The sequence below is a fragment of the Hydractinia symbiolongicarpus genome, chromosome 3 (genome assembly GCF_029227915.1).
Source record: "Hydractinia symbiolongicarpus strain clone_291-10 chromosome 3, HSymV2.1, whole genome shotgun sequence".
Lineage (NCBI taxonomy): Eukaryota > Metazoa > Cnidaria > Hydrozoa > Anthoathecata > Hydractiniidae > Hydractinia > Hydractinia symbiolongicarpus.
The window spans coordinates 11914327-11986415 of record NC_079877.1 but is presented as its reverse complement, the minus strand read 5'-3'; the positions used below and the strand labels follow the sequence as shown (position 1 = coordinate 11986415).

General features: G+C 33.1%; 5 protein-coding genes across 5 annotated transcripts; all 5 read left to right on the top strand.

Annotated features, from left to right (window-relative positions):
• Window positions 1–15309: 15309 nt before the first annotated feature.
• LOC130636837 (uncharacterized) lies at window positions 15310–18195 on the top strand. Its single transcript, XM_057446685.1, has 5 exons — window positions 15310–15385; window positions 16165–16467; window positions 16538–16843; window positions 16957–17058; window positions 17128–18195. Exons 1-5 carry the CDS (start codon window positions 15310–15312, stop codon window positions 17337–17339), a joined length of 999 nt encoding a protein of 332 aa, XP_057302668.1. The 3' UTR covers window positions 17340–18195.
• A 976-nt stretch (window positions 18196–19171) lies between these two features.
• LOC130635747 (uncharacterized) lies at window positions 19172–29289 on the top strand. The gene is made up of 6 exons (XM_057445203.1): window positions 19172–19261; window positions 23565–23918; window positions 26963–27265; window positions 27336–27641; window positions 27757–27858; window positions 27942–29289. Exons 1-6 carry the CDS (start codon window positions 19201–19203, stop codon window positions 28151–28153), a joined length of 1338 nt encoding a protein of 445 aa, XP_057301186.1. The 5' UTR covers window positions 19172–19200; the 3' UTR covers window positions 28154–29289.
• A 9933-nt stretch (window positions 29290–39222) lies between these two features.
• LOC130635745 (uncharacterized) lies at window positions 39223–48504 on the top strand. The gene is made up of 6 exons (XM_057445202.1): window positions 39223–39826; window positions 42000–42353; window positions 46793–47095; window positions 47174–47482; window positions 47576–47677; window positions 47758–48504. The coding sequence occupies exons 1-6, from the start codon at window positions 39763–39765 to the stop codon at window positions 47967–47969; spliced, it is 1344 nt and encodes a 447-aa protein (XP_057301185.1). The 5' UTR covers window positions 39223–39762; the 3' UTR covers window positions 47970–48504.
• Window positions 48505–60150: 11646 nt separating this feature from the next.
• LOC130635743 (uncharacterized) lies at window positions 60151–67141 on the top strand. The gene is made up of 6 exons (XM_057445200.1): window positions 60151–60811; window positions 61679–62029; window positions 65346–65648; window positions 65722–66030; window positions 66121–66222; window positions 66299–67141. The coding sequence occupies exons 2-6, from the start codon at window positions 61756–61758 to the stop codon at window positions 66511–66513; spliced, it is 1203 nt and encodes a 400-aa protein (XP_057301183.1). The 5' UTR covers window positions 60151–60811; window positions 61679–61755; the 3' UTR covers window positions 66514–67141.
• On the top strand, window positions 62092–65835 carry LOC130635744 (uncharacterized). Its single transcript, XM_057445201.1, has 3 exons — window positions 62092–62316; window positions 62461–65425; window positions 65545–65835. The coding sequence occupies exons 1-2, from the start codon at window positions 62133–62135 to the stop codon at window positions 62742–62744; spliced, it is 468 nt and encodes a 155-aa protein (XP_057301184.1). The 5' UTR covers window positions 62092–62132; the 3' UTR covers window positions 62745–65425; window positions 65545–65835.
• Window positions 67142–72089: the final 4948 nt, after the last annotated feature.

Genomic DNA, 72089 nt, shown 5'->3' with positions numbered 1-72089 from the left:
CCCATCTTAAGATGAATCTACCAGATGTCTGGCCAACAAATTGTAAACCGCATAGCTACAGTGCAATGAATAAACTACATTTTTATAATGATAATGTCAACAAAAAAATAAAAAAAATACCGTGTTACTTTTTTGTTGTTGGAAAGTATTAAAAAGCAAAAGTAACAGACGGACACAGTTACCGCAGTACCTTATAAGATAATATATATTAATTTTTAATTACTTTCTGTCCTAGAGTCCGTAAGTTTTCGTTTTCTTATTAATTTTATTCTTGTGGTGTTAATACTATGATTCAGTCCAATCAAGGACGTATTTTATAAGTCACAACAAAGTTGGTTGTGGTGGAATCGACCACAATCCACGCGGTGTAAATATTGCGCATCTATTTCCATCTCTTTACCCCTATTTGGTATGGGTTTTTTGACCCTTGTAAGTATGGGGGGTCATAAGGTACCCGTGGGCTGTACTTTTTGTTGAGTTTGGTTTTAAGTAACGAAACTTGGCACAAAAAAGCCTCAAGATGTTGTGACTTAATTTGTGACAAAATATTTGGGTTGACATGTCATCACAGGAAATGCTGACGTCATAATGAGACAATGGTCGAAGAAAATATAAATTCTCGTTTTTTTTATCTTTTTTAAAACTATTTACAGTACTAATCATAAAATAAGTATTATAAGAATGCAAGATATTATTTGGAACATTTACAGGTGTTATGAAGACATAGGATTTCTCTAAGGATAAATTGAAAATTGATGAGAATCCAAACCTTCAAATTTTTTTTTTGAAAAATCAACATCTGAGAACTTAAGTGCTAGTATCTGTCATGGATGAAAACTTGGTATATCTATTAGCACTTATGTCAGTAACTATTCAATCAAGACAATTTGGGTTGACATATGACAAAATGACCTATGACGTCATCATATGACAATGGAAATAGAGAAATAGTAAAATACCAATATTCCAGTCTGTAAATTACCAATACTCTAGTTACACAGTATGCATTTCAATCTTGTATGATGACTTTTTGTCACTATTACATACATAATTACATATTTATGCAACTTGTTAGTTTGATAAACATTTATCTTTAGCACTACAGCAAAACCTGTCAATAAAAGACAAAGGGACATTGACAGGAGAAATTTTGAAAATATTTTTTTTATATTTTCTGAAAGTGCAATAAAAGTTAGGAAAACTCACAAAATTTCAAGGAATTTTATCAAGTAGTTAAAAAGTGTTGAGACTTTGAAAATGCCGCAGGCACTTTATCCCCCCCCTCCCCCATAACAAATAGGGTTAATGCCCTAAGATATTGGATAGAACACACCCTTTCAAACGTGTATATACATATATTTTACCAGGAAATGTGAAAATGAGACAGTTTCTTTCCTTTTTCTTTAAACGGCAATTAAAAATGACTTAATTGCATCACAGTCAGTTAACATACTGGATGTAACTGGAACAAAACTATCACTTTCAACGATACATGTTACTTTCTTACGTTCTTACTTTGTGTATCAACTAGTATATACAATATTTTATAGACAAGATGATTGTCTTGGATGGTGTACGCAAGAAGCATTTCTGTGTTTTTTTTTAATTTGAACTGCGGTAAGTTAACAGTTAGAATTGTACTTTATCTTTTCTCGGTTTGAGATATATTGCTTCGGCAACGTTCAATATTCTACACATATTAACGATTTATTAGAAAGTTATGGAAAAAGAATAATTTCTAAACTTCAGAGCGTAGTTCCTTATGGCTTTTTGTAGCGATTCGTGGATCTGATGTGGTTGTTACAAATGACATAGTAGCAAAAAATTATTAAACCGTTGATTTTGAGTGAAAAGTATAAGACAATCAGAACACGCAGAGGAAAATCAGTGTAATAGAATCATTGTTCTTAAACCCTCGTTCGAAAATATATTTGAGCAAACCCTGATGTTTAGTGATAACCTATGCTAGGCATCATAATGCATGTGAACAAACTCGTTCTTCAAATAGGGTCATTTTACACATAGAGTTTATTGCTGAAATCTTACCTGAAGTTGTAGTAGTATATACAACTATATTCGTCTATGTACGTAGTGTATGAGTTAGTTTTTTTTCTCCTGTGTTTTATCTGTGGAACCAAAAGTTTAAATATTTGTGTACCGGGGTATTTGAAATATACACAATGACCATTTTAGCCAATAAGATAATTTTTCTTTAAGAAAATGATTTAAATTTCTTTTCAACATTTTACAAAAAAAGTATTAAAAAATTTATGTAGTCAATGTTCGTGTGAATTATCCTTCGCTCTTTTTTGTGTTTTACTACCAAATGAAACTAAAATATGGTCTCAACCAAAAATAATTGCTGCTGATGATAGTTTTATTTCTATTGTTTTATTTATATATACAAAAGTATTAAAGAACATATTGCTTTCACAAGTATACTTCTATCACGTTAACTATTATAAAAGGAGAATAAAACCGCCATAGAAGTTTTAATTTTATTTTTAATGTCTGACATGCAGTTAATAATGATCATTGCGCCCTATTATGTGTAAAGTATAAAAGATATAGAATTTTTAAATTTTCAACTGAAGCGTCTTGTAACACAAAAGTTACTAAAGATGAAACCACTTGGTGGCACAAATAGCACCCTTAAAATAAAGACGGCCAAAATTTTAAACTGACATAATTGCACGTCAAAAAAAATATTATAGTTGCATAAACTCAGTTAAAGATGGCGGAAGCTACCGATGCCGGTGAATTTTAATGTTCATTTCTCATATATCATATTATTTACTTTCTCGTTTCTTTTTTTAATATTTTAACACGTTAAATTCAATAAAATGGCAAAAAAATTTAGTCAAAACAAGATTATCTCCACATAATTTTTCAAATTTTTAAGTGCATATTATGAAGGTATTGATTGTTAATGTATTTGTAGTGCAAAAAGGATATCATAATTAATATTTCTTTCTTTCCGTGATATCTGGCACAGTTGAAGCTATTAAAACGAATTTGAAAGTTCCAGATAATCAAACTGCTCAATTGCGCTGGAGGGTTGTCTCTGATGCTGGAGAACGAATATTTGGGGTAATGGTGTATCTTCTTGGATCACCTGATGTATCAATAATCAGAAGCTCTGTCTTAGTATCAACCATCACAACTGCTGGTAAAACAATGTTTAATTATCGATTAGCTGGGAGCTTGTCAAACGGCATGTATACACTATCTGTCAAGAGAATCCAATTCATTGAAAAGAAGTCTTTTAAGTTGGATGTTGTATTCAAATTACACTCAAATGTTTATTCAAGAAACGCAACAGTGGTTATAAAAGACGTTGTAGGTAAGTTAACAGTTCTTAATTTTCATCATAAGTTTGTAGACACTTACTTAGATAAATAAAGATTTGTAATCTACATAATATGCAGCGGTCATTGCAGTATTTGGACGGGTGTAAGTTTCGCAAACTTTTTAAAGTGGTTGTGCTTTGAAATGTTGCATTTGTTATATAGGTTACTAACGTGTTGCTAAGGAAGTATATGGTTTCTGCTGATAACATACAGACAAGATTTGTGTGAAATATGGAGCGAGTGAAATGACGGAATGTCTGATTCCAATCACCAACTGGAGAAATTTTTTTTTTTTTACATTTATCGTAAGGAAATACAATCTCATTCTTAATCTCAATGATATCATTAGAATTATTTTTGATATCAAATACTTTTTTCTATACTATAAATAAATCAATACTTGTTGTCAATCTAGGAGAATGGTCTATTTGAGACATGTGCCACATTCCGTGTAATTTTTTAACTTCAATTTGTTTGCGTTATGACTTTCTACTAGTAGGCTGCATTGTAAGACCTATGCATAAAAATTCCTAATTTACTCTCTCCCTCTCATAAGGGTTATATTACAAAACACGCCCACTGTTAACAGGGTTTAAAAGGCGAGATATTAGCGCTCATAACTCATGTCGCGCACAGGAACCTTTTTACGTTAAGATTATTTTGAATTAAACGACCTATATCGTATTTTAAGTTGTATGGGCGCTTCAATTTTCTCAACTGTTTTTAAAGCCCTTCCGGCTGTTGCAACATTATCCATGATGAATATGCAATTGTTTCATTACTAATTATTATATGAATTATCCGTTAAAAAAATAAGCTGCTACAGTAATTCAACTATTACTGTCAAGGTTTTAATTTTGCGTCTTTGTTTAACGTCATACTGCTGAACTACGCGAGGCTGTTACCAATGGTGTGGTAATTGCACAAACGATGATTAACATAAGAAGAGTGTTTAATGGCAAACTTAGGAGTAATTAGTAAGAAGTATTCCAATCTAAATAACCTTCCAATGTACCGAAATGTATTGGACTTGTTTTGTTAAGAATAAATTATGGCCGTTAATGCGTTTCTGTAACCAAAGCCATTATCGTAAATAATAGAGATTGTTATTCTTAAAAGACACTCAATATTCTTGGTTTTAAAATGGCGTGTGGATCTATATATCAATTTCAATAAAATCATATATTGTTTTCCTTACCTTGACCAACTTTCAGTTCAATATTCTACGTCTGTACTTAGTTTAATAAAGTGTTTTTATTTCCCGAAAAATGGATCTTTTTTGAGTATATCGTTAAAATAGCTAGTTTTCGGTTGTAACTTTATTTTTGATCCGCCTTACAACATTAAAATAAATGTTTTTCATATCCAACCAATTTTTAGTAAGTATCCACTAGCGTAGTACCATCCATAACGCGTAGAAAATTAAAGTATACTTGAAAATAGAGAAATTTTTATCATACGTCATTTTAAAAGTTAACTATATTTTTGTTGTGACACTTTACTTACATCATGAAGAGCTGTGTCAGTATAAAATATTTTACCCAAAAAAATCCAGGATCCAACCGGGATGAAGATGGCTGTTCGACATAGTGTTTACCGTTATGTTATGTAGCGTTACAGTTAGTTGTTTAAAATAAGTTTTACGACATAATTTTATTTAAAATATCAGCCTTTTTTATTATCACTCTGAATTGATATTTCTACATGGTTGATGTTGAAGCAGATATAACTGAACTTGTTGTGTTTTTCATCGATTTCAGGTGGTCCTGACGTTTGTGGGATTTCGTTAAATACAAATTACACTGTTCAGGAGGGAAATAACATGTCTTTCACAGGGGAAGTTTGTGGTAATCCAAAACCTGTTATAACGTGGAAACTACAAAAAGAATTAGGGCATACATATTCTAGTGACATTGCACTGACGAATATCTTATCCATGCGATATAGATATGTTTAAAAAACACGACGCGTCCTTACGTGGGAAGATTGTGGAACAAATATTGTTTACAATGCTACTGGTGAGAATGGAATGGTCACAGGAAAGGCATTAATTGATGTCACATGTAAGGACTACCTTAATTTTTTTTCGCCCTGCGTTTATTTTTGAAAGTCGCAGTGTCTATATATTATTTGATAAAGATAACGATTGCATAAACGGTACATGAACAATCGAAGCAACTGGGAATTGAGCACTTTTCTATCATTTACAATCTGAAGGAAAAAGTGACATTTTTAACACAAGTAACACAGATTACAGTGTATGCAACTTACCTAATGTTTCAAGTGTAGTTATTTGGCCTTCATACGAAGGTAAATTTGGTGAAAAGAGAAAAATCAATCTTTTTTAAGTGGTAAATATTAGTCGACGGGACTACTTTTGTTTAAACTTTAACAAATTACATTGTTCCCATGCACGAACAACAGTTGAGTTTAGAGCAAAAGTTCTGTAAGTTCAAGTTCCATGTCAAAAAAATGTAAATGTTTAACAAAAAAATGATATAATAAAAAATAACAATATTTTCCAAGGGGTTAACTTTTTAACAAACTTAACTTCGTCTTTTTGTTGATAGTATAGATGACGAATTTTCTAGAAGTTCATCTTTTTTTTTAGCATATTTCTCAAATCTCAGCCCAACTTCACCTGATGTTATTTTCAGAACCAAAAATATCACCAAGCAACCTGTGCTTGTTCGCACATCCCACAAACAAGGTAAGACTCTTTTTTTAATTTAGAGTTGCTATGGAAAGTTCATAACAAAATAGGAAGAGGTTTAATGGGAGTATCCACCCACATGTTTTGACCTTTGATTGGAACCAACATTTCTCTGCATAAGCCATTTTTTAAACACGTGACAGGGTACGGTAACATGAAATCTTTTAAAAAAGAGGTATCAAGTTCGTTAAAAATTTCTTTTCTGTTCTATTCTGTTTTGATCCGATCCATGGTAAGGCAGTAGTGAAGTTGAAATTAAAAATTTCTGTTCCATTCTAATCTGATGTGTTCAGCTAGTCCAACCACCCGCATGCTACCCACAAATTTCGCAAACTTATGTAAAAAACCAACATTATTGGAAGGTACATGATTTAGTTTCAAATTTTTTTTAACATGTCGAAACAGAATTTTATTCATATGCAAAGTTTAGGTCTTACTGTATGTGAAGTTTATGCGTTAAAGTTAAGCTGGTTATATACACAAAATTTGTTGGTAGCCACAATTATAACCTTATTGGTCAGGCAAATATCAAACATATGCGCCTATGGAATTATAAAATTCAGAGGTTAGAACATCCTATTTTAAAGAAAGAATAGATTTCTAATAGATTTTAATCCTTGGTTTACCAATTCATATTTCTAGGTAACCGGACTAATTGTCGAGATAATAAAAATGAAGAGATAAGCGCTGCAAATTATGGTGACACGGATTATGAAGGTTTTCCAACATCAAAATCTCACTATACAGGCTTTGACTAAAAGAAGCAAATCGAACTGTTTCTGCTGACCTATCAGCAACAACAGCCAATGAGTTGAAACAGTATTCAGAAATTGAAACAATGAATCAGTCAAAGAAAATATAGAGTTTTTTCCTAATCATGGGTTTTGCAAACAATTACATAATATTCAGCATAGTTTGGCGCGTATTTTATGTGCTATATATTCTTATTGTTTTCGCATTTTTCGGACGATTTGGTTACAACGTAGGGTTCAATTAGTAACACTATTATGTCTCTACCCTAGGAAACTTTAGAAGAAGGGTAGAGGAAAGCTGTAGACAACATCAGTATGCACGGTAACCCTTGATAAGAGAAAGCTTGGTCTTAAGCGTCCATCAGCAATTTTTTTAATTCCATGACTTTTCATCTAATATTCTATGGAAAGATTTGCCGTTTATTTTAATGGAAAATGTGAGTACAAAAGAAAAAATATCAAATAAGTATGATGCAAAATTCATTTTATATACAGTAGAATTAATTTTGGAAATTAAACTTCCTTTACAATCAAATATAATTGTAAAATTCTTCTTTCCTTTTCGTTTTTCATTCCGTTTTAGAAATATTTTGCAGAAGTAAGGCTAGAAGGTACGTATAAAATGTTAGCAAAATACAACAATTAATCCATGCAACTAATACTTTAAAAGATAGTAAGATTTGTACTGAGTTCCAAGTTCAATTTTTGGCAGAAGTTTACATACTCCTTTTACATGTTTCTCGCCACATTACCCTGTCCGAGTGTACCAATGTAGCGACAAAGGTGAAGTCTCTCTGATTCCAACGATCAGAACCTGTTCTAAGCTGTTAACCTATTATACCTTTTTTGGCCCTTGGAACCCTGCGGGGGGCACAAAGTGCCCGCTGGCCATAAATCCTGAACCACTTGTGCTTAAGTGATGAAACTTGGCTCAATTGGAGAATGTCTTAGTACAAACTCAAACCAGGTAAAAAATATTTTGATGACGTCATAGGGATTAGAAATGACGTCACACATGTGAAAATGGTCATTTTCCAAATTTTTCAGTACGTTTTAATTTTTCGCGTGTTACTAATAATATGGCCTTGGTTCTTGGTAGATTTGTTGCATGAATACCAAAAAATGTGTTTCAAATGAAAAAAGTAATTTTAATGATGTCATTGGGATAAAAAAGGACGTCATTTCGGCAAAAAAAATCTTATTTTAACGATAAAGATAAAAAGACCCGTTCTACTAGAAATATTAATGCTCAGGTCATTAAACTTGGCATATATGTAGAACAGGACATTTAAAGATAATCGAGGTAAGGAAAACAATATAATGACGTCATTGGGATCGGAAATGTCTTCAATTTGCTGGATCGATATTTCCTTCAAATCTTGTCTGCTTTTTGTCCTTAGTAACCATATATCACATTAGCAACACCTTGGTTACCACTTAGTAACTAACATACATGTAGTAAATAATTATATACCCAATACAACATCCTGTAACATTCTTACATGAATGTCAAGGGTTTTCGAAATTCCAAAAAATTAACCCAGCAAAGTACAAATTTTTCCGAAATTTTTTTTTTCATCAGAAGCAATAATAAAGGTTAGGAATAGTCACAAAATTTTAGCACTTAATCACATGTGTATCTAAAGTTATGCCTAGTCAAAAAGGCTGCGGGCACTTTTTGCCCCCCTCAGGTATAATAGGGTTAATGGACACTAACTGCAAGCAGCATTTAGGTAAGTTAGAAACAGGTAAGAAAATAAAGATTTCGAAGGATATTTTTTAGTCTTCTAGTGTGAGCGTTGTAATTGCTTTGGTAACATGTTTTTATTGCTTCTAATGTAAATACTATGACTCCTGGCACAGTACAGACCTTGCGAGCTCGGTCTGTACTTTTGACCTCGGGATTTGTACTTCACAGTAACCGGTCAGTATCCGTTTATAACTGCTTTCTCTGACTGAGGGCTTTGTATTTTACAATGCAACATCAAAACCGGTCTGTATCCGTTTTATTGCCTGACTGCATGTGTTTTATAAAGTTTAACTAACTACCTTAAATTGTTTAATCTTTGCGAATACCTTTTTTCGTGAATTTGGCAAAAAAAAAATCTATCTGCGCGAAAATTCAGAAAAGGTCAATTCCCATATAATCATTTACATATAAATAAACATATATAAACATGTATATCACATTCAAAAGTACTAGAAATGGTTTACTTACTAAAATTAAATACAGAAAACATTTTCCGGCATGAAAAATGGATAATTTCGTTCTTTCTCCAATGTCTTTTTCTCGTTAACGTTTTAAACAGGCTTCGCGAGAAAAGATAACTAAATCAAAGGTGGATTGTTTGACATTTTGTCGAAAATGATTTGAAACATTCTGGAATTTCATCTAAACACCTTGTACAGTTTAAGCATTTGTCTTTTAATAAAAACAATGTTGTGTTAGAACTATCACATCTCTGTAGAACGAGGCTTAAGTATTACCTCCTTTTAAGTGTACTAAATGAAAGAGTGTTGTTTGAAATATGGTGCACTTGTCTTTGTTTGTTTCACCTGTGGCAACATGTCTACGTAGTGCTGTGGTGATCTGTTTTCATTTTATATGTTACGACTCAAATGTTTTCCTTGCGATGATTTGATTAAGTTTTTGTTACCTTTGTTATGCTACTCCCTTACTTTATGTGCAATAGCATAATTAGTGGAATGATGTAAAGTCCAAGAACATTTTCCTCAGTAATAAAATAATTCAGTAAAACCAGTTTGTGACACTTACACACGTACGGACACAATCATACCAACCCGTCTTACAGAACATCAATGTCTTCGTTATTGCACATAAAGATTAAACAATTTAAGGTAGTTAGTTTAAGTTTGTAAAACACATATAAAAAGAAAGCAGCTATAAACGGATACTGACTGGTTTTGATGTTGTACTGTGAAGTACAAAGCCCGAGGTCAAAAGCACAGACCGAACTCGCGAGGTCTGTGCCCTGACTGAATATATAGGTAGACCAAATTATTTGATATAATAACCCTTTCAAACAAACATTATACCAGAAAAATGAAAAAGAAACAATTCCATTTTGTATTATTCAAACCGTGATTAAAACTTAGTTAATTGCATTACAGACAGTTAACTTAATTAATGTAATTAAACCTGTCAAGTTGTAACGAAACATTAATCATACTTTATGCATCAACAATATATGTAATATTTTTAGTAGTACAAGATGATATTTTTCGATAGTGTAAAGAAGAAGCATCTTTGAATTTGTTTTACACTTCTTTTAAAGTTGAACTCAGGTAAGTAAGAATTGTCCGTATTTTTTCTCAGCCGTTTAATGTTTTATTTGAAAACAAAAACCACGGATTTTTATATTTCTTTGGTGAAGTTCAATATTCTACAGACATTTACGAATTAAAAAATTTCATAGAACGTGACGAAGAAAGTTTCATTTCTATACTTCGAAAGCGTAGTAATTTATTGCTTTCTGTAGCGATTTGTCTATCTGTTGTGAGTACTACAAATGACACAGTAGCAAAATGTAACTAGACTGTTTTAAGTGATGTGTAATAGAAAATCAGTACTGGGAAAAGAAATTAGTGTAATAGAATTATTGTTCTTGAAGCCAAAAATACTACCATTTCCAAAAAGGTAATAAAAACATTTAAGGTGACATAATTGCACATTAAAAGAATTGTTATAGTTGCAGAAAGTTCAGTTGCATTTTATTGAAGATGACAGGAGCTACCGATGTAGGTAGCATTTAGTAATTATTGTTATATCGTTTACTTATTGTTTTATCTATTCTTTTTTACTACGCTAAAGACAATAAAACGGAATGTACATTTTAGTCAAAACAAGATTTTTTCACTATTACCATATAATATGTATGAACTTTTTTCTAATGAACTTGATTTTTTAAAGGTATAGATGCTTGAAGATATTATTTCGGTTTGTCTGTTCAGTATTCATATTACTGTGGAAAGTTTATCATTTCTTGAACATGATAGTTTAGTAGGCGACGTTTCGGGAGATCCTTCTCCCATCATCGGCAAAGTAAAATGATGTTGCGCATGTATTTATATAATTGCAGAGGATCGAAATTCATAAAAATTAACCAATCAGAAACGAGCTGATAATTACAGTTAATTACGGTAATTAACATTTTCGGACCTGGATGTAGGTAACTACTTCTTCTGTAGGGCTGGTAACCAAATCTCAGGAAGTTGATACGAGATGCTGTTTATGTGTTTGTTACGTTCTACACTGTTGATGGTTTCTTTAATCTTTCTGGCCGTTGTTCTGGATTCTCTGTCAATGATTTTCTTCTTATCCCAATTAAACTGATGACTTCTGCTCCAGCTGTGGTCCGCAATTTCGTTTTTCTTCACATCTCCGTTTCTCACTGCGCACATATGTTCTTGTACTCGTTGCTTAAACTTTCTTTTTGTTTCGCCTATATACACTGCATCACAATCTTTACACGGGATTTCGTAAACAACATTGTTTTGCTCTTCCAGGTTTATTTTGTCTTTTGGTTTAGACAAAGTGCTTCTTAGGGTGTCTTTAGAGGTAAGAATGCATTTGATCTTGTGTTGCCTTAAAACTCGACGAAGGATCTCGCTGGTACCTGGTACGAAGGGTAGGAATGCTGATGCGATAAATTCCTCTGATGTTTCCTTGTTGTCCCCGTTGCATCTTCTCTTCATTTTATTTTCTACTTGCGTGATGACTTTATGACTGTATCCATTTGTGATTAATGCATTTCTTACACGTCGAATTTCTATTTTCCTCTCCTGTTTGTCACTGACTACACTGTTGGCACGATTCAGTAATGAAGATATGACACTTTCTTTGCAAGATTTCTGATGGTTTGATTCGAAGTTAAGGTACTGGTCAGTGTGTGTTGGTTTACGATACACTGAAACTGAAATGGAACCATTCTTGCGTTTGACCAAAGTGTCCAGGAAAGCGATACTTCCATCGTGTTCAAGCTCAACAGTGAATTTGATTTGTCGATGTAGGCCGTTGATGTGTTCATGGAACTCTTCTAGATGAGATCTTTTGATTATGGCGAATACGTCGTCAACAAATCTTTTCCAAACCTTTGGACGTTTGTCTGATGTGACTAATGCTGTTGTCTCGTGTGCTTGCATGTATATTTCTGCGACTACTGATGATGCAGGGTCTCCCATGGCAACTCCGTCTGTTTGAGTGTAGAAGTTCTTATTAAACAGATACCATGTTTTGGTTAGAACAAGTTCGACCAAACGCAGAAAATCCGGTACTGGAATCTTTGTCTTTTCACCGAATGCAGCATCGTTTTCGATAATGTCTTTAATGATGTTTAAGGTGTCTTTTATGGGAACATTTGTGTAGAGTGATGTGACATCAAATGATACCATGCATTCGTTGTCTGCTATCTTTATTTCTCTGATGTATTCCGAAAATTCTTTTGAGTTTTTGTTGTGGTCACTTGCTGTGAATTTGCTGAGGATGGAAGCAACAAATTTTGATAGGTTGTATAACGGTGTTCCAGTGCAGGAAACTATTGGTCGAATTGGATTTCCCTGTTTATGAATTTTGGGTAGTCCGTAAAATCGCGGTGGTGGTCCGTCACAAGGTTTCAGTCGGTAATACTGCTTATCGTCGATGTATTCTTTTCTCTTCAACTCCATTTAGATGTTCCTCGCTTCTCGTTTGATGACTTCTGTGGGATCTTTCTTGAGAAGTTTGTAAGGCCAGTTGTTGATGTGTTCGTTGCACTTGTTGATGTAGTCAAGTGTATTCATGATAACCGTTGTTCTCCCCTTGTCTACCGGTAGGATTATGATATCTTTGTCCTTCTTTAGATTCTTCAATGACAGTCTTTCAGATTTTTGCAAATTGTCCTTTGGTGTTTTGCTTTTCTGTAGCGTGAGGCTTACTTTAGCTCTTACTGTGTCTGCCTCTTCTTTTGGTAGATCTTTAATTGCCTCTTCCACTTTCGCAACTATTTCTTTCTTTGGAATTGAAGCTGGTGTCATGCAGAAATTCATTCCTTTTGATAGAAGGTTTGTTTCTTCTGTCGTGAGTTGTCTGTTGGAGAGATTGACAATCCATTTGCTCTTTTCTATACCCGTTTGTGTATCATCATTGAATCTGTCATTGATTTTGTTGAACTTTTTAAGGTGTCTGTCTTTAACCGATCTCATTTCTTTTTCATACACGCTATCATGAATATTCTTAACCTGTTTATATTGGTCGGTGGAGAGTCTCGATTTGATGGTGTTGTCAAGATCAAGTATTTGGCGATGTAGGGTGTTACGTGTTACGTGATTTAGATGGATTCTTTCTTGCAACAACTGGCGGCTTGCGCGTTGTAAGATTTTGTTACTTCTTTCAGTCTTGACTCTGCAGGTAAGTTGAAGATCTTTAGGTGTTATCTCGTTGTGAAGACAACGTAGAGAAAACGGAAGATGGTTAGTGTATCTTGCGTATTTTATTCTTGATTTCTCTAGCGATCTGACTTCTGCCAAGATGGATTCTCCATATTGCTGTTTGATATTATTGAAGATATTATTTCGGTTTGTCTGTTCAGTATTCATATTACTGTGGAAAGTTTATCATTTTTTGAACATGATAGTTTAGTAAGCGACGTTTCGGGAGATCCTTCTCCCATCATCGGGCAAAGTAAAATGATGTTGCAGGAAAAAATAAAAGAGGACCAAGGATAAACCCTTGCGGTACTCCAGAAAAATTAACAAAACTTTCGGATTCACATCGATCAAATTTAAAATTTGCTGTACGACAAAAAAGATGATCTGTAAACCAATCTAGTTCACGATCATGTATTCCATATGTCGGAAGTTTCGATAGCAATTTAGAATAACTAATTGTGTCAAATGCTTTCGTAAGATCTATAAATCACGCACCAACCATATCTCCTTTATCAACATGTGAACAAATGCCATCAAAAATATGGTAACTGCTTGTTGGGTTGACATACCCTTACGAAAACCAAATTGACGTGAACACAGAAGTTCATTTTCCGGCAAATAGTTGTTAGGTTGATTATGAACAATTTCCTCATGAATTTTGGAAAGAATTGGTAAGATTGATATTGGTCGATAATTGTTAAATTTAGATCGAGTAACAGATTTTTAAACCGGTATAATTTTGGCATTCTTCCAGGCAGTTGATATAATTCCAGTTGATATGGATAGATTTAGAATGTGGCATAAAGGATGAATTTTTGAATGCTTCAATTAATTCAGTAAAGCAGATGGAAGCTCATCGTTAGCACTGGATTTCTTTCTTTTTAATTTTCTAAGGTTATGTTTTTTAGATGGAAGGTTTTGTAAGTCTTAAAAAATTTATCTGACGGTTTTCTTCAAATCGAATCACATAAAAGCCGCGACTTTGACATTATTGATTGAACTATTGCTGATAAGAATGATGTAAAACCGTGCGTGATCTTGTTGCTATCTCTACACTTGTCTCCGCCAATGTCAAACGTTTTGGAAGTTACATTTTCTGATGAGCTGGATGGATAAATCAAATTTAAAGTTTTCTAAAAGTTTTCGGGATCATTAGCGTTTTGTCCAAGCAAGTTTTTGCTATAGCTACTTTTGGTGGTCCGAAGCAGGATTTACGCGATTTCTTTTGTTTTAGTACGCTCTAAGGTCACATTCAGATTTTGTTCTGTGGGATTTTCTTAATAATTTATCCCATTCATTCATCGAAGCTTTAATTTCAGGTGTTAGCCAAGGTGCAGGTTTCGACTTTACGTGCTTCATAATAAAGGGAACATGTTTGTTAAATACTGTGGAAACTGTTTGATTGAAATATTGCCAGGCCGTTGTGACCAATCAGAATTTTGGATTTCAGCGTTTATTGTATTGTGATTTTAATTAGATTAGTCTCAACAAGGGATCTCTTTAGGTTTGAATTTTACGTGATTCTATTTACGCACACAGCAGAACAAATCGTGATCACTAAAGGATGGTCGGAAAAACGTCACTTTATTAAAAAAGTTTACAATGAGATCGAAATTTTAAAGTCTGTATTCCAGGTTTAATTTGTTTCTCCTTTGTGTTTAACAAACTAACCTTTTTTAAGAAGTGTTGTTTATTAATTCAAACAAAACTGCGGACTTGATCAAAAAAATGTAGTTTATAAACCCTTGAAATTAGGGACTACATGCTACAGAAAATATACAACCAGTCTTAAACTTCCGTGTTTCACAATTCTTTTATATACCCTAAAATCAGCTGCAATATAATATTTTTTTCCCGACATTCCCCCTTTGAAAGTCACTTGAAATTTTTATGTTGTAAGCCCCTGCTTCTCTTAAAAAATTATGCCAGATGAATACGCATTTGTCTTAATACATATCATGATAAAAGTGAATTAGCTGCTAAAGTGATTGTACTGTTGTTGGGTTATCCTTTATTTGGCTTTTAATGCATTTGATTTTATGAGTTTTTTTACAATCTAACTGTAGAAATGTCGGTTACCAAGGGTGTGGTATTTGTACAAACGAGGATTAACATAAGAAGAGTGTATAATGGGAAACTTAGGGGTGACAACTAAGACGTTTTCCTACTGAGAGAACCACACAATTTGCAATTAGTATTAGAATTAAATCTTTTGTTTTACCAGGAATAAATTATAACAACTAATGCCTTTATTTAACAAATGTCGTTGTTGTAAATATCAATTATGCGGTTTGAAACCAACAAAAAGTATGACGGTTTCAGATTGTTTTCCTGGAAGGAACTAATTCAACCTGATTTCACAGTTGCGTGTGAATTTATAAATGAATCTTAATGACATCATATAATGTTGTCCTCACCCTAACCACACCAACGTATGTACAAAGCTTTATAGAATAAGCGTCCTTATTTCCGGAAAAATAGATCGTTTTAGATTTAGATCGTTATAGAAACAAAATGTTGGATATTTTTGTACATTTGTATCCCATTTATGTCATTAAATTTGACTTTTTTTTAAATTAAATTAAATTAAATTAGTCTACGAGGAATCAAGGTCGCACAATCTATATCAATGAGGAAATCTTAGTACACTTAATCACTTATCATATTTTATAATTTTTTTAAAAATTTTGTTATCACATGTTATTTACATGTTAAAAGGTGTGTTCATATGAAAGAAGTCCAAAAAAAAGTCCGCTAATGATTGCTACTCGATATACCGTTTTACAAGTTTGTTAGGCGTTCCAGTTTGCGGTTTATAATACAATATAAAATATCAATATATAATATTACCACTCTGAATTTTACATTTAACAATCTTGAATACAGATATCACTAGACTTTTTGTTTTTTTAAATAACTGTAGGTGGCCCTGAAGCTTGTGGGATTTCACTAAACACAAATTATGCTGTAAACGAGGGTAAACAGTTATCTGTTACCACCGAAGTTTGTGGAAATCCAAAACCTGTTTTAACTTGGAAATTACAAAAAGAATTGGAGTATTCATACTCTACCGAAGTTGCGCCAGTGAATATCTCAATCATGCGATACAGATATGTTTATAAAACTCGACGTCTCGTGACAGGTGAAGATTGTGGAACAAAGCTAGTTTTCAATGCGACTGGTGCGGATGGAATGATCAAGGGAGAGACACTATTAGATGTAACATGTAATGACAACTTATTTTCTTTCACTGACTTTGTTTTTGAAAATTTATAAAATCATTTTAAAACTTTTAGTTTCTCCTCAAAAAATCCAAAATGCAATATTCTACAAAGATAATGATTGTATAAATGGTATATGGACAAGTGAAGCAACTGGGAATTGTGCGCTTAACTATCATTTACAATTTGAAGGAGGAAAATATATTTTTAATACAACTCATACATACTACGCTGTGTGTAATGTATTAAATGCTTCATATGTATTTATTTGGGCGTCATACAAAAACAAATACGGGGAGAAGATAAAAATCAATGCTAGTTTAACAACTCCTGCACCTACAAATGCTACCGATCCTTGCACATGTCCAAAACTGCTGGAAGGTATATGCTAAATTATAGCCGATGTTATTTTGACACTTGTGTCAATACAGCATTGGTACTTATTTTGCTTTTTTGTGAATTTCTTTTGCTAAAAGTCATTGTGTTGATTTTAGTCAAAAGATTGGATACGAAGAAATTAGTTTTAGCAATAATTATAGCGCTTGTGGTCACGCAAGTAGCCAATATATGCATTTATGGAGTTTTGAAGTACAGAGGTTAGAACATCTTCTATTATTCACTGTAGCAGTATAAAGTACGAAATGAAAAGCCCATGTATTTTCTAGGTGCTGAGACTAACTGCAAAAATAAGCAAAGTGCAAAAAACCACGACGAAAACGAAGATAGACAAGAATACGAAGTATTTCCTACAACTGAATCTCATTATACAGGTCTTCAATTGGAAGCAAGAAAAGAAATTGTTTATGCCGATTTGTCACCACCAACAGTCAATAACTACTCGGAAATTGGAACAGAAGAAAGGTCGAAACAATTTTAGCACACTGTGTATTTCTGTAGAAGCACATTTCCGCGTCTTTTTTAAACAATTTTGCGTCTTTTTCGTCAACAAAGGCACCGATACCTATCCAATTTTATTGATCTTCGTGATGCAAGAAGAGAATAAATAAGTTATCATCAGAAGAGTTAACGTAACTCTAAAAAGATATATGGACGTTTTATTGTCATTATAGCCTAGTTTGACTATTTTAAAGTTACTGCTACATTTTCTATGTATGGCGTAACCTCAAATTGATCTGTTTCAGATATTTCGCAAAGCCTTTTTTTTTCGCGAATTGACCCTTCTTGGATTTCTTGGAAATATTTCTTTTTGCAATTCTAGCACTTTTTTAAAGTTAATTCTAATTATTAAGATTATGACGGTCCTTAAATTGGCTCTAAAACGAGATTATCATTGCTACTAAGATATTCGCAAAATGTTCAAGAAATCAGAAGAACCTAATACAGATATTTTATCGACAAGATATGAGAAAAAACAGAAATCATAATCTGGTTTAAAAAAAATTTGCCGCATAAACGTTTGCAAATATAGGTAACATTTGCAATATTGGCTATAATTCCCGTATACACCTATCAATTTAATCCTAATCGATCCGGGGTTTTTTGAACTTATTATATCCGAGAAGGGGGGAAGGGTTACGCCACCCATCAATAAATTTTCACAGGCTTACCACACTTTCAGTACGTCACAAATTGAACAAAATATTTGATTTAAAAAATCTAACTAAGAAGAAACTATGTAAACCGAACACTTTTTCAGCAATTAGTTTGTACTAGATCTTGAACGGTAGAAAGAGAATCAAAGAATCAAAGAAATATCGGTCATTCTTGATTATATTTTACTTTTATTATTTTTTTCAATTTTTGAAAAATTCGGATATCTCTGTCTAAATCTAATTTTCAGCCTTTAAACCTGAAAATTCGAATAATAGAGACTTTATACTATTCAAATATCTCTATAATTCGGACAAAAACTTTTTCCCTTCGGGATTCGAATTAGAGAACGTCAACTGGGTTAACAAACTAGCATTGGCAAACATATATTTTTGGAAAAGATACTTGCACATATACTCATTCCTACTTTAAAGATTTAAAATATCTTCTTTTTCCACGGCATTTTAGAGCAAGTAACAACTTTTGTAAGTTTTATCAGTGGCAGATCAAAATAACCGGATTTTATAAATTACAATAATTATGACGTCATTTAAAATTCTATTATGGTTTTCTTTTTTTGCTGAAACTTTTCCTCCTTAATCATTGCCAACAAGGTAGGCGTAAGACACTTTTTTAATATCTATTTACAAATGTCATGTTCACCATGGTATGATAGCATAATATAGTCCTGCGGTTAAAACCCGTCATAAGATTTAGTTTACCTTCCTATTTTTCGGGGATTTGTAATTTACAGTGTATTTGCTTTCACCGGTATCACTTTACTAAATAATCTTAACCTATAATTTTACTTGTGGGACTAATTTATTTGTCCGTCAGAAAATAACATAAATGGTAAATTCCACAAAAAAGTATATTAAATCAGATATAAATAAGGGTAAATTTTAGTCGGTAGCATGTTTTCTTATTGGTTTCTATCAAGTTTTTTTGTAATGTATATAAAATGAATATCTCATGTAATGATTTTCTCTGTCCTTCCCTAGAATGGAACATTATTATTTGATTGAAGAGCGTCATCTAAAAGTTTCATTAAATTAAACAATTAAAATGAGGTTTCACTTTTCCGTTGATTATGGTTTAATTACGTTACAATGAGTAAACGTAACTGAACTTTGACATTATCAAATGTTAGCAAGTGGAGTACACAACATTATATTTACTTTTACAAGATGACAGCTTTGAAGACGTACCTTTATATCTGTTTAACACATTTGGTAATGTTGAAGACAGGTAGGTGAGTGCTATCAATGTAATATTAGTCCTTTTTATATTGTTTTAGTGAGCGAAATATTTTGTGGGAATGTAGTTTAGACATGACATGGTCCCAACCTATAAGTAACGTAACAAAGTATTGTTATCAATCGTCAGCGCATATACGTATTCGATGATTCCAGACACGATATATTTAAAAAAATTTTGGTTACATGGTAGAATGTATCTCTGTTTAGGTTAATAAAAATGTCTAATGTTGGATCAATTAACTGGGAACTAATGCAACCGTACTTAAATAATCAAGGAAGTTCGACTGTAGAGAAAAAGTAGCTCCTTGTCTGCCGAGAGCTGAGATTATTAGCCGAACTGTACCAGACGTAGAAACCCTTCCTAGAAGGTCGTTCACAAGCCCCAGTTTTAGTGGACAATATTACTTACGCAATAAAAGAATTGCACATTTTAGAAAACAAAGACAAAAAATGGCGAATGTCTGTCTGTTTAGATTTTACAATAATTCCAAAATAAAGGACTGTAATTGAGCAAATTTTATGAGGTTTTGGACGTAGGAATAAAAATTAAGAAACTGTGCTCACTAAACTTGAGTAAACGCCTAACACAAACAACCTTTGTCTGTGCTACATACCCAACAGTCTCAATAATACAAAATAGTTTTACAAATAATATTATAACGGCATTGATTATATCATGTCAAACAGAACAACTTCTTCCACATTATTTTATTGTTATGTTATCTATAAAGCTCGGGAAAAAATACGCCCGACTGACCAACGGACTCATTTTTGCAGGATCTTCAGGACGTAAACATAACATATTTTTTATGGTGGCCTTAGCCAGCTAGCTAACTAGAAAGGAAAGATTGCCATTTTTTTTCAAATGAACCCCATTTTAACTGTTGTACCAAGTAAAAAAAACAAAAACAAAAAAGATTTATACTTTGTCAAAATTTTCTGGATGAGGATATGTTGTATATTTGTTGCACTAAATTGAGAAACTGGTTTTATCTTTTTGCCTCTTTGCAGTCCCTTAGACAACCTTCATCATGATGCGTGTTGTTTATAATCCCCAGACTTCTCACGCAAGTTGACAGACAAAATAATCAGTGAGGGATAACCGCAAATTAGGCAATGATAGTGTAATTAATCTATGATATAGCTTATTTACGCGATTTATCTCTCCGAATTAAACTATCAACCTGGTTTTTGCTGCCTATCGCTGTCCTTCTGCATATTTGCAATGGTTTTATTAGCTAAAAACATTCTATAGAACCTCATTTTGATGATCCAAGTATAACTTTTCTTTATTATTTCTGTTACGGCTTCTTTGTTTTACGGCCAGGGTTGGCTCTCGAGAGGGCTAATTTTTCCGCGCACATATTCTCAACATAGTGGTACATAGCTTAAATAGGCTATTTATTGTCTAATTAGAAGATCCAATGACTTTTAACATATAATTTGTATTCCTGTAAAGCAAACTATAAAAATTTTTGCTTGAACGAGGATGATGTAATGAGCAACAAAACTCCGAAGAAAGGTGACACGATCAGACTTGGTTGTTGAGATAATTGTAAAAGAAGAAAACACACCTAAATAGGAGATGATTTCCTAACTAATCTTTGGAAAATCTTCTAACAAATCTGCTATCCTAACTTGGCGTGATAGCCTAATTTGCTATCCCTGACTGATAATGCAGGTGATAAGCCGTGGATCAGTAAATTTCAAACTTTATTCTCAGGTGGAGGCATCTTTTGATTTTGAAATTAGGATATAGGTTGCATGTACTTCAGATTTTGATCATATATCAGTGAAAAGATGCTAGTGGCCAGAGTACAAAAGTTCTTAATCATATTTTGATTTTTCTTCACCTAGGGTCTGCATTTTTTGCCCCAATTTTTCTGATTTTTTCCCACATCTGCAAGACAACCCCGTGAAAACATAAACATTGAAACTCATCTATAGCAAGGTTCAAATTTTCAGTAACAAGCAATGAAATCAGTTGAAGAAATATGCATATACTTCTTTAATAGTGACAAGCAGTTGTTAGCAATTGAATTCCAACAACATGTGTTTTTTGTTCACCATTGCACCAACTAAATGCCACAACCAATGAGGGACTTAAACGTGCAAGCCATAAAATTTATGTTTACCAATCGTTACCCTATCGTTATCATAATTTTTAAATAACGTGAACGATTTTTCAAAAACTTTGGTCAAAGATTGTAACAGATAATTTTAACAGTCAATTTCCCAAAACTTCACTCGTGCCAAGTTTATGGTGCAATGTTGTGATAATATCCATGTTATAATACCCCTAACCTTGTCCAAGCGATTTATTGCTCAGGTGAGATTTTGTTATTGATAAACTTGGACAAGGCATATTCCTTGATATTTGTGGGGCTAACCATGTAAAATATGCACATCTAAATCTACACTTGTTTTATATATAAAACTCCATTTTGGGCTCTTTCAAGACAACTATAATAAGGTGATTTTTTCTTTCTGTCTGGTTGCTTTTTCTATCAGAAAAATGTCTTTGATTATGGAAACAATCTCCAGAATTGGATACAATATCCTAAATAAGATCTGTCCCATACCAAGGTCGGCAAAGATCCTAAATTCCGTGGATCTCCACATACCGTCAATTTTTTAACTCTAATTAGAGCTTTAAACACTCTAGAACTAATTTAAGTTTTTATTCTTCAAAATGAGGAAGGTTAACCACATAAGATATAATCCAAAGGCCTTAAGTCTGACAGAAACAAGCAGCAACAATCATGGGTTCATACAACGTAAGTGGCAAAATAGAAGTAAAAAAATTAAATTAAACAAAGTTCTGCTAATTTAGAGCTCTTAAATCAATAAAGTTTTTACTTAAGAGAGGATACAGAGATCTGACTTTTACATAACATGCGTAAAATATTAGACTAACTATAATGTTTCAGCCAGTTGTAACACAAACTGATTGTGAGTTGTCAAAAATGGAAAATAAAAGGTGTTAATAGAAACATTGTAATTTTAGCAGTTTCTGGATTCCAGGTCCTTGCAAGCACGAGCTATTTAAGATAACCTCCAAAATTTCAAAATGCGGAGAGATTTCATGACTTAAAATCATACAAAAACGTACTTTCACATAATTTCAGACCTTAATTTTTATACACCGAATTATATACAGCGATCTTGGATAAAATTTTGACATTTCTTTTATTCTTTTTGTTTTCAACGTAAGTTAAATTTCCTATAAAGAACACAAGAAAAAGTATAGGTGAAAAATTTTTGCTTTGCATACCGTAATTCAATTTCACACTCATAAAATAATTTACATTTGCTTTTTATCGCACTCATGATTTTTTTCTTTTCTATAATATATAAGAGCGATGAAAAAGGCTATTACGTTGATCACGTAACATTCGTTTGCTTGTTATTGATTTGTTTAAAAAGTATAGGGAATATTAAAGTTGGCCCCTTTCCTTCATGCTGACACTCTTATGCTCGGCTGCTGGATTACATTGAGACTGAAACGAAAGACAGAAAACCATTTGGAACCATGTCACAGGTCAGTTCGGTCTTCATTGTCACAGAGAATACTGCGAGAAGAGTGCACATCCATGCAAGTTAAATATAACCAGAACATTGGGAGGTTAGGTGTCCTGTACCTAATACAGCTTACGGACGAATGTTTTTGTGTTGTAATACAAAAGAAGAAACATGTTGAATAAAGTTTAAAAAATGTTTTTAAAAGGGGCAAGAGAAATCAAAAATGTCTAGAAATATAGTAAACGCCAAAAACGTATAGCAAATCTGCCAACACATCATCACGTTCAACATTGTTTCAACCTTGCACTTGTGGTTAATACGTTTTACAAAATTGATTTCTGTACAGCTTAAGTAACATAAAATGTCGCAGTAAACAAAAAACAATTAATTGCGAATCACACTTACATATATTCACATCGCACTTGTAAATTTTGCTTACGAATACGATTTTTCGCCGACCATAGCACTTATAATGTTTTAGCGGGTGCTTTTTGTAGCTCTGGCATAGTTTTATTGAAGAAGTGGCCTGCATTGTCACAATGTGAAATAGCAGAGGCTTGTTTTTCATGCCTGCAAGCATAATATTATAGTTGTTTGTGGTTAGTTGTTATACTCTTTATTTAAGAACTCATGTTTTGTGTATATATAATTATGTTTTAACAGCTCTGAGAACGTGAATTTAAAATGCATATTTTAAAGATATTTTTGCATTGTTTTTTGAAAGAAAATTGATCATTATTCATGACTATGTATAATCCTACTTTTTTTAGTGATATGTGGCACAGTTGAAACTGTCAAAACTAATTTAGAAGTTCCAGTTAATCAAACTGCGCAATTGAAGTGGAGAGTTGTCCCTGATTTAGGGGAAGAAATATCTACGGCAGAGGTTTTTGTTCTTGGATCACCCAATGTTCAAATAATCAACTTTGTATCAACCCTCACAACTGCTGGTGAAGAAAGGTTTGGTAATAGATTATCTGGAAGCTTGACAAATGGTATATATACACTATCTATCAAAAAAATCGAGTTCAATGAAAAGAAGTCTTATAACTTGAAAGTTGTATTCTACAATGCACTAGAATATTATCCAAAAAATTCAACAGTGGTTATAAAAGAAGTTGTAGGTGAGTTACAGTTTTTTTATTTTCCAAAATGTGCAATTTATTATTCCAATTCCTGGTGTCAGGCTTTTTCAAAGTAACAAATATCTTTGCAATGACAGCGAAATTTTAAAGTCTATATTCCAGGTTTAATTTATTTCTGTTTTATGTCTATAACAAGCTAAGCCTTTCAAGAAGTAGAAAGCTATTATATATTAAATCAAACAAAACTAGATCTTGATCAAAGGTTTATAAACCCGTAAAATTAGGGACTACATGCTACAAAAAGTATAGATCTGATATCGTCACATTTTGTTTAAAATTGGAGAAATAAGAATGAACAATGTGGCACCTGTTTTCCATCACAAAGAAACAAAGTATCATCTTGCTGCTTAAATATTTAATTATCTTTTCAACACCTAAATTAAAATGCCTATAGGCACCACAAACAAAAATCCCTCATTTCCAATATATCTTTCTGTTAGATGGGTATGATCTTGCAATATTCTAATCAGGGAGGAAAGTTTTACCGAATGATCACAATAAGTTCTTAGGAAAAATTTATTTTTGGCATGTTACGGAGACTTTCTGTTGCCATGAAAATTATTAAAATTAAGTAGCCTTTTATGAGTTTTGCTCCTCTTCCTAAAGTTGCAAGTCCTAAAGCTTATTAGGAATTCAAGTTTATGACAACATTTGGCTATAGAATTTTGCAAAAAAATTAAAAAAATTATCCTCCTGAAGTACAGTTCTTACAACCAAGTTTTTTGCTATGATAAGCCACTTCTTCTCAACAAAATCAGCAATTGTCACTATAAATTATTGAATTGATAGTACGCTGCGCTATCAATGATAATTTTGTTAATAAATTTTAACTACTTTACATGCATTAATCATTTATGGTATCAACCTAGCAAGTAACGTGGTTACTTGCTAGGTTGATACCATACCATGTGGTTTTTATATCCTTCAAACTCTTTTGTTTATTACGTCCATTAATAATGAAAGTTTTTTGGTTATAATCAGTATGTGAATGGTGTAACCTGCTACATACTTGATGAAGGGGGTCCTCTTTTTTGTGGTGCCAATATATCTGAAAGCGACAGCATGAATGGAGTAACAGAATTGACTTTAAAACAAGATGTTTGTGGCAATCTTTAGCCAGTTCTGCTTTGAAAGAAAATATCACAAGAACTTACCAATAGACATATACAACAAAAGCATTAACTAGGACAAATTACGGTCACATAATTGGATTTCGAGCATATGGTCACAAGCTTGTAATAACTTGATATAATTGTGAGTCACTGTTTTGTTCATTATACTGTTTATTATCTACGTATAAATAAACATTTTTTGTAGTATACCAAACATGTTAAAAAAATTTGTGTATCGATTTATTAAATTTTTAAAAAACATCATTGCCTGTTAGATGGTATATAATCATTTAGTTAAACCATTAGGTGAAACTGCCATTGCTATTACCATCAAGATAATTGTGTCCATGTGGATTGGAACACAGAGGATACTGTAAATTGTAAGGTGACATATCAACTTACTTTTAATACTGGAAATACTTTTGAAGTAACTGGCAATATTTTAAAAATTGTTCCCTAGAAGTACTAACAGCCACATATGCAATAATTAACCTTTGTGAGACTATTTCTAACTCCATTGAGACCTGTTAGGACAAAAAAAGTTGTGAACTTGATGTACCATGGAGGGTTCACGGCATTATTTGGACGGTGGCATGTTTCGTGAACTTTTAAAAGTGCTTGTTGGCAAACTGGGAGAATGGTTTATTTCAGACATGTGCGATATTGCGTGTCATATTTACCTTGTATGTGTTTGTATTATGACTTTCTACAAGTAGGACACGTTTTTTTCTATGCATAGGTAAAATTTACTTTGTTCCTCTTTTAAGGGCTATACAGTACAAAAAAGACCCGCTGTTAATAAGGTTTAAAAGGTGAAAATTCTAGCTGCAACTCGTAAATCCTTTGAATATTTTATGTTATAAGCCCCTTCATCTGTTAAAAAAATTATGCCTGATTAATACGTAATTGTCTTAGTACTAATCATGGTATGGATTATCCGGAAAGTAAATTAGCTGCTAATAGGATTTTACTATTGCTGCTGGGTTACCCTTTACTTGGCTTTTAATGCATTAAAGATTTAATTTTATGCCTTTGTTTACAGTCAAACGGTTGAAATACATGAGTCGGTTACCAAGGGTGTGGTATTTGTACAAACGATGATTAACATAAGAAGAGTGTTTAATAGCAAACTATGGGGAGTGGAAACTAAGATATTTTTCAATCTAGATAACCAAAAAATTAAACTTAGGTTTTAACAGGAATATATTATGACAGCTAATGATGTTTTTAAGAAAAGTCGTTATTGTAAATATAAAATATGTGGTTTAAAAACAACAAAAAGTATGACAGTTTCACATTGTTTTCTTGGAAGTAAGTCATTGATCTTGGTTTCACAGTTGCGTGTGAATTTATAAATGAATCTCAATGTTATCAAATATTTTGTCCTCACCCTAACCACCCTAACGTATGTACCAAGCTTAATAAAATAAGCGTTATTGTTTCCCGAAAAAATGGATCTTTTTAGGTTTAGATCGTTATAGAAGCAAAATGTTAGATATGATTTCATTTGTATCCCATTGATGTCATTAAATTTGACTTTTTTTAAATTAAATTGAATTTAATTAGTCTACGAGGAATCAAGGTCGCACAATCTATACCAATGAGGAAATCTTAGTACACTTAATCACTTATCATAATTTATAATTTTTTTAAAATTTCGTAGTCACATTTTATTTGCATGTCAAAAGGTTTTCTCATATAAAAAATGCCCACAAAAAGGTTCGCTAATGATTGCTACTCGATATACCGTTTTACAAGTTTGTTAAGCGTTCCAGTTTGCGGTTTATAAAACATCTTAAGATGAATTATTATTATAAAATATCAGTATATAATATTACCACTCTGAATTTTACATTTAACGATCTTGAAGACAGATATCACTAGACTTTTTGTTTTTTTAAATAATTGTAGGTGGCCCTGAAGCTTGTGGGATTACACTAAATACAAGTTATGCTGTAAACGAGGGTAAACAGTTATCTGTTACCACCGAAGTTTGTGGAAATCCAAAACCTGTTTTAACTTGGAAATTACAAAAAGAATTAGAGTATTCATACTCTACCGCAGTTGCGCCAGTGAATATCTCAATCATGCGATACAGATATGTTTATAAAACTCGACGTTTCGTGACACGTGAAGATTGTGGTACAAAGCTAGTTTTCAATGCGACTGGTACGAATGGAATGATCAAGGGAGAGACACTAATAGATGTAACATGTAATGGCCACTTATTTTCTTTCTCTGACCTTGTTTTTGAAAATTTCTAAAACCTTTTTAAAACTTTTAGTTTCGCCTCGAAAATTACAAAATGCAATATTTTACAAAGATAATGATTGTATAAATGGTATATGGACACGTGAAGCAACTGGAAATTGTGTGCTTAACTATCATTTACAATTTGAAGGAGGAAAATATATTTTTAATACAAGTGATACATACTACGCTGTGTGTAATGTATTAAGTGCTTCATATGTATTTATTTGGGCGTCATACAAAAACAAATACGGCGAGAAGATAAAAATCAATGCTAGTTTAACAACTCCTGGACCTACAAATGCTACCGATCCTTGCACATGTCCAAAACTGTTGGAAGGTATATGCCAATTTTATAGCCGATGTTATTTTGACAGTTGTGTCAATACAGCATTGGTACTTACTTTGTTTTTTTTGTGAATTTCTTTTGCTGAAAGTCATTGTGTTAATTTTAGTCAAAAGATTGGATACGAAGAAATTAGTTTTAGCAATAATTATAGCGTTTGTGGTCACGCAAGTAGCCAATATATGCATTTATGGAGTTGTGAAGTACAGAGGTTAGAACATCCTTTATTATTGTAGCAGTATATAATACTGTAGCAGTATAAAATACGAAATGACAAGCCCATGTATTTTCTAGGTGCTGAGACTAACTGCAAAAATAAGCAAAGCGCAAAAAACGACGACAAAAACGAAGATAGACAAGAGTACGAAGTATTTCCTACAACTGAATCTCATTATACAGGTCTTCAATTGGAAGCAAGAAAAGAAATTGTTTATGCCGATTTGTCACCACCAACAGTCAATAACTATTCGGAAATTGGAACAGAAAAAAGGTCAAAACAATTTTAGCACACTGTGTTTTTCTGTAGAAGCACATTTCCACGTCTTTTTTAAAGAAGCTTTACGTCCTTTTCGTCAACAAAGGCACCGATTCCTGTCCAATTTTATTGATCTTCTTGATGCAAGAAGAGAATAAATAAATTATCATCAGAAGAGTTAACGTAACTCTAAAAAGATATATGGACGTTTTATTGTCATTATAGCCTAGTTTGACTATTTTAAAGTTGCTGCTACATTTTGTATGTATGGCGTAACCTCAAATTGATCTATTTCAGATATTTCGCAAAGCATTTTTTTTCGCGAATTGACCATTCTTAGATTTCTTGGAAATATTTCTTTTTGCAATTCTAGCACTTTTTTAAAGTTAATTCTAATTATTAAGATTATGACGGTCCTTAAATCGGCTCCAAAACGAGATTATCATTGCTACTAAGATATTCGCGAAATGTTCAAGAAATCAGAAGAACCTAATACAGATATTTTATCGACAAGGTATGAGAAAAAACAGAAAACATAATCTGGTTTAAAAAGAATTTGCCGCATAAACTTTTGCAAATATAGGTAACAATTGCAATATTGGCTATAATTCCCGTATACACCTATCAATTTAATCCTAATCGATCCGGGGTTTTTTGAACTTATTATATCCGAGACTAGTTTGTACTAGATCTTGAACGGTAGAAAAAGAAAGAAAGAATCAAAGAAAAATTGTTCATTCTTGATTACATTTTACTTTTATTATTTTTTTCAATTTTTGAAAAATTCCGATATCTTTGTCTAATTCGAATTTTCAGCCTTCAAACCTGAAAATTCGAACAAGAGAGACTTTATACTATTCGAATCTCTCTATAATTCGGACAAAACCTTTTTCCCCTCGGGATTCGAATTAGAGAAGGTCAACCGGGTTAACCCTATTCGGTCGGGGGGGGGACGGATTCCGCCCCCCGGCCGCTGACGGTTTTTCTTAATAACTCCTGACTGCTTTGTTACATATCTATGATACTTACTGAGTTTCAATATTTATCTACTAGCCGAATTCCTGTGGAAGAATCCACTGAATCTTTTATTGAGTTCTTTTCAGGGTGCCAAATAAAAACATAGAACTCAGTAATTTGAATTTTCAAAACTCACATTTTAATATCGACGCCGCGCTCTTTGTCTCTTTTATAACGGGATGGCAAAAACGAGAAAAACGCCCTGGGATCGAGGTTGCTCACAATCCGCCTTATTTTATGTTTATAACCGCTGAAACAAATCGTCTAAAAATATAAGCATGTGCAACAAAAACATATGTCCAAAAAAAGCCATTCCAGAAATACACCAGGGGAAAAAAGGATACCAAACATTGAAAAAATCCAACATTTTTCAAAGTCATACAAAATCAGCTGTTTAGTCTATTGCAAACGGCAAACCTTCCAAAGTTATACTCAAAATACAAGAAATTAATAGTTGAAAACACAAAGAGAAATATAAAAACTTGAATTATTTAGTATGTTGTATATCTATGGAAATATCTCAATCCAAAATATTAAAAGAACAGACCCAAACTTATAGTTAAGGAAATCACGCATAAAATCAAAGAAGATAACAATACAGCGTTTTCGAATTTAAGAATCGATTATATTTCAAACGATCGTAACGTAACAGATCTAAACATTGATTTAACTTTAGGTTTTAGGTTTAGGTTTTTTATAACGACATCAATACTGAATCACACAATCTGTAGTGTTAAAAACAGTAACAACGGAAAAATTACTTTTTACATGTTTATGCAAATTCTTGTCTAGGATATACACGCTGTATAAGAATAGTGGGTTATAATTTCAGCCTCGATGTTCTGAACTTTTTTCACTTTCATATTTATAGCAAACTATTAAGCTTAGACATATTTTTAGGATATTCAAACTTCTGACCCATTTTTCAGAGTATGTACTTACAAAATAAGTGCTTAAAGAAAATATTTTCCGGCTCAAGACACAACAACAAAGTTAATATTTACGGAGAATTTAGCTTTGAAAGAAACGGCTAGAAACTCGTTATGCACCCAAGTTCATTTCTTTACTAAATAATCTAAACAACGAACCTGCTTTTCTTTTTCTTTTCACTAGGTAGCTTGCTAGCGTTCTCCTAATAAAACTCCAATCATTTTTTTACTATGAATACTAAACTTCGTTTCATCCCAAAGAGAACGAATTGAAGATGCATACAATTGCCTGAAACATTTCCAATCAGTTCTCTTTGTGATGTTAAATCATCGAACGTTAGAAAAATTTCTAACTACAACACCAACTTCGTTTGACAACAACACAACAGTTTGTTTTTTACATTTCAGATTCGAATTACATTCATATTCGAATCTGATAGAATTTCTATAAAAGGAAGCAACCTCGGTCCCAGAACACAAAAATGGAAAATATAGAAAAACAAATGATAAGTAAACACCTCATGATAAGTAAACAATGTTTCAAAAAACCTTTTCCAGGATTACTTTGAAAAACAGACAACCTTTTTCGCTCCGCTTTTCTTTTGCAGTTGATAAACAACTTGTTTTCGTTAGATACGGCGTGGACATTAATCCAGGTGTAAAATTAAATTATTATATTTAAAACGACTCCGTTCACGGCCATTTGTCGATGAAAAGAAAGTGTGCTCATGCGCCGGTTTTTCTGAAATTTCGCGTGGTTGCCGAATTCCATAATGGCTTCTGGCGCTCAAGGGATGCGGAACACAGCGAAGAATATCTTTGAAAAACATAAAATTTTAGGCCCAGTGGAAAAAAGGGGGGAGCTTGGTCAGCTTTTTTAGAGAAATAAACCATGCTGGATGAATGAAAGCCCAAAATAGCAAGTTCCTTTTGCGATAAGCTGCGGTGACACATGGCTGAAAAAGACAACCTGGATTAGTCTTGGAATTGTGGTTGCAACGAAATCGAATACGATATTTCAAGTTCTACCCAAACTAGGAATAGCAGGTAATTTTTTTCTGATAAAATATAGTTTGGAGAACTTATTTTAATTGGAGTGATGTTGCTGTACTTTTTTGTCTGAGGACCATCATAGCACAAAGGTAGCCAAAAAATTTTAAAATACCCAAAGTAGCCATATTTGCTATCGTCTAATCAAAACCTAAATTCAACAATTCTAGTATAATAAATTTAAGAAACACATCCTAGAAACATAACATGGTAGTTAGACATGCACAGTACTGTGAGGCTGCCATTAAAATATCTTATGTTTGCGTCCTCGGACTGACTTGCTTGCGGTAATAAAACCCCAAAAACAACAGCGTTGGGCTTTTAAAATAAAAACAAAACAAAATAAAAATGTTTAAGAATAAAAAAAAAATTATTTTCAATAAAATAAAGCTTTCAGTAAAATAGAGATTTATTTTTTAAGGTAATAAGAAAGAAGAACTAAATGATTATATAGTAACCCCCTGATTTGCGTTTTTTTTAACTTGGTAAATTTTAGCGTAACGCCACGTCATAGTGACCCGTACTGTGCCTGTCGTGGACTCACATGGCTACTCACACAAGCGTATTATTATATAGATTAGACACCTGCATGCTAAATTTTTAGGTCCCATACCTTTCAGACGTTTTGATATTGGCCATTACTCGAAACTACCCCTAAAAATCTCTATGAAATCCTTATAATGGGGAAAATATAACAACTCCTGTTAAGATTATCCTTAGAACTTGAAACTTGCAACATGACATTGTTTCATCAAGAAGAATCATTGTGAATAATTTGGACACGTCACTAATCCGATTTCCCGATTTTGTCGGATTTTACCCAAAACTCGGAAAAAATTATTCCGCCGCGTCTCAATAACTTTTCATAGTGTTGTTCAAATTGAGTCAAACTTGGCACACTTATATTACATCATAAGAGGAACAATATAGCGAGAATAAGTTTTTGGTTGCGTCAGCACATTTTCTGTGACGTCATCAGAAGTTTGAAATTTGTTAAAAATGCTACTATCTGCATAAAATTTAATTACTTTTGTTCCAGAGGAATTTTTGCATTCTGTTTGAAGTTTCTGAAAGCTAAATAAAAGTTACTTAACATATTTTCCGCTTTTTACGTGGATTGCATAAAACGAGCCAAAAATTGCCCGAAAATCCGGGTTTTTCCGACTTTCGGGAAAGATCCGACAAAATTGGGAAATCAGATTAATCACGTGTCCCAATTATTCAAAATGATTCTTCTTCAAAGTTGTGTTGAAAGTTTCAAGTTTTAAAGTTAATCCTAACAAGAGTTATTATTTTTTCTCAGTTATAAGGGTGTCATTTTTAGGGGTAGTTTAGAGTAATAGCCAATATCAAAGCCTCTGGCAGGCGTAGGACCTAAACATTTGACATACAGGTGCCTAATGGATAAATACTGAAACTCAGTAAGTATTATAGCCATGCAACGTATCGTTAAGGAGGTATTAAGAGAAAACCGTCAGGGGGGATTTTAAGATGACATAATTTTTTTAATTTGTTTCATTTTTCACTTAATATTCGGTGCAATTTTCCATATTTGTGTTATCGAATTCGAATGATAATTCGAATCTGAAGTGTAAAAAACAAAACTGTTGTTGTAGAACGACTGTTGTTGTCGAGCGAGAAAAAAAGTTTATGTTGTTTTCAGAAATATTTTTTATAAAGGAGAATATGGTATGATGATATAACGTCCCAAAAAGAACTGATTAGAAATGTATTAGACAATTATAGCCAGGTATACACTTTAAATTTTTTTCTTTGGGATATAGCGAAGTTTAGTAATGGAGGTCGAAAACTGATTGGACTTTTATCCAAAGAACGCTAGCTATCAACCTACTGAGACAGGGAAAGAACGAGCAGGTGTGTTGTTTAGATTATTTGGTAGAGAAATGAATTCAGGTGAATCACGATTTTTAAGTTAACCATTAGAACTTAAGTTTCCCTTAAATATAAAGTTAAATATGTTGTGTCTTGAACTTGAAAATATTTTCTTTAAGCACTTTGTTGTAAGAACACAATACTTCTGAACAACGTAGCCTATGGCAAAGAACACAAGAATATCAAAGTGTCACAAAAAGAACGGATTGTGTAAAAATTTTTTATATTTACAGCAAAATCAAACACCCATGGCAAACGCCAATGCATGTACAATTAGTAACAAATCAACAAAAATAATTACAAATAAACACTTACTAAACGATATTAACGCGACCGCTAAATATCCGTGAAACTGTAAGATATATACGTAACTTTATTCGAACTTAAAACTTTTAAGTTAAACAACCTTTAACATAAGCCTCTCACATAAGAGCTCCTTTCTTTCTTAATCTTAACATTCGCAGTATACATTTTCAAAGCGGCAACTTAGCTGTGACGGCTAAAATAAAACTAGCGATCGTCAAAAAAGAACAGCCTATTTATACAGTTTAGAACTATGCCCAAAGGAAGCCAGAAGCGTGCATGCCCCTACGCGCGAGCACGAAAAACTGACACACATACGCAACACATTTCAATTAGATGTTACATTTGAATTGGATGAAATACCAACTATAGGAAGTACTAAGATGGATGAACAAGTTTTAGATTAAAATCAACTGGTTATCCTAAACGTGAATTTCCTAATAAATTAATACACATGCTAAGGCTATCATTGGTCATTTCGATAATAATCATTAAAGAACAACCTGTTTTATAAGTCGATATTCATTGTACTATTTTTCAACTCGACCACCACAACATTATCTGCCATTTTGATTTTTGGTCAAGAATGTGCGCTGAAGCGTTTTCAAAGACTTGCAAAATTGATATAAGCGGCCATTGCAAAGTTTACTGCCGGTTTTGACGTAAGTGATTCAGCCAAAGTGGTTTATGTTATGTATATCAAGTTAGTTTATTATACTTTCTCAAACAATCTATATTTGGGCATTGAAGCCTCCTATGAAAAACTTCTATTTTTCCTTGCTGTAAAGCTTAAAATTATACATAATACGTTCTTAGGAGAAATAAAACGATTTTTGTAATATTTTATAACGTTTTGTTACTATTTGATGTTTACTGATTCAATGTAATGCTATGGAAAAGCAGATAAACACACTGTCAGTAACAAAATAAAGTTCAAAATATATTACTTACGGAAGTACAATCGATCTTTTTCTTATCACAAATTTGCATAGCTACTCAATGAAAAACGTTTCTTTTAATGTAACAATTTTTCACAAGCGTAGTGAAAATTTAAAGGTTTCTCTATGAGTTTGGTAAATTGTTAGTTTATCAACTTTTACTCGACTTCGTACCAGAACAAACAAGACGTATGATATACGCAAACAACCTCGCCAAAAAAGTGTATAAAAAGCTGAAGTTAGACACGACATATTTTGCTATTCGGATAGGCAATAATATTGATAGAAAATTTCTCGAAATTTCAATTTTCGTTAGGTCAGTCTGTAAACACGTCCTCGCGGGCGAAATAGTAAGAAGAAGAAAAAAAGTAAAAATAGTTACCAAGATGAGATTCGAACACACGACTACTCCCGTGTCGGTGCTCAGAGAGGCAAAAATTTCCATTCTTGTAGGACACATTTGCGTTTTAATACAAGCTCACGAGCTTGTAAAGACAGCCAATATTGTACCTTTCGTCTCTTTTGTTTGTTTTCCATGCTACTTCTCCATGACGAATGGAATGATTGCAAGAGAGGCAATTGATGTAACATGTAAAAAATACTTACAAGAAATATTTTTTATTTCGCATTTTTTTTTGAAAAAGTTTAATATATATATAATATTTTTAGTTTTGTCACGCAAAATCCAAAAAGTAACATTCTACAAAGATAATGATTGTAGAAATAGTATATGGACATGTGAATCTGCAATTTGAAAGGGATATTTTTACCTCAAGTAACACTACGCTGTACGCAACTTATCTAATATAACTACGCCAAAATAGGGTATTTATTTAGGCTTCATACAAGGATAAAGCGGGCCAAAGGAGTAAAATCAATATTAGTCTAACCATCCCACCCCTTCCCTCAAACCAAAAATAGATGCAAACATCTTCATTATTGGAAGGTACGTGCCCCGTTTTTAAGTTTGTTCTTGAACTTGCCGAAAAGACATTTATGCATGCGTAAAAATTAAATATTATTATACTGAAGATTTAAAGATTTGTTGTTAATTCTAGAAAATAGGTTGGATAAAAGGAAATGGTTGGTTGCCACAATAATTATAACTTTAGTAGTCACACAAGTAGCAAATACGCTTATAGGATTTTAAAGGGCAGAGGCTAGCACATCCTCTGCTAAAGAAAGACAAGCTCTTTTAATAGATTTAAATCTGAAAATGGTTAACCTTATATATTACAAAACAAAAAACTAAAGAGAAAAGCTGTGCAAAGTTTGACGGACACAGATTATGAAGTATTTCCAAATAAAAAATCTCATTATGCAAGTCTTCCATTGGAAGCTACAAAAAAACTGTTTATGCTGACTTATCAGTAACAACAGCCACTGAGTTTAAACAGAAATTGAAACAATCAATCGATCAAAACAAATATAGTTTATTGTTAGAATATCTACATTGTTTTATTCCACAGTCAGTGTTTTTGACAATGGTATGCATTGGAAACATAATAATAGTCTACATAATGGGCGCGCATTGTCCTGTGCTATATATTTTTGCATATTGCGGAGTATATTACAGAAAATTAACTACCTACTAATAACACCATTATGTCGTCCTATACATAAAAAGTGTTTAGAAGAAAGGTTTCATGGAAGATATGAAAGTTATAAATAACGTTGGCATAATTCACTTTAACGCGCATATGCAACACTATTTTGACGTTATCTTAGTGCCTTCTATTAAAGCAGTGTCAGTTGTCAATCTTGATGTGTTAGCCAATGTCAAAAATATAGTCGTAACACTGACAAGAATACTATTTCTTTTCATACATGATATTGCATGTATTTTTTAATTGCTTGATTTTTTACTTAATATTTGCTTTTAAAGTTTTCCAACTTATTTGATGACATAGTTGCTTTCTCATGTCTTTGTTTCCTTTTAAATTATAATACGTCTAAAAGGTATGTACAAACAACACATACAACACTTAACTCTTGGACTGAGTGTGGATGCGGGTCCTTGATATACTCTTGGAATGTAATACTCTTTCAAAACGCTTTTGACATAGTAAGGACCAAGTATTGAACTTAAATTAAAAGATATTAGAAATATTTAAACTCTTTTTTATTGCTTCTGATGTAAATATTATGACTCCGGTGTTACAAAAGACGCGAGTTCTTTAGCGCATATGTCAATCATGTTTTTGTTGCTTTGCTCTAAACGCTTGTGACCTATGTTGCTACCCTTCCCCTACTCTATGTAAAATTAAGGAAACATGAAGGGAAAAATTTACGTGCCTTATTTGATATTTAGGGAGAAAATTATGGATGAAAGGAAGATATGATTGACCTGTTGTGCCCCAATTTGTAGTACTTGCCTCAATTTGTAATAACACTTGCCCCAATTTTTAATACCTGCTCCAATTTTTAATAATATCTTGCCCTAATTTGTAATAACTCAGAGCTGCCCCAATTTGTATTGACACCTTGCCGCAATTTGTAATAATTTCCTTTCTCGAAAATATTTATTTAAAAAATCCATTGTAAAACTTCGGGAGGGAAAAATATACTTGCCTTTTATTTATTGCTAAGAAACCCTGGTACAGGACCGGTCGGAAAATAAACATTCCATTTTTTCGTGTAACTTTAGTTTAATCTTTTCATCTTTGCACCGACTGATATTAATAGAAAGAAATAGGGTCGTAATGCATAAAAACCAGGTTGCGTCGCAATGTTCGATGTGTTAGTGAACGAATGAAATTGGTGTAAACAACAACATTAACGACGAAGTTACTTTTATTCTTTCTTATCTTGATATCTTTAACATTATCGTAAAAAGATTATATACACCCGCTTGGTGACGAAGAATGCGCGGCGATTGTCAAATTTACAAGTGGTAGATTTAACACGCCTGTATAAGATAGATTAAGGATTGAAAAAAGCTCTGTTGTGAAATTTTGGAGATCGAAAGGAAGATTCACGGTAGATGAAACTGGATATGTTTCGTTATACGACAATAAGAAGGTATGGAATCATTATTTATAATGAATTAATTTTTATAAAACACGAATAGTATTGAAAGCACCATGAAACAGGTGGAAATACCTTCAGCTGAAAACAAAATTTTTCCTTATTATAATATGAATAATTTTTGTTATCAACGATGTTCAGTTAACTTACGTGGATCATTTGTACAAAAAGGTTGTTTGGACGTGTTTTTAGTTGATTGCACACTGTTTTCGTTTTTATAAAATAGCGTTTTTTTAAAAAATGAATGAATGATGTCTAATGTTTGATGAAAATGGATTGGCTGATGAGGGATATGGTAACGAAAAGGCATTCGACGAAAACGGATTGGTTGATGAGAGAGATGTTAGCAAAGAGGTGTTCGATGAAAATGAATTTGTTGATGAGGGAAATGGGAGCGAAGAGGTGTTCGATGAAAATGAATTGGTTAATGAGGGGGATGGTAGCGAAGAGGTGCTCGATGAAAATAGATTGGTTGATGAGGACTTGGAGGAAAGAATACGGAAGGAGAAACAACTCTATTAATTCTATTGAAACACTGCGTGAGGTTCTAGCAGGTGTCTGTATAGAAACTTAATTTGAAATTTTGGCGGTTGTGTGACTAAATTATTCGTAAATAACAATTCGCAACTATGATTGGTTATAAAAACAATTAGATAATTTGATGATGAATTTGATAATATTATCAAAACAAGAAGCCATATTGAAATCGGTAAAATTTCTTTTCTTCTTATGTTAACATAATTAGCGAAGAAGCACATGCTCGACACTTTTGTAAACAAAAAGAAAAAGTTTATATCTCGTTTTAAAACGACGTTCTGTTATAAGAAGTTATTTCTTTAGTTAGAATAAACATTAATCCAGCACACATTTTGTCGGCACTCGTCCGGCGCATATCTATCTATATTGTTTTTCATGATCAAAGTGGTATACTCAAGCCTGCAAAAATAGGTTAATATCATGTTTAAACGCTTATTTCCAAACGTATTGTTGAGGTTTTTAACAGCAATGTTTACCGACTTGTATTAGGCACACTTTCCATACAAATATCACGTGCCTGCAGCGTGTTACAGTCAGATTTCAATAGAAAAAAGTTAGCCCCTATTAAAGGAGAATATGGAATTTGATCATTTTTTTGCGAAAAAGACTCGGTGGAGCACCTCACGCACTGATTCTTTTGAAATTAAAAACAATAGAAAATTCAATACATTTAAAGCATACAGAAATGAAGTTGCTTCTCCTTCCGTATTCTTTCCTCCAAGATGAGGGAAATGTTAGCAAAGAGGTGTGTGATAAAAATGGATTGATTGATGTAGAAGATGATTGCAAAAAAGCTCCGAAAATTTATTTGGAGAAATGAAATACCACCTTAAATGACAGTCAGAGCGAAACACTTGATTGATGTCAGTGGTAGAAGATGCAGTGATAGTGTGTCTTGTCAATTCGGCTAGCTAAAACTGCGGGAAACTAATTATAGTATTTTCCATGTTATTAGGAATTGGGGCAAATCTATTATTACAAATTGGGGCAAGGTGTTATTACAAATTTGGCCGGTATTACAAATTTGGCAGGTATTTCAAATTGGGGCGGGTGTTATTACAAATTGAGGCAGGTATCACAAATTAAGGCAAAGTTTATTACAAATTGGGGCAGGTATTACAAATTGGTGCAAGGTGTTATTACAAATTGGGGCAGGTATTACAATTTGGGGCAGGTATTACAAATTGGGGCAGGTGTTATTACAAATTGAGGCAGGTATCACAAATTGGGGCAGGTATTATAAATAGGTGCAAGATGTTATTACAAATTGGGGTAGGTATTACAATTTGGGGCAGGTATTACAAATTGGGGCAGGTGTTTTTACAAATTGAGGCAGGTATCACAAATTGGGGCAATTATTACAATTTGGGGAACAACATGACCATGTGTTTTTCACAAACTTCTATTTACGTCTGCCGTTTTTTTTTGTTTTCTGTAGAACATTTGTCCAATTTTTGCCTCATGCGGGTACTAGTTAGTCATGCGTCAGTTATTTCCATGCTGTTAAATTTATTTAGTCTTATTTTTGGTGAAAATAAATGAAAAGCAAAAGTAATAATTTTGAATTACATTCTGTTCTAGAGACTGAAGGTGTCTTTCTTCCCCTTTAATTCTATTCCCTGCTAGACAAGAAGAAACATAATATTGTGTTTAACTCCAATTGAAGCAGTGGTTTATAAGTTACTTTAAAGTTGATTGTTGGTAAAATCGATCACAGCGCAAGGATTTCGGATAAAGTACACCCTTTCAAACGAGGGTTTCATTAAGAAAAATAAAAAAAGAAACAATGTCACTTTCCTTCTTTCTTTTATTTCAACGGTGATTAAGAATGACTTAATAGCTCTACAGACAGTTAACATAATTGATGGAATTATACAAACAAAGCAAAACAGTTTAAATTACACCGAAGCCACATTTGTACTTCGTGTATCTACATAATATATGTCATGCATGAAGTAAACATGAAGAGTCTTTGTATTTGTTTAACACTTTTGGTAAAGTTAAATCCAGGTAAGTGTGATGTTACAGTTCTAAGTATTGTTTATTAGTCAATGAAACGTATATTAAGAAAACCACAATCATTAACTTATTCACTGACTTGATGCATTTCAACATTCTCCTCACGATTACGTATCTTATACTTTTGTTTGGAAGCGATGGACAACATTTCATATCAAAACTTTAAAAGCATAATCCTTTCTAGAATTTTATAAGGAGTTTCAAATATGTTGTTAAGGAGTTTCGAACATGCCTCGTAGCAAAAGGTATCCAAATTGTTGATTTAAAGTGAGTAGTAATAGGTAATTATAACCTCTGAGATAAATTATTGGAATTAAATTATTGTTTTTGAACTCTGGTGACATTCAGTTTCAACATATGCTACAAATAGATGGTCAATTCCATCAAACTTTTAAAAACCATATAAATGTCAATCAAGTTCAGAGATTTCTATTCAATATTGATGGATAATGTTTCCAAGCATTATATCGTCGTTATATTATTCTTTGTGAGTAAGTTCAAAGTTCGTTTAATAAGTTCCTGTTAGAAAAGGATGTAACAACCAAATGCCTATCGATATGGTTTGTGGGTCTTTTAATACTTTATAGCATCTTCAGATTAGAATAAGGTTTGTCCATTTACGAGTTACGAGTTTAATTATGTTCTGATTTTTTTAACTTTTAAACAAAACTCAAAACTACGTCCACCGGAAAATAAAAATATAAATACTTGCAGTTTCAGTCGATGTGAGGCAATCTCGTCCTCGAAAATGGTTTAAGGCTTTGATTTTTATCTATAAGAAAGATTTTTCACATTTTTTTAATATTTCCTAAGAAATCCGCTTTTATAGTTTTTGTAGTTAATGCCCGCTCCCTCATATTATGACCCCAAATAAAAAATACGTGCCATATATGCTGATGTCCCATAAAGTGTATAATCTGTCATCATGGATAAATACTGGACCAGCCTACAATCGTTGCCAAAAGTTTAGTTGAGACAAATGCAAAAACTAACCATTAGTGGCAGGAATGGCAATAAATACAGAATTACGACTCTTTTTATCCCCTCCACCCTTTACACAATGTTGGAGAGTCATTGCAACAAACTTTTGTCTTTAAAAAACCTGAGTACAACATTGTGTCGGGGGTGCGGCGGTGAAAGTGTGGAAATAATTCGATATTCAAAATGTGTCTCAACACTTTTGGCAACGATTGTAGCTACTGTAATCGATTGAATGTGTGAAGATTCCATTCGGGATAAGTGTTGACACTATGTTGGAGGATATTGTGACTCTCTTTCTTAAGGCGGGAAAGTAAGTAAACCATACTCATCAAATTCACAGAAGAACAAACGCAATAAATATAAAACTTGGCAAAATAACTAATTAAAATAGGAAAATTAATGTGACAATTATTATAGTAGTAACTCGCCATAGAATAAATGTGGTAAAAAGTAAAATATAAAAACAAGTTTTAAAATAGCATAAGCCTTTTGGTTAAACCCATCCTCAGTGCAAACATAGATGTAATAAATTTTAATGTGAACGCATTTTTACATAAGTATGAGTTTTTAAAAAAGTCATTTACATATATGCAATAAACTATAACTACCATATAACTATGATATGACAATAACTATGATATGTAGACGTAATTTTTTTTCTAGTGATGTTATCATTCTTTCAAGAAAACGGATTTTTTCAAATTTTAAAATTTTCTAAATTCACTTTAATACGTTAAGGACAAGTATATTTAGATCTAACGAAGTGTTTCTTTTGAAAACTCATTGGTACAAGGAGCAAAATTGTTTTAAAGAGCTCTGTCAAAACGCTAGAAAAACTTCAGGTGGCATTATTGTATGTAAAACCAAATACTAAGTTGTACAAACTCATTTGTAATTTGTTGAATATTGCGGAAACTATAGTAAAATTTATTAATTATTGTTGCATTGTTAACTTTTTTCACCATCCCATGTTCTAGACGTTGAAGTCAATAACACGACATCTATATCTAGCCAAATCAAAATTATCTCACAATTACCATGTAACTTATATGAGCTTATTTCTTACGGGTTTAATTTTCAAAGTGTTTAAATGCTGGTTTTGAAGTTATTGTCATATGTTCCTTCCATTAAGATTAATTATTATATAATGCAAGAAAAGTATCGTAATCTTGTTTTCTTTTAGTGATATGTGGCACAGTTGAAGCTGTCAAAACCAATTTAAAAGTTCCAGTTAATCAAACTGCGCAATTGAAGTGGAGAGTTGTCCCTGATGTAGGGGCAGAAATATCTACAGCAAATGTGTTTGTTCTTGGATCACCCAATGTTCAAATAATAAAATTTATATCAACCATAACAACTGATGGTAAAGCAATATTTGGTAATCGATTATCTGGAATCTTGGCAAAAGACATATACACACTGTCCATCAAGAAAATCCTTTTTAATGAAAAAAAGTCTTTTCTTTTGGATGTTATGTTCAGATCACAGTCAGGAGTTGATATTAAAAATTCAACAGTGGTTATAAAGGAGGTTGTGGGTAAGTTAAAAGTTCTCGTTTAAAATGTTCAAAATATGAAAATTGGTAAAGAATGCCCGAAAATCCGTTTTTTTCCGATTTTCTGGTAAAACCCGACAAAATCGGAAAATCGGATTAGTCACGTGTCCAAATTATGCAAAATGATTCTTCTTAATGAAACAAAGTTGTGTTGCAATTTTCAAGTTCTAAGGATAATTCTAACAGGAGTTATTATATTTTCTTCATTATCAGGATTTCATAGAGATTTTTTGGGTAGTTTCGAGTAATGGCCAATACCAAAGCTTCTGAAAGGTATAGGTTCTAAACATTTATCATGCAGGTGTCTAATAGATATATATTGAAGCTCAGTAAGTATTGAAGCCATATAACAAAGCAATAAGGAGTTATTGTAATAAACCGTCAGCGTGGGGCGGAATCCGCCCCCCCCCCCCCCCCCGAACCGAATAGGGTTAAATCATTCCGAGTTGACACGCATACTAATCTACCATACTGAACACAAAAGTTACAAAAAACACGAAATTTGATTCAGGTGTATTATGTGGTTTCACATTCTTAAAGGGTCATTCAAGAGTAGTTTTTAGCTATACCACATTATTGTAAGCTCATGAAACACAATGCAAAAACATAGGGTTGTAAAGAAAATGATGAAGCCCTGAATATTTTTTATCTTCTTATAAATATTTTTTTATATGTCTAAACTTAATCTCCCAAAAACAATAATTACATTAACGGTCGCTACCATTATCGAACAAAAGTCCACTTGGTCCACGTCGTACATAGCTGACTTCTTAAAAAAATTATTGCAAGGTTTGAGTGTTGAAGAATTTAACAACATGCGAAAGTAGGTAAACAAAGTAGAACTTCCAGGTAAAGGCACCGTTTGATAAAATAGTTCAGATTTAGAACATATATCAGTAAAAAGACGCTAGTAGCAACAGTACAAAAGTTTTTAAACACAAATGAGGAAATAACTTAAAGAATGAAGAGGTATATTTAAGAGGGTGCTGATAAGCCGCAAACGCACGCATATGCAAGGGCGAGTTTGGGCGAATATGCGAATAAATTTGGCAGTTGTCCTCCGAAATCGCCCGGAGCATTCCCGAAATGCAATTTCTTGTAACATACCATCATGCGGACGACAGTTGCAAGAAGGCGCTTGAAGAGAAAGGAATTAATAAAGTTTATATCTAAGTTATTTATAAAGTAAATCTTATCAAAAACCATCAAAAACAGTTCTTTTAAGAACTTCGCTACCACATAATAAGTTTATTTTAATTTTTATAGTTTTTTGAACCATTGGTGGCTTATCAGCACCAGAATGTATATTTCTCCCTGTAAGTTTTGGATTGGTGACTTAAGTTTATTTCCACGATACAACAAAAAAAGAAGCAACTTGAGTTTTAGGAAATACTTAAAAATTGCATAATAAAATTTAAAAAGAAAAAGTTTTGTTAATACTTTATGGATTTAATTTTCTTCTTCTCACTGTAGCTAGCTAGAGGTAGCTAGCTAGGTAATGATTCCATTGAAGGATGTCAGCATTATCTATGGTGGCCACAAGCACAAAAAAGTAATTTAGTTAGCTAGCTAGCTACATCAAACCAAGGAAAAAACCTAAAAATAACTTTCAAATCATCCATACCTTCGTAACTCACTTTTCTTCTGCTTTATGAAATGGATACCACAAACATGCCAATTCAAGCTGATAATTTGGTACTTTAAAATCTTCTTTTTAATGAAGCCATAATTATAACAAGTTTTTGCGCATTATAAACGTTCAAATTAATATAGTGTGCCTTCAAAGAAAAGGTACAAACTTTCCAACTCGAATTATTAAGAGAAATAGCATGCTAGCTAAGCCAATTATTATCAGGACTTGATATAAACTATGTATTTGTGTTAGGTCTGTAAAATAAACGATAATTCAAATTAGCGGATAGCCGTTTTCTGATTGCTTGAGTGTACTTCCCAGTGCTTTGCTCCCGGCAAACGCAAAATGAGGCCAGGGGGGTTCAAAGCCTATTTATTGGCATTTTTAGATAACTTTTATTAGAGCTGCTCGGTCCAAACTTATTTTTTCTAGTAGACAAAAGAATAACCTACCTTTTCGTGAAAAAATATCATTGTTATTTCTTTACCCTGATTTTATATGATTTTTTTTTCTATCGAAATTTTGAGAATCTCAATAACTCTCTTGGTATACCTCGCGTGTAGCAAACGTGCTCCACAATTTCGCTTCGCTCGCGGAGCTCAATTGCTTCGCAAAAATTTCATTTTTTTTTTCTAATTTCACTGTTTAGTAATGGGTACATTAACACAAAGTGCGTGGTTGTCCCTAGTACTGTGTGTTTGAAATGTGTAATATAAAAATTAAGAAGTTGCTCTTTTACGTCTACAAAACATTAACAAATAACTTACTTTAAAAGAATTTTAAAAATGCATGTTTCCCGTGAATTCTGGTTGTCAATGAACGGTAAAAAGTAGTTTTATTACAATTAGTGTAATTTGTTTTTGTCAACATTGGTAGAGTATTTTCAGCTTGTGAATAAATTTTTTTGGTAAATAAAATATTTTTGTAAAATTTTAATATATTTTAAGAAATACCGTATTAACTATTATTACACCACTGTTGAGTATTTTCGAATGCTTACGTTCATTCGAACGTTCCCGGAAATTATGATTGGTTTATTTTTTCACGTGACCAGCCTATATGACGCTGTATTAACCGACATCAAAACAAAAACAAAACAAGAAACTCAATTTTAACAATTTTACATTTATTTTTAATACGAACACTCCACCAACGAAACGACAAAGAATTGAATTTTAAAACTGTTTTGAAATATTCTATTTTTAAAAGGTTTATTTTTGGAACGAGCTGTCAAGCGATTGTCTGTGTACGTTCGAAAAAATAAGGAAAGTTATATGGTTTCCACAAAACCTTGTTTTTGGTAAAGACCCCTGGACTCTAAAACCTTTTATTTATTATTGGTTATGAATCAATCAGTGTCACTTGCATGTACCTCGATCTATATTTTCCCGTAAAGACCGGCTAAATGGTTAATAAGCCATTATTATTACCTGGCAGTGTAATGTCTTTTTTGTATCTGCTGTCTTTATTGGCTAATATCGATCACGTGAGCGGCCGTTATTTCCTGTAGCGACCGCTAAAATCTATACAAAGAAAGTAAATAGACTTTCATGAATTTGAATGCTGTAAAATATCCAAATATAATGTGTTAAAATAATTGATTTAAGCTTTTGTTTTGGGAGTACGATGAAATAGATCTATTCATACTGGATCAACAATCTCTGAAAAGGAAGTATGCTAGTAATACCTTCAAAAAGTTGTGTTAAAGCAACACAGGGGTCATAAGAATATACACTCCCTTAAAAGCGACAAAGCAGCTCACAAAACTCACCTTTTTCGAATGTCTCACATCTTGAGTTGTTCAAAAAAGGATACCAAAAATCCATCTAACACCACTCCCTAATTATCATCAACTATTTCTTTAAAAAAGTATGTTTAATGTGATGTATCTAGCTAGCTACATTTTCTTTGCTTTTTTTTCGTTAATTTCAACAATTGCTCGTTTAATTTCATAACAAATACAATCACTCATTTCACTGTGTTCGAAAAAAATTCTTTTCCTTCAGTTGATTGAACATTATTATTATCAGAAGACATGGTTTCTATATAGACATGTATTTTATTCTTCACCCAAATGTCAATCTTTTTTTTGACTTTAGACTTAATTTCTATGCTTTTATTAGGCTACCTCGGTTGTTTGGATGGACCTCACTGTGTTTGGTCCATGACGTCACAACCATGGTCGCTATTTTTCCGTAGCGCCTGGCTAACCGGTTTATAAGTCATTAAAAGTTTCAATTTACACTCTGTAATAACTGTTGTTTCAGTGTGTCTCTTTTACGCATGCCTTCCTAAAAAAAGTTAATTTAATCAGCTGGTCACAAGATATTCAAAGAAATGTAAGGGGTTGGAAATGCGTAAAATTAATTATGATACATGTATATGATTGCTAAGTACTAACTAACTTTGGGCAACTTATAGGAGAATATAGCGATTAAGAAATATACATTACAGATTCTTAGTTCAACCTAGTTCTCACCTCTCTTTTTCTCATTCAGACAATCTCTTTGCTTTTCGAAATCGTTAGAAGGGAGAACGTAGTCCTTGGAACGGTATAGAAAACAGTTATTAATTCCCTCATACACCTACACACATGTTATTGCATTAAGTTAACTATTATATTATCTACACGCTTTTGTCAACAGAAAATTGGATAAGAACAGAGCTCAGGTTTTTGTGAGAACAGCTTTAACCTTAAATCTCCATATGAAAATAAAACAGCATTAAATAAAACCTAATACTTGGGTACTTGCCAAAACTCTGTGCTTCGGTTTATTTGTTATTTTAGGTGGACCTGACGTATGTGGGATTTCTCTAAAGTCAAGTTACATTGTCAACGAAGGAAAAAAATTATCTTTCTTAAGCGAAGTTTGTGGAAATCCAAAACCTATTTTGACATGGAAAATGGAGAACGAACTAGGGTATTCATATTCGGCTGACATTCGATACATGGATAAATCTACAATGCGCTATCAATATGTTTATAAAACTCGCAGCCACATCACTCGTAAAGATTGTGGAACAAAGATTATTTTCAATGCTACTGGTGCGAATGAAGTGATTACAGGAGAAGCAATAATTAGTGTAACATGTAATGTCTACTTTGAAAATTGTTTCTTCTTCTTCTTTGTTTGACTTGTACAGTTTAAAATCTAATTAATGCTTTTAGTTTCGCCTCAAAGAATCCGAAAGGTAAAGTTTTACAAAGATAATAATTGTATTAATGGTACATGGACCAGTGAGGCAACTGGCAATTGCGCGCTTAATTACCATTTGCAATTTGCAGAAAGAAGTGATATTTTTAATACAAGCGACACACATTACGCTGTATGCAACATATTCAATGTTTCCAGTGTAGTTATTTGGGCTTCATATAAAAACAATTATGGCCAGAAAGCAAAAGTGAATATCAGTTTAACAACTCCAACACCATCTACAAAGGTCACCGATGCTTGCAAACAGCCTACATCGTTTGAAGGTATATGTGTCTTCTTTAATCAAAATAAATAATGTAAAACTTAATCAGGGAATCATGCAACATCTGAATTTCAACCATAAATACCTGTCTTAGTGAAAATGTTGGATACGAAGAAGTTATTGTTAACAATAATTATAACGCTGGTTGTCACCCAAGTAGCAAATATATGTATTTATGGATTTGTGAAGCTTAGAGGTGAAAATATTTGCTATTATTACAGTAAGACCCTTGTAGTAGTATAAATAACGAAATGACGCGCACACGTATTTGTCTAGGCTCTCAGACTAATTGCAGAAATAAAGAAAGCGTAAAGAAAGATGACGAAAATAAAGACGGCCAAGATTATGAAGTATCTCCTAACGCGGTATCTCATTATACAGGCCTTCAGTTGGAAGCGAGAGAGGAAAGTGCTTATGCGAATTTATCACCAACACCTGTCAATGAGTATGCAGAAGTTGGAACAGAGAACAATTTGAGACAAAAATAAGCCACTGGAAGAACATTCCCATTCTGTTTACCCTGTCCTTAATTTTTTTTATTGGTTTTGATTAAGCAATTAAAAAATTTAAATAAGAAATTTACTTTGATAAAAGTAAAAATAAAACTGAAAGGTTATATGGTTATTATGTGGTTATTACAGTCTGATTATTTTGAAATGTATTGTTGCTGCATATTATGTGGAGTAAACTCCATTCGATGTATTTCAGATAATTAGCAAAGTAGTTTTTACGCTAATTAATTATTTTCAGACTTTTTACAAATACATGTGTTTGCACTTTTCTTTCGCATAATCCTTTTGTTTGGAATTTGCTCAAATCTGCCTAAAGAGGAAATTATGATGGGTACAACGAAATACTCAAAATTGAAACCTGTAAAGTGGTTTTTGTTAAGAAGTTATAAGAAAAACGAAAGAACTCAAACATTAAATTTTTTGCAAATGTAGGTGAAAGTTGCAAATTCCTTAAATTAAACTCTGCTGAGACGTAGATAAGATATTCATTGTGAGATATTCATTTTTTGTACAGAAATAGATAAAAAAATGTAACCCACTGTGTTCTTCTTCAGAAGATGATTTAATTTCTTTTTAAAAAAGAACAGTTCTATTCTCCTTCTAAAGAAAGACACTGGTTATCCTGTCTATCTATTTTTAATAATTTTCGTAATTCACTTAAAAAATCAGAAGAGTGAAAATGATTCTAAAGGAATATAACTATGGTCATAATATTGTTATTACAATGTTATCTTTATTTTATAAAAACGGACAATCTTGATATCGGCGTTGTAACAGGTTTTGCATTTTTAACCATTATTTGCTTAATGTCGTATTAAAGTGGAGTTTAAATCTAAAAAGGACGCAAAAAAAGAAATAGAAATGACTGTAACAGAAAAATTTCGCACATATTTTGTCCAAGATTGTCTCTAATTTAGAAGAATAAAGTAGATTTTGTCGGGCTTGTTTAGGTGTAAGTTTTTGATTGTTCATGAGACAAATTTCCAACTAGGTGCTTTTTATGTTGTATAAAATAGGCTAGCCGTACTCCTGTGGTAAAATCCACTGGATCACTCATTAAATGCATGTAAGAGATACCACACAAAAACATACAATACAGAAATATGAAGTTTTGAAACTTACAATCAAACCTCTGCTTTTTGTCTTTCTTTTATAACGGGACGGCAAAAACGCAAAAGTCCCTGGGATCGAGGGAGCTCACAGTCTATATTACTTTATATTTATACCTGTTTAAACCAAAATATTTAAAAATATAAGCAGATGCAACGAATAAAAATAAAAATAAAATAAAAATGTAAAGTGTCCAACAAAATCAAATGCATCAAACAACCTTACGCAAAAAGCGAAATCTTCCAAAATTTATACGAAATATTACAAATCAACAGTTATTAACTTACATCATTTCCATATATTGTATATCAACCGCAATATTTCAATCCAAAATATTAAAGGAACAGTTTGCATAACAAACCCAAACTTATAATCAAAAAAATTAATTATTTTAAAACGTGGTGCGCATGATGACAATGCATTTTTGTTATTCTTACTCACACCTAAGGCTAGCTAGCATAAAACGACTGACTGAGCTGGAATGGTAATAGAACTTAAATAGCTACCTAGCTACTTGAATTGAAGAGTTAGATAGCTAATAGCATAAAAAAGGTCAAACAGCATCCTAATGGCTAGTGTTAAACTTGCTACAAAGAACATAGCTATAGCTACATATTCGGCAAATAGTACGTTCCGTCCCCCCCCCCCCGATGATCAATGTTTATATAGAGGTTGGCGTGGTCTTATGTAATCATTTCAGCTGCTTAGCTACAAAGGGCACTACTTAACATTAAACATGGAGGGGGAGTAGGGAGCCATATTTTTGTGGAGGATTGTGTCTATATTGTGGGCAACAACCAGATGTTCACTATATGATTAGCTATATTGAGGACATTATGTATATCGTTGAGTAGAGGGGGATTTTTTCATACAATCATCACTTTTATTTATAGAGCCGGCCCCAAAATGCTTTGTTTTTTCACTGTATATTGACCTGATAGAAATTTAAGACCCTTTTTTGAGCTATTGACTTTGCAAAATTTACACCTCACACTTTGTATACTCCTTCACTAATATGATACACATCTTAGATATATTGAGTATACGTAATCTTTAAGTTGTAGGGGGGAGATTTTCTATTAGTGTGCCCCTGCCTTGGTGTTCCCTTACCATCACTTACCGTGCCTTTGCCTACCGTTCCTATGCTTTTTTCGGTGCCTGACTACTATGCCCTTGCCTGTGCCTCCCATGCCTTGCCTACTCCTACCTTGCTGATTTCCCTTCCTGTTTCCTACCTGCCTTTGCCGTGCCCTTTCCCTTCCTTGTCGTGCTTAATGCCTTTGGCTTGGTAACCTCTCCGCAACACTTTCTACGTTGATTACATAGTTCGCATAAAAACATGCCAAAAATTGCTTATAAATTCGGATTAATGAAATAAAATTGCATTCTAAGTTTCAACTTAATCCTAACGATCTAACAATCCTAATGAGATTTTTAGGGATTGTTTTAAGTAATAGTCAATAACCCCGCAGTCAAGCAAAAAGGAGTTATTGAAAACCCGGGAAAGATTTGGGCAAATGAGGATGGGGGAAATGAGGTTAAAATTGATTACTGATTCTATTGCTTTTTTTACTAATATTAAGAATAAAGTAATTACCAATGTGATATGTAACATCAAGTTAAATACCATGTCAAACACTTAGTAGCAAGGATTAATTAAAATAGGTAACTTTTCGATTAAATGTTATATTTCTGCTGAATGTGTTCTCAATAAGTCTATCGCCATTTTCTTTGTTTAGTGCAAAATATCTTCATGACATCATTAAAAAGCAAATGCAAAAGATGCAATGCTATTGGATTCAGTCTGTGTTAGAAAGCTACAAACCACCGAAAGTACCAAGGCCCTAACTCGTTCTATCCAGTGTTTTTCGAGCATACCATAACAGATGGTTAAATATGGTCCTCTTCTTAAATTTTGATAGACTTGTCCAAATTGAATTATACTTGCCAACCTATAGTAAGTTATCAAGTGAAGAAATTGCAACAATGAATTGTTTATATCAGCAGTTCTACTGTGTAGTTGTTCAAAGCTTGGAACTTGTCAAAAATACAGCTACAGGCCTAAAATTTAATTATAAATTCGTTCTACAGCAAATAAATGTTATATGGCATAATTGCTGACTAAAAATCCAATTTTTTCCGAAATGATGTATAAATGTTTTCCAACAAATTGTAAAAACATGTCTCGCAAAGAAGAAATTCTGCACACGGAGCGTTTATCTGTATACACGAAATATATGTATGGTAATTTGTAAACATGGTATGTATTGTTGTTAGTGTTTCCATTTTATTCAAAAGACTTGCACAGTTCCCAATAAATTTTGTCAAGAAGCACCGTTTTTATTATGGGAAGCAGTCGAATTAGTCATTTATTCGACATAAATGAAAGTGCGATGTGTTCATAAATTGAACTCAATGTTGCTATTGCACACACAAAATATTTAAAATAGTCGTTAACCCGTGGAAAAATCCAGGAGTAAGCCACAAGTTAAGGTGTGAGCCGCCATTGAGCTGTAAACTGTGTCACACAATCAGGTGGAGCGCTTTAGTGCAGGTATGCAGTATGTCATAAATCAGGAGAAGTGCATACACTGTTACAGTGTTGCGACTGTAAGATATTTTTCAGAAAATTACTTTCATGCAATGATAGCTAAAATAGAAACAGAGTATACAAACCGTTGCAACTTTGTCATAACAAAAACAATCAGTCATTATTATTTTATTTTGCAGCATAAGTCATTGAAAGTTAAAAATAATTAATCGTGACACTAGGCTGAGCGCTTAGTACAGTTAAATGGTGTTGCACAGGCGTATATAAATAATCCCCTTTAAAAAAAAAAATTCTCACACTTAAACAAAGTTTAAGTTATTGCAACTTCGGTTTAAATAAAAACACGATAAACAGTTTGTCGTTACCCGTCTAGTTAAAAGTATGACTCGGCTATTTAATTTTGCAGAATAAAGTCATGACATTAATCAAAGGTGAAGCTACCTAACTGCATTTAGCATAAGAATTTTGTTGTAGCTAGTTAAAAACTACAATTGGCTACTTTCACTTTTTAGTCAGAGGTAGCTAGCTAGACCCAACTTCAACATAAAAATAAATAGCAAAACACCAAACTGAATAAAAACTTTAAGTGAATAGAAATAAATAAAGATAGCCATAGCTAGCTGCCTTTAAAGCAGAATGCTGCCTTAAAATCTGCGTTTTTAGCTGGCTAAAAACTTAAAGTTGATTTGTTTTTGATTTATACATGGCTAGAAAACGTGATGAAATATTCATCCTAACATGTGAAAACACACAGAAAATGCTAAAACCAACATCAACAATGTCTTCTCTTGTCTTTCTTTAAAAGTAAGTAATTTAAGTTTTCTTCGATTCCAACATCTTAGCCATGTCAATATACCACAAAGAGGGCTAGCAACACCATTTAAACGTGTTAATAAAAGGTAAAACGTCAGTTAAAAGCAAAAAATTAGTAGAAGAATCATCAGGTAGGGTTTTGCATTTCTGCCTCTTTTCGCAGCACTAACCACAATAGTTGTGAAAAACTGACCATGAAAATTATTTGGGCTATCGAGACAAAAGAAAACAAGCCAAAATTTTGTCCCTACAAAGCGCTTCGCTAGTGCCCGGACCTGCGCGGTATGAAACTCCGCAATAAAGACATGTTTTTTTATTGACACGAATTCGCAATCACAAATTCTTATTTAAGTTTATGAGATCCTAAAAAGTATTTGCTGCCGTGTCACAAATAAGCCATTGAGAAACATAAACATGAACATGTCTGGCAAGAACTTAAAAATATTTATAATAATATGAAAACATATAAGGTCAGATGGCGAGTCAACTGCCCACCTTTACAGTAAAAACTTGGGAAAGTCTCCTAAACCAAACGAAAAGAAAGTGTAAATTCATAACAAAGTGGCTAAAATGTATAACTGGAGATAGGAGATGCATGATATTGGTAAAAAGGCCCCATTTGCAGTATCATTTTTTTATATAATGTTAGAAATATTTGAAACAATGCCGTGAAGAAGGTAAAGTTATCTGACCAAAAACGCTTTTTTTTGGCAGGCAGCAAAACTGAAACAAAATCGACTTCTTCTGATTATGATGATACAAATTACCAACATGTTCCCCTAAAAATGTTTTCTTTACTAGATTTTGCGCAACTCTTACGTCCTCTTTAAGCCCAATTACAATATAGCATTTCACAAAAGCGATAAAGGTTTATGTTTTATGCTTAGGCATACGATAGTTTTGTAAGATGATATATGTAGAAATAAATTGTTATTTTCTATCGCATTTTCAGGTACAACATATATTTGAATAGGAAATTGTTTAAAATGTTTATTTTAAGGCCTGAAATGGGCCATATAAAAATGTCACTGGTCATATGCACGACGTCATGTGCCCGCTGGAATTGATCTATTGTTACTAATGACTTATTTTTACTAAATACTTAACATATACGTACAAAACTCTTGCCAGAGAAATAAAAAATGGCTACTTTGAGGCTGACAACACAGATTATTACCAAACTTAGGACATAAAACACTGAATAAAATGTTTGTTTGCTTTCTTAGGTGGTCCTAATGTTTGTGGTATTTCACTAAACTGAAGTTACCTTGTAAACGAAGAAAATCAATTATCAGTCTCAAGGGAAGTGTGTGGAAATCCAAAACCTGTTTTAACTTGAAAATTAGAAACAGTAATAGAGTATTCAAATTCTACCAATGGAAATATCTCAACCATTCGATATAGATATGGTTATGAAACACGCCTTATAACACGTGAAGATTGTGAAAAAAAAATTATTAAAGGAGAGACACTGACTGACGTAACCTGTAATGACTACTTAATTTTTTTCTCTGGCATTGATTATAAAGGTGTTTAATTTTTTTTAAAACTTTAGTTTCGCCTCGAAAAGTACAAAATGCATTATTCTACTGAGACAATGATTGTATAAATGGTATATAGACACGTGAAGCGACTGGCAACTGTGCGCTAACTATTACTTACAATTTGAAGGTGGCAAAGATACATTTATTACATACTACGCTGTGCTTCATACAAAAACAAATACGGTCAGAAGGTGAAAATCAATACCAGTTTAACAACTCCTGCATCTGCAAATGCTACCAATCCTTGCAAGCATCCTATATTTTTGGAAAGTATATCCAGATTTAATGGCCAATGCTGCTTTACGGTTTGTGTTGAAACAGCATTGAGACTTATTTCGTGTTATTTTTAGTGAAAAGTTTGGATACGAAGAAATTAGTATTACTGTGGAAAGTATATCATTTCTTGAACATGATAGTTTAGTAGGCGACGTTTCGGGAGATCCTTCTCCCATCATCGGGCAAAGTAAAATGATGTTGCACATGTATTTATATAATTGCAGAGGATACTAATTCATAAAAATTAACCAATCAGAAACGAGCTGATAATTACAGTTAATTACGGTAATTAACATTTTCGGACCTGGATGTAGGTAACTACTTCTTCTGTAAGGCTGGTAACCAAATCTCAGGAAGTTGATACGAGATGCTGTTTATGTGTTTGTTACGTTCTACACTGTTGATGGTTTCTTTAATCTTCCTGACCGTTGTTCTGGATTCTCTGTCAATGATTTTCTTCTCATCCCAATAAAACTGATGACTTCTGCTCCAACTGTGGTCCACAATTTCGTTTTTCGTCACATCTCCGTTTCTCACTGCGCGCATAGATTCTTGTACTCGTTGCTTAAGCTTTCTTTTTGTTTCGCCTATATACACTGCATCACAATCTTTACACGGGATTTCGTAAACAACATTGCTTTGTTCTTCCAGGTTTATTTTGTCTTTTGGTTTAGACAAAGTGCTTCTTAGGGTGTCTTTAGAGGTAAGAATGCATTTGATCTTGTGTTGCCTTAAAACTCGACGAAGGATCTCGCTGGTACCTGGTACGAAGGGTAGGAATGCTGATGCGATAAATTCCTCTGATGTTTCCTTGTTGTCTCCGTTGCATCTTCTCTTCATTTAATTTTGTACTTGCATGATGACTTTATGACTGTATCCATTTGCGATTAATGCATTTATTACACGTCGAATTTCTATTTTCCTCTCCTGTTTGTCACTGACTACACTGTTGGCACGATTCAGTAATGAAGATATGACACTTTCTTTGCAAGATTTCTGATGGTTTGATTCGAAGTTTAGGTACTGGTCAGTGTGTGTTGGTTTACGATACACTGAAACTGAAATAGAACCATTCTTGCGTTTGACCAAAGTGTCCAGGAAAGCGATACTTCCATCCTGTTCAAGCTCAACAGTGAATTTGATTTGTCGATGTAGGCCGTTGATGTGTTCATGGAACTCTTCTAGATGAGATCTTTTGATTATAGCGAATACGTCGTCAACAAATCCTTTCCAAACCTTTTTACGTCTGTCTGATGTGACAAATGCTGTTGTCTCGTGTGCTTGCATGTATATTTCTGCGACTACTGATGATGCAGGGCCTCCCATGGCAACTCCGTCTGTTTGACTGTAGAAGTTCTTATTAAACAGATACCATGTTTTGGTTAGAACAAGTTCGACCAAACGCAGAAAATCCGGTACTGGAATCTTTGTCTTTTCACCGAATGCAGCATCGTTTTCGCTAAGGTCTTTAATGATGTCTTTGTCGTAAGGTGTCTTTTATGGGAACATTTGTGTAGAGTGATGTGACATCAAATGATACCATGCATTCGTCGTCTGCTATCTTTATTTCTCTGATGTATTCCGAAAATTCTTTTGAGTTTTTGCTGTGGTCACTTGCTGTGAATTTGCTGAGGATGGAAGCAACAAATTTTGATAGGTTGTATAACGGTGTTCCAGTGCAGGAGACTATTGGTAGAATTGGATTTCCCTGTTTATGAATTTTGGGTAGTCCGTAAAATCGCAGTGGTGGTCCGTCACAAGGTTTCAGTCGGTAATACTGCTTATCGTCGATGTATTCTTTTCTCTTCAACTCCATTAAGATGTTCCTCGCTTCTCGTTTGATGACTTCTGTGGGATCTTTCTTGAGAAGTTTGTAAGGCCAGTTGTTGATGTGTTCGTTGCACTTGTTGATGTAGTCAAGTGTATTTATGATAACCGTTGTTCTCCCCTTGTCTGCCGGTAGGATTATGATATCTTTGTCCTTCTTTAGATTCTTCAATGACAGTCTTTCAGATTTTTGCAAATTGTTCTTTGGTGTTTTGCTTTTCTGTAGCGTGAGCCTTACTTTAGGTCTTACTGTGTCTGCCTCTTCTTTTGGTAGATCTTTAATTGCATCTTCCGCTTTCGCAACTATTATTAAATAAGGTTTAATGGGATAATATACGAGCCAAAAAGAAATTAAGAAAAAAAACCTTAAGAGATCAGGAAATATTTTCTTACCAGGTTTTGCACACCTTAGGCTGATTTAGGAAGACAATGATGAAACAGATATCGAGTATTAAAACAATATTCTAAAGCAATTGAAATATCTTCTCTCCCAATTTCTGAGAGTTATGAAGAAAAATTGACGTTCTTTTTCAAACGAAACAAGCTAAGTGAGGAATTTTGTTCATGTTGGTAATTCATTTTTACCCAACAGGCACTCAATGTGTGGAGCAAAAAGTGCCCGACCATTACCATTCTTAAAAAATTATAATCGATAGGATTTTGATAGAAATGATGCTACAATTACAATTAGGTTTCAAAGTGTGTTTTAGAGAAAAATAAAATTAGCTGCCGCTCAACTTTCTATACTTTAATTTAAATATCAAAGCAATACTTCATTTTGATGACAAAAATGATAGCAGCGCTTCTTTCTTGGATGTGTTGTTGTTTTGAACACGTAATTAAAACACACACAAAAGATCGAAACTAATCTTTTACACGACAAAATTGAAAGTAGTGTTAAAAGTAGAAAGTATAACTATACTTTGTTTCATTATTTTTGTCTATTCTTCATATTTTCGGCCACTCAGAACTTTTAATTTTTGTTGCTGCATTCCTAGGGTCTCATTTCCATTGTCTTCTGTTTCATTCTACTTTCTTCATTATAATTGATTAAATATGAAAAAATTCGTGTTTTTGATAGTAAGAGAGCAAACGCTATTATTACACCCCTTTTGCATTTGCCTGAAATAATTAGTAACCAAAGTAACATTTATCAAAATCTTGAATACATTTACAAGAAATCTTAGTGTCCTGGCAAAATATTTCCTGGTTACCACCTACAAGTGCTATTGAGGCTTGCAAACACCCTGTAATGTTAAAAGACACATGATTCTATTAATTAAATTTATTTTTGAACTTTTAAAAGCAATATTTGCATTAACAATTAATTTATTTATTTACTTCCTTTTGAAAGGGTTGGATACGAAGAAATTATTGGTAACAAAATTATAGCAAAAACGGTCACGCAAATAGCAATTCTAAGTCTTGAATTGCTAACACAATTGCACTTTTAGGCACCCCGAGTTATAGCAGTGAAAATGAAATTGAAGACAAAGGAGGCAGAAACACACTGATTATTAAGTATTTCCTACAACAGCATTATATAGCCATCTCATCTTATATAAGGCATCTCATTATATAGGCCTTACATTTACAGCAGGAATTTGTATATACACCTATCTTGCACAGAATTTGTCGTAGTTTCCAAATATGAACTTCATTTTTTCCGAAAGGCCACCCACAATGAGTAATCAGCCTTACATTGCACTTAACTAGGAAAAAAATTTAAAAAAAACAAACAACAATTTATTCCTCAGTCTTACGTCTTTTTCTGAGGTACGTTATTCGTCAAGAACGGCATATACGGCACTTTTAATAAAACTGGGTTTATGGTCTGTAATTTGTGCGGTACTCAGGCCAATACTTTTGGTCATATATTAAACGTACAACTGTCTTTAGTCTCTTACACTACCAGATAAGCAGAATTAGTATAAATTTCTTATTTTCTTTACGTGTGGTAGTGAAATAGCAGGCAAACAGCAAATAATTAGAGGCATAGGAGATGCAGGAAGATGTAGCAATCAGAGGAGCAAGAAATCATATAGCAGAGAAAGAAGAACTCCAAGTAAAAAGAATAAACCTTGAGGACAACATTACTCAAGTAGCACTTCCAAATCAAGATATTGACATGATTGTTGAACATGTTCCAGTCGCAAAAACAGTTTATACTACTCCTTTATAAAAGGTTAAAGAGATTAAAACCTTTGAAATACAAAAGGGTACATCCATATCTGGGTTAAGCTCTTGGAAATGTCATTATTGTCTAGAATTTTGTCGGTACTTGTGGGTACTATTGGAATCGGATATTCCGGTTTAAAAACGCTGTGTGGTTTTCTTGACATACCTCCACCATTCTCGAAAGATGGATATGATCATACAACCAGGAGAATCAAATTAGGTTCCAAAGAAATAACGGAGAAAAGTATTCCTGAAGCAGCTGTTGACTAAGGCAAAGGGAAAAGAACTGCCGACGTTGGTGTATCAGTTGACGGAGCTATGCAGCGTCAAGGATTTTAATCAACACTTGGTGTTATTACTGCTATTTCCATAGGTTCAGAAAAAAACTTGATACTGCTATTTTTTCAAAGAATTGTAAAGATTGCACCAGCATGCAAAAAATAGCTAAACTGGACCCTATGAAATACGTAATAAGGAAGGCGTCACATGTGTGTAATTTGAATTACGGAGAATCTTCAACCGAAACAATATTTGGAAGATCAATATGGATTTTACTACACATCCTTTTATGGAGATGGCGATAGTAAGGCTTACCCTGCAGTGAAAGATATTTATAAAAATGACAGGAAGGAAATGGTTAAACGTGAAGATATAGGTCACTATCAAAAAAGTATCGGTTGCAGACTACGAAAAATTAAAAAAATGTTGACGACTTAGGGGGGAGAGGAAGATTAACGGATGCAAAGATAGACAAATCGCGAATTTACTTTGGAATTGGTCTTCGTCAGAACGTGGGAAATCTGAAATCTATAATAAAAGCGTGTATCATGTTGCTGGCTACCTCGACTCATGTCCGATATCGAAAGATTCTTGGTGCCAGTACCAGCTCGACAAAAAAGGAAATCCCTACCAATTTTTAAGTCTATATCATCCTCAGTTCCTGTATCATCACCCCATCGGTTTTGTTCAAAATTGAATCTTATCGGTCACTGTACGGTCGCAATTATGGATTTTTTTTAAATGTTATTATTTTTCATCCTAACTCAAAAAAGTAAAAGAAAAAGTTGTCTTTTTAAAAAAGTGCATGATAAGCAGGAGTCCGCTTTAAGAGGTTCTGAGGTAGACCTGTCGCAACATTGCGCAAACCCTATCTGTGATTTGTTTTCACAAAATTCTACCACTGGCTATTTTTACGCATTTCAATTGGACAATAATTTTCCTTTTCTAAATTCCAGCTATTTGAGCTACTTTGAAAGGAAATTACCAATGCATATACTGATAATTTTTTGTTTTCTCAAAAAGGATCCGTCTGTCTGTCTCTCAGCAACATGGCTTCGCAAGTATCGAGACCCGCAGAAATTCCCGTGGCCCCGCAGCATTATTTGGGATCCTGGCAGACCCCGTTTTTAACCGGCTTCGTTTATGCTGCGATAAAGTTTTTTAAAAATGGTGTTACGTCTATATACATGTGTGACATCTTTTACCTGTACATGTTTTTTGAACTTTTACCGGAAACATTCTCCGAAAAATAAAAAAGGTTGGTCAGCTGTTTTTGCTATGACGTGGTAGCAACGAATTGTAATTTGTGTTTTTATTAAACCTTTAGTTTCAGAAATATACTTGTACTAAAGCGCTTTACCTGAATGTATGGCACAGTTGACGGTTCTTATTAATCACTCATCCGGGTGTCAACGTTGGGTAACTCAGTTCCCTATGGCTTTAACCGGCGTTTCAACAGAGTGTATCCTGTGTTTTGTAATATTAAGCCAAAAAAACATGTGCGTCAGGGTTTACCTGTAGTAAGCGTTGTTTATGTTACTGAAACTTATTTTGCAAAATAAAATAACATTGGCTGATTGTTTTTGCTGTGACGGGATAACAAAGGGTTGTACACTATGTTTTTAATTTGACTAGAGCTTCAGTAGAGTTGTATTTTGAAAAATATATTACACCAGAAGCACTATAATGTTTATTGCGCTTAACTCGATTCACGACATACTGCATACCTGTACTAAAGCACTTCACCTGACGGTGTCGCACAGTTTGCGGTTTTTCATAAGCGGTTCTAAGGGTGTTCAACAACAGTTACTTGTGGCTTCACCCGGCGTTTAGACGCGGGTCTTCCGGCTAGTTCCAACATTATTCTTACGCATGTTCTTATATATTGCAATCTAACAAGTTTTTCTTTATTAACTGTAATTTATATAAAATGCAAATTTTTTCCTCTCATGGTGTTTCTTAGTTTCCCAGCCCCCTAAACTCACCCCTATAGTTCGATTGAAAAATGTTATCTGAAATAAAAACGTTTCATTATAGAAAGCATTTAAAATGAAATTTCACTTTTTCTTTCTTTATTACAATTGTAAGCAATTATGGTTAAATTACGATACAATAAATAAACGCAATTGTTAAAGTAAGAAAGAACTTTGACATTATCTCAGACAAAATGACAGCCTTAGAAGGTGTAAAAAAGAAGAACCTTTATATTTGTTTAACAGTTTTGGTAATGTTGAAAACAGGTAAGTGAATCAATGTAAATCAATGAATCAATGAAATAGTTGTCATTTTTATATTGCTTTTATGACCGAAATATTTTATACGACGGTAGCTTCAGACATGTTTTATTAGCACTGTACTGACTTATGAATAATCTAATGAAGTATGTTAATTTAAAGTCAGCATATACACGTGTCAGATTATTCAAGACAAGATATGTTCACAATGTCTAAGTTATGTGGTATAATATATCTTCGTTCAGAACATTAAACATTTTTAATGTTTAAAAAATAAGTTTTGAACTGATGCAACCGTACTTAAATTAATAAAAAAAAATCAACTTTAGAGAAAAAGAATGTTCTTTGACGGCAGAACACTCAAAATAATTATGCAACTTTATCTGGGGCAAAAAAACTTCATAAAAGTTGTTTACAAACAAACAAATATTGCCTAAATAAGAAAAGCATTGCACAATTAGAAACAAGGTTTGGAAACATCCTTCGTTCAAACGAATGACAAGAAATAATAAGCAGAAGCCTGTCCAGGCTACAAAAATTGCAAGTTGAAAGAGCTGGAAATTGCAATTTTTATTGGGCTATGGATAAAAGTTGAACATAATATACCAAGCGTTCATCAGTCGTATTTCTCTGAACGAGAGTATGTTTTTACCGATTCTGTATCATCAACAAATAATCCTACAATCCTACTAGGGAATGAAGTTACAGAAGGAATTATATACTACTTATGTTTTACTACAATATATTTTGAGATATGCCGTTTTATGCAAAATTTCATTGCATGCACATTAAAATATTGCATCTAGACCACAGCACTTGACTAGATTTGATAATTAAATTAACATAACTAATTGTAATTTTTAATTTTTATAGCAATGTCTGGGTCAGTTGAAGCTATTACAAGAAAGAAAGAAACACTTGTTAACACAACTGCAGAATTAAGTTGAAAAATGGAAACTAATCAGCCAAAAGAAACTTTATTTGGTGTCCAATTGTATGAAGCTGGTGTGCTAGTAATAGATGACAAGTCTGGAACAGTAACCGAGGCTGGTAAAAGAGAATTTGGTGGTAGATTATCAGCAAGCCTTTTAAATGATATATATAAAATGTTCATCAAAAAAATCCGATACAATGAAGTGAAGTCTTTTACATTATTAGCTGTATTCAACACGGCGTCAGGTGTTATTGCTGTTAATCATACTGCATCTATCACGAATGTTAAAGGTTAGTTAAAAACTTTTGTTATCATTGACAGTTTATTGACTTGTTGTTGTAACCATTTATTCAAGATGTTTGTGGCAATCCTCAACCAAATGTTCAGTGGAAAATGTCAAGCGACAGTACATATATGCCATCCGAAAGTTATGTTTTGATAGAAAACATGACAAGAACTTGTCATAACACATTTACAACAAAAGCATTAACTAGAACAAAATGCAGTCACATAATAGATTTTCGTGCCTTTGGCAGCAATGGTAAAGTAATTGGACAAACGATGATCAACATCAATTGTGAGTGACTGTTTTGCCATTATGCTGTATATTATTTACGTGTAAATAAAAATTAATTTTTTAATATAACAAACGTGTGTATGATACATTATTAAAGTTTTTAAACAGCATCACTACCTACTAGATAGTGTATATTTTTTTTAGTTACACCAGCAGTTGCAACTGCCATAGCATATTACCATCAAGATAATTGTGTCCATGTGAATTGGAAAACAGAGGATACTGGAAATTGTAAAGTAACATATCAACTCACTTTTAATACTGGAAATACGTTTGAAGTAACTGGCAATACTTTTAAAATTTGTTCCCAAGAAATACTAAGAACCACATCTGTCAACATCAGAGGGATAGACAAGAATCAACGTGGAGATAAAAGCCAGGATGTTTTCTCATCAACTAGACCACCCTGCCCACCACACAAGATTTAGATTAAATATATAAATATATTTTGTTCTCCTTTCAACAGATTGCTTAAAAAGCAACCCAAAACGATTTCAAAAAACTTTATCACTACTAAATTTATGGTATAGGGTTTATAGTGGCACCATTTATACTTTCTAGCTTCACCTTGTATATTGTTACTTTTAATACCTAAGATTTCCCTAGTAAACTTTTCCTAAACCCTAATAAATTTTATGATCAAGCGATAAAAAAATGTTGCCAGTCCGGAAGAAGAAAAGAGTGTACACAACCGTTAGAGCAAGAGTGCTTGCTTATCTAGAGTTTGCCTTGCTTAATAATATTCAAATCTTTCCTTAACAGTAGTGTTTCATTCTAAAGCCTCTGCTCTTTTAAAACCTCTTTTCCTGCCCGAACAAACACAAAATGCACATCAAAATTATTTTTTCTCAGTAAAATGTTTGTATATAAGCAATCTACTGCTGTTAAATAAACTGCCGACCTTCATTAACAAAACAGACATACTGTTGCGGCTATATTGTTTATGAGAATCAAAGCATCCACTTTGCCTGTCAGAAGCAGATGAAAGTAGCCTTATAATAATGGCAACAACAATAAGTAATGCTTTAAATCTTCACCCAAGCTATGATACACGAATATAATTGCTAAATACTAGATAATTGTGAGTAAATTTCAGAAGAAATATTTAAAACAACATGTGAGTCAAATCACGTTCTCAGAACTCTTCTTCTCGTTCTGACAACCTCTTTGTGGTCCGAGAACATTTATTCTTTTCCCCATACTACTTACACGTATCACATTAGCTTAATTATTATATTATTTACATGCTTTTTTTCAGCAGAGCTATTTAATAAAAACACAAGCTCAGGTTTTGCCGAAAAATAACAACAAAACAAGAAGCCCTGTGGCTTAAAGATTTCCGCCATTAGCTTTAATCTCAGAAGTAATCTGGGTGGAAAAAAATCATCGAATATTCTAAATTTTTAAAGTTCAATTCTCCATTGTTATTGTAACTTTAAATCATGGGTAACTTAAATTACATACATTTCTTTTTGCTATAAAAACAATTTTATAAGAGCAAAAATAAGGCTAAAAGTTATTGAATAATAACAATGAAATAACAACAATGACAAGACTGACATTTATCGATTTTCTCTTTCTCTCTCAAAAAAAGATGAGAGATATTTTTGAATGCAGACATTTTCGCAGAATCAATTGGTAGAATTCAGGTCTCAAAAATTTGTAATATACTCTAAAGTTCCAGGCTTAACAAGTAAAAAGCTAAGAACATATAGCCAAATTTTCTGACTCTTATAAAAGTGTATAAACAATACAACTGAATAAATAAAACATCAAAATCACAGATTTTGTAGAGAGTAATATTTCTTTTAAAAAATAAATTTTTTAACTCAATACCTTCGAAATTCTGGATAAAAGACTTGTTATGTAAAATTGCCGATTTGAGTATAATAACTTCTGAAATCACTAAGTATATAGTTCAATATTTCATTTGTTTAGCAATTAGCATTGGAATGTTTCAGTATCTAGGCGTTTAAAACTTTACTCTATCGCTCAATATTTTTTTAAAATGTTTATTGTCGATGTTTTGATAACGTCTGATCTGAAAAAGAGAATATTTGGATAATGAGGCGCAAAAATACAATTTCATTACAAACTGAATTAATGACATGTGGCTATTCAATTACTGTCTCTGTATAAGACAATGCTTTAGTTATTGCACCTTCCAAAAACTAATTGGTTGTGTTTGCAACACAAAGGTGTTAGTGCAGTATAAAAACATGTAAAAAAAGAGAATTTGAGGAGGTTACTTATATTTTTTTATAAGAAACTCATTTCTAAAGTTCTAAAGCTTAAATTATATTAATGCGCACGTGCAATTTATTTTTTATTTCGATGAAAAAGTAAAAGGAAAGTGAAAATGGTTTCTACTTAATTTTACGCCTTACCTCTCTCACATAATAAAAGGGGGCTTTTTATGCCAGTCGTAAGCAGCGTTAATTTTTGCACGGTGATGGGTATTACACCAATTTTCCCAAGGGCGGAATTAAGGCCGGCGTGAAGAGGGTAGACGAAGAAAGGGTCAGGTAGTTGAGTGGATGATCGAACATTTTGGAAAATATGCACCTTTTTTTTCTGATCGAGCGAACCTATTTAAGTCGCTCAAAAGGACGTTAACAAATTTTTTGAGTCACGCCTTAACTCTTTAGAGACATTTTTACATATATACTATATACTTTAACCAAAAAAATGAAAAAATGAATGCTGAGTAAACAGAAAACAGCAAGAAAAAATCAACTTAGCGGTTAGCCTATATAGTAACAGTAGAAAAACTTTTCTAGAAAATCAGCTAGCAACTCGGCGAGTAACTCTTCCAATAGCCTGCATACCATCAACTTTGAAGCATCTGGGCTGTCTCTACCTATCTTTCTGTCTCCCAAGCCGATTTTGAAGATTCTGCCTTCGCCGGGGGAAATTAATAAGAACGACTTTATGCTTAATTCTTTATAACTAAGCAAAACAGAATTAAGTAAAACTTGATACTTGTGTATTTGGTAGAAGCTTGTGCTTTGTTTCACTTGTTAATTTAGGTGGACCTGACGTATGTGGGATCTCTCTAAAGTCAAGTTACATTGTCAATGAAGGAAAAGAATTATCTTTCCTAAGCGAGGTTTGTGGAAATCCAAAACCTATTTTGACTTGGAAAATGGAGAACGAACTAGGGTATTCATATTCTACCGACATTCGATACATGGAAACTTTTACAAGGCGCTATCGATATATTTATAGAACTCACAGCTCTCTTACTCGTAAACATTGTGGAACAAAGATTATTTTCAATGCTAATGGTGCGAATGAAATGATTACAGGAGAAGCAGTAATTAGTGTAACATGTAATGTCTACTTTGAAAATTATTTCTTATCTTCGTTTGACATCACAGTTTGAAATGTAGTTAATGCTTTTAGTTTGGCCTCGAAAAATCCGGAAAGTAATCTTTTACAGAGATAATGATTGTGTAAATGGTACATGGACAAGTGAAGCAACTGGAAATTGTGCACTGACTTACCATATTCATTTTGGTGAAAAAAGTGGTATTCATAATACAACCGACACACATTACGCTCTATGCAACATATTTAATATTTCCAATGTAGTTATTTGGGCTTCATACAAATATAAACACGGCCAGAAAACAAAAGTGAATATCAGTTTAACAACTCCAGTACCATCTACAAAGGCCGCAGATACTTGTAAACATCCTATACCGTTTGAAGGTATATGCGACTTTTTTAATCAAAATAAGTAATGTGAATATGTAGGGACTCTTGTTACATCTGAATTTCCACTATATATATTTTTCTTAGTGAAAAGTTTGGATACCAAGAAATTTTTGGTAACAATAATTATAACGCTGGTTATCACGCAAATAGCAAATATATGTATTTATGGGTTTAAGAAGCTCAGAGGTGAACATCTTTTATTATTACAGTTTCAGTGTAGTAGCTTTTAATTTTGAATTGCCTAGCACAATTACATTTCTAGGAACTGGAGGTAATAGTAGAAATAAGCAAAGCACAAGAAAAGACGACGGAACTAAAGATAGCCAAGATTATGAATTATTTCCTACAACAACATCTCATTATACAGGCCTTCAATTGGAAGCAAGAGAGGAAATTGTTTATGCCGATTTATCACCAACAACAGTCAATGAGTATTCAGAAATTGGAACAGAAAATATGTCAAAACAAACTTATTAATTTCAGCATACATTATACATGCTTTGTACACTAAACATCTTAAGTGGTTTATTAATAATTATACCTGGTCTTATGGTTACAGTATTCGTGATATTCCTGACAGTAGAAAAGTTTGTCCGGTTTGTTCACACGTTCAAATCACGGAAAAATAGTAGAAAATTTGAAACTAGTTGTCAGTTGTTAGTACGCTAACTTAAAATGCCCTTGAAAATTTGGGTTAGGGAAATTCAGACGTTGGTGCTTCCCCAAATTAAGATACATGTCTAGGGAAAATAAAGTTAGTTTAAACATTTCTTGCAAGTCTCGGAGGACAGCGACAACCAAAGCATCAAGAAAAGGGACTAGATTAGGGTACAGCATCAAGCATACAATAGGCGCTCAATTAATTTTATTTTCTTCATTTTCATTTTCTAAAATCTTTATATTTTTTGAATATTTGTTTTCTGTTTGTTTTCAATGTTAAGATAAATATATTGTCCTGTTTTTTAGCTACGTGCAGATGCACCAGTTTTAGGATTTTGGGCTATAGGAACAAATATTGTGAAGGCTAGCTAGCTAGCTACAGCCTTACTTTTTACCATTCTGTTTGGTATAGGAGCTTTTTATCCGATCCAACATTTTTTATGTTCAGGATGTAGCCATTTAGCTAGCCCATATATTTGGCTAAAAAGTGAGATTGTAAAAATGCAGTTTGGCTACAACAATATTCTTAAGCAATAATTCTTATGCTAAATGCAGTTAGCTAGGTAGCTACATCTTTTAATATTTTCCTGAAGACTTTTTCTGCAAACAAAATGGTTGAGTAATCGGTTTAGCTTGAGGGGTAATGATGGGCGAATTGCGATAAAGTTGTTTTGGAAGATGGTATTACGCCTCTTCAACTCTTTTCTTTAACTGTACTAAACGCTTAACCCGGTGTTAGCAACAGACTGTTTTTTTGAAAAAGGCTGTTACGCCAATGGACTGTGACAATTAATTTTAAACTTACGCCAGCACGAATGTGCAACACTGCCTACCTGGAATAACCACTCAGCCTGTATTAGCAATGGACTGTTTCTTGTGTTTTTATTTAAACAGCGTCTGCGAAAGAGCTTTTTTCAAAGGAGTATTGACCCTATGCGCCTGTTCAACTCTGTTTAACTGTACTAAGCGCGTAGCCCGGTGTCACGATTAATCTCTATAATAATAGCCGTCGTCTGTCTGTCTCTGCGCGGACCCCCCGCTGAGTTTGAAAATAATGTTACGGAAACACGAATATCAAATGCGATATATTTTTATCCACTTTGTTGCGACGGGTAAATATAAAGGACGGGCGAACCCGTGGATTTTTCCACGGGCAACGACTAGTAAAATAATATTGACCGATTGTTTTTGCTATGACGGAGTGACAACGGTTATAAACTGTGTTTTTATTTCAGCCTTTGTTGAGGAAAAGTTATTTTTTGAAAAATATGTTACAGTCGCAAAACTACAATGGTGTATACACTTCACTTGATTTACGATATACTGCATACCTGTACAAAAGCGCTCCACCTGACCGTGTCACGCAGTATGTCGTTCTTATTAAACGCGCCTTGGGGTGTTCAACGCTGGGTCACACCTTGGCTTGTGGCTTACACCCTTGCTTGTGTGTTACGCCGGCGTTTCGACGCCGGTTTTCCCGGCTAGTTCAAAATATTAGAGGTAAAATGATTTTTGCGGAGAGAGAGCCATTGCTCGAACGGAGCTATTTTCCTCGTTCCCATAAATATATTAGAGCGTGACAAATTTCCGCGTTTCCCCCTAGTACGTAAAATTTTGATGAAAACGTGGGCGTTTATGACCCACTTACCCAAATATTTTTTATGGTCATTTCTTCCGTGAAAATCTGGTTGGTCGAGACACGCCGTTTTCAGTTAAGATCAGGTCGGCACAGAGCTTTAGCCACGGTCACTCTTACTAATATCACGTGACATTTCTCCAGATACATAGCGCTTGAAATGAAAATTGCGTTGATATGGCCATATTGGCTTGTTAGTCGTAATGGACGGAAGGGCATTTTCAAGAAACGAAGAAAGGGTATGTTTAGCTAGCTAATATATCACTATTTTCTTACATCTTCGCCTTTCTCACACCTAAAGCTAGCTAGCATAAAACTGCCGACTTAGCTGGAATAATAATAGAACTTAGATAGCATATAGCTATAGCTACCTAGCTACTTCTTGTTTGCCCATTTTTATGCTAACTAGCTAGCATAAAAAAGAGCAAACAGTGCCATATAGCTACCATAATACACTAGCTACAAAGCTAACATAGAATTAACTACTTAACTGGGATAAAACTACCAATGTAGCTAACATAAAATTAGCTATTTTTGCTAGCATAAAATTAGCTACATAATAGCAGCATAGAAAAATTCTTTTGGACAGATTTTCTAACTATACATATACTACACCAGTGAGTGAGTGAGATAATTCTACATATACTACACCAGTGAGTGAGTGAGATAATTCTACTCTGTAGGAATGTCCCATCACATAGCTTGTTCTAGCTACAATCATCCACAAAATTTCTTGTCTCTGCTGGCAATTTTATTCCAAAAACCAAGAACTAAAAAGTTTAGAAAGTCAGCAAAAAAAGAACATAGCTAGCTAGCTAGATATTTTGCAGATAGTACGTTCATAAAGGTATGTCACATGTAATCGTTTACCTTGCTGAGTCACAAAGGTCAGTGTTAAACATGAGGAGGAATGGAGAGCCATAATTTTGTGGATGATTGTAGTTATATATATATATTGTACGCACGTCCAGGAAATGGTTCATCAAATCGAAGATGAAACCGTTTGATCGATACCATGAAGCACGTGGGAACTTTGTTTTTTATACGATTCATTATACGATTCAATTGAGAGGGGCATCTAAAATTTTTCGCTTGCGAACAAAGGGGACTCAGTCCCACGCTCCGCAACACTTTCTATACTAGTTTAAAGACGTCATTAAACCTTCAAGTCCGAAACGGATTGGGTGACTAAGGTTTAAGAAAATCGAGCATTTTGATCTCAGGTTATCCCAGGTTATTAGTTGCCCACACGGTAAAAAATGAATGACGTCACCACCTCGTTTTCAAGTTATATGGCCTCAAAGTTTTAGATCTATGTAATGTTTTCATTTGTTCATGTTAAGTTATTCACGTTAAATGAATGTTATTGACGTCGTAATGTTTAATATGTATTAGACATGTATTTAACGGTAACATCAAAGGAAATTAAACATCACTATGCATGTCACTGACGAATGTAACCTTATAATATAGGTGATTACACAAAAAGCAGAAATGTAACACATTATCAATGTGATATAAATTTTACACATGGAATGTATTTATAATACATAAAGTCTAAAAAATAAATTTCTAGCTCCAAATTTTTTTATTATCTTGTTTACACGAAAAAGAAAGTCAGCTGACTCCACGTGTTGGCGTGTCAATTGAGAAGTTATTCGTTGATACCAGAATTGTTATTTTGGTCATTATAGCGGTGGCTTAATAACACTTGTTGATTTTTATTAAACACCAACGGTGGAATAGTGACCGCGCTTTTTGATTACTTAATTCCATTTTCTTTGCTCACGTGGTTAATATCGGGAAATCCTTCGTTTTCAGAGAAATGGCCTCAGCCAAACAAATATAATTAATTCTTAATTTATTTCTTAGGGTAACACGTAACCACGGCAATTTTATTCTATTGGTTAAGTATAATGATGAATGATTGAGAGTAATTAGGTTATTTACTCTGACATTTGTTTGCGTCTAAGCTTTTGTTTGAGAGAAACTGAATTTGATATCCTCAAGAAATCTTAGTTAACTAGACTATTTTTCTATATGCTGTCGAAAATTTATCTAGATAATGATGATGACTTTCACGTGGATCATACTTCGCAACAAAATATTTTTGTTATTTATTTACCATATTGCAACAAGATGGAACATGAAATATATATATATATATCTTGTTTGTTGGTTTGTTTTTTTAAAAGCTCGCTCGTAAAATTTGTTGCATTTTTTTACAAAAAAAAAACAGTAGCTATAGCTGTTTTTAGCTTTATTAACACTTTTGATCATTTTTCTTTTTTATACTCAAAGCGCAGTTATTGTACTTCAGCATACTGAAGCTTTGACTCAGAATTATTTTAAGAAGCGCTCTCCAACGAATTGTAAAGTTATTTTTGAGGAAGAACATGGTAGAAGCGAAAAATGAACGTTTTCGGAGAGCTTGAAATAGTCAAAAATGTAGAAAAAAGCAGCAAGCTTTAGCTTAACTTCATACAAGTGTTTTTTTATTAAGGACCTTATTCTTTGAGTGCAAACGTAAAGTGGACCTTAAACATAATCACAAGAGGAAGACTGCCATAAATAAACGCTCCTAAGGCTGTGGAAGAGGTACCAACGCTATTTAATCCAAAACAACGCCCTTTATGTTCGTAATTTCAACGCCACAATAAAGTTTATCATGCGAAATTGACTTACCCAAGAAAATTCTTGTATTATGCGTACTTTCGTCTGGGTTTAACTTATATCCTGTCTTTTTCTTTCTGAATGCTGGAAACGTTCTTAAACGTGTTATTTGTAGAAGCATAGGTTGGTTGTGAAGAATTTATTCTCCATTCCATGAACTTTTAGCTATTCTTGGAATAAGAGCAGCGAAGCAAACTTTACGTCTCACCAGGTATAAAATAACCTGTGCTTGGTGTGCGGTTGACAACTATAGGAAAATCGACCGAAGGGCCATATGAATTTATTTTTGCAATTAATAAAAAAATTTATGATAATATGCCTTCTGTTTACGTACGCAAGAAGATGCAAAGTCCTAAAGATTGCTAGTAACTTTCTTACGGCTCATGCATTGCTCCTCTTAAAGCATGGCGTGGTGCGATTATGTTACAACACCTTTCGCATTTGCTTAAAAATAATAATTAGCTGAAGCAACATTTATTAAATTAATGTACATATTTCAATAATTCTCAGTGTCTTGGCAGACAGTTCGATTTTTTACAGATTTTTTAAATGTTACATTAAATTTTCTTTTGTGACCGGTGAAAATACTCTAACTGACCGATAGCATGATAAGCGTCCAAACCCAATCATTGCCTTGATGCCTTCAGAGGTTAAGACAATATATAAGAAAAGTAACATATTTTATATCTCATCAAATCAAATTATAATAAACATTATTATAATAAACATTTTCGAAATAAAGCAATCAATTTTATTTTTTTCAATTTCGCCACCTTGCATTTGTTTACATTATCGGACATTTCGTTATTTTTGCGCATTTTGAGTGAACAATTATTTTTTCTTTTTGATGACTAATTGATAATGCGCTAATTCATATAGTTAGAATTAGGTTTAAAAAAATAATTCTCTCGCAGAATCTTACTCTTAATACCTTTATCGGTATCATCCTTACCCATTTCTCCTATTTTGATTACGCACAATTTTTTATTAATTGTAACTAGTTAATTAGGCTCGCAAAAAATCAATTTAGGGAAAAAAACAATGGAAAAAATATAGGTTCTCTTAAGTGGATATACGAAACCTT

Coding starts and splice junctions, on each gene's coding strand:
- LOC130636837 (XM_057446685.1), top strand. CDS start 15,310: ATGTCGGTTACCAAGGGTGTGGTATTTGTACAAACGAGGATTAACATA. Junction 16,468..16,537: donor GACACTATTAGATGTAACAT/GTAATGACAACT, acceptor TAAAACTTTTAG/TTTCTCCTCAAAAAATCCAA. Junction 17,059..17,127: donor TGGAGTTTTGAAGTACAGAG/GTTAGAACATCT, acceptor TGTATTTTCTAG/GTGCTGAGACTAACTGCAAA.
- LOC130635747 (XM_057445203.1), top strand. CDS start 19,201: ATGACAGCTTTGAAGACGTACCTTTATATCTGTTTAACACATTTGGTA. Junction 23,919..26,962: donor GGTTATAAAAGAAGTTGTAG/GTGAGTTACAGT, acceptor AAATAATTGTAG/GTGGCCCTGAAGCTTGTGGG. Junction 27,859..27,941: donor TGGAGTTGTGAAGTACAGAG/GTTAGAACATCC, acceptor TGTATTTTCTAG/GTGCTGAGACTAACTGCAAA.
- LOC130635745 (XM_057445202.1), top strand. CDS start 39,763: ATGCATGAAGTAAACATGAAGAGTCTTTGTATTTGTTTAACACTTTTG. Junction 39,827..41,999: donor TTTGGTAAAGTTAAATCCAG/GTAAGTGTGATG, acceptor GTTTTCTTTTAG/TGATATGTGGCACAGTTGAA. Junction 47,678..47,757: donor TGGATTTGTGAAGCTTAGAG/GTGAAAATATTT, acceptor GTATTTGTCTAG/GCTCTCAGACTAATTGCAGA.
- LOC130635743 (XM_057445200.1), top strand. CDS start 61,756: ATGGAAACTAATCAGCCAAAAGAAACTTTATTTGGTGTCCAATTGTAT. Junction 62,030..65,345: donor ATCTATCACGAATGTTAAAG/GTTAGTTAAAAA, acceptor TTGTTAATTTAG/GTGGACCTGACGTATGTGGG. Junction 66,031..66,120: donor ACATCCTATACCGTTTGAAG/GTATATGCGACT, acceptor TATTTTTCTTAG/TGAAAAGTTTGGATACCAAG.
- LOC130635744 (XM_057445201.1), top strand. CDS start 62,133: ATGTCAAGCGACAGTACATATATGCCATCCGAAAGTTATGTTTTGATA. Junction 62,317..62,460: donor AACGATGATCAACATCAATT/GTGAGTGACTGT, acceptor TATTTTTTTTAG/TTACACCAGCAGTTGCAACT.